Source organism: Rhamphochromis longiceps, linkage group LG3 (assembly GCF_057381845.1).
Source record: "Rhamphochromis longiceps isolate RC_006_pf linkage group LG3, R_longiceps_female_GT1.1, whole genome shotgun sequence".
Lineage (NCBI taxonomy): Eukaryota > Metazoa > Chordata > Actinopteri > Cichliformes > Cichlidae > Rhamphochromis > Rhamphochromis longiceps.
The window spans coordinates 41,650,058-41,719,618 of NC_140559.1; the positions used below are offsets into that span (position 1 = coordinate 41,650,058).

A 69,561-nucleotide genomic window follows, 5' to 3' on the forward strand; every position below is an offset into this window, starting at 1 on the left:
ATTTTCTTTTGTAGGAGAGACCTTGAATTCGACATTGGGACATTTTTTCGTTAAACTGATAGTTTAAACAACCATTTAATTTCGCAGTGGCCAACTATTTTGTTCTTTTGTTTACAATTTTAAGTGACTTTTTTTTTTTTTCGCGACACTTTCCCTACTGTGTTGACAGAAAAATGTTACGTTTGTATTTTACATAAAAATAACAAGTAGGCCACAATGCTGTATTCGTTTTTATTTATTTTATTTTTGCAACACGTTTTCCATGTTAAAAGATAAATGTTGCATGTTGACAGATAAATGCATCTTGTTTAAGAAAAATAAATACAATCATTGCACAACCTGCAGTTTTATCTGTTATCTCTATTTTTTGGTGGTACCCCATTTAAATGTGAGATTTTGGAAACCAGATCTAAATTTAGCGGGAACGGTCGGGTCGGGTAGAAAATTATTCTAAGCGGGCAGCGGGTGAACAAAGACTGAATATACAGCGGGAGCGGTCGGGTGCGGTACAAAACCTTGCGGGAGCGGGCGGGAGCGGGACTAAAAAAACATTCCCGCGCAGACCTCTAAACCAAAGGGCATCACTGTGAATCTAAACAGTCCACTCGGCACTCTGAATGTTGTTAAGTCCTTAGATGAGTCTGTCAAGGGAACCTGCCAATAACCTTTACAGAGGTCAAGGGTAGTCAGAAATTTAGCATTTCCCAAACGATCAATTAGTTCATCAACCCTTGGCATTGGATAAGGATCAAAAGCAGACACAGAATTTAACTTGGAAAAGTTTACACAAAATCTAAGCTTAGGATCATCTTTCTTTGGTACAAGCACAACAGGGCTACACCACTCACTGTGCGATGGCTCAATGATTCCTGCAGCCAGCATCTCCTCCAGCTCACTTTTCAACTCAGGCAATAGCTTAGCTGGGATACGGCAAGTGGTATCTCTAATTGGCCGTTGGTCTGGAGAATGCAAAGTGATTTTGTGTTCAATGAGGTGTGTACGACCTGGCTTTAGACTGAAGAGTTCTTTGGTCATAAGTGATTGCACCTCCTGACGTCTTTCCAAAGGCAAATGGTTTAAATCTGGAAACACAGTTTTGACAGCTGAAGAAGGGAAGTACTGCTCCTGAGGCTCTTCCTCATCCACAACTGTACGTGCCCACATGGATGTTGAGTCCTGTGGCTGGTCAGTCCACTCTTTCAAAAGATTGACGTGGAACACTTGATGATTCTTTCGACGGTTTGGTAAATGAAGCTCATATGTGACTGGGCCTGTCTTCTTTGTGATTTCATATGGCCCCTGCCACTTTGCAAGAAGACTGCTCTCAGAAGTTGGCAAAAGTAGAAGAACTTTCTGTCCCTCACGGAAGACTCTTCTTCTTGACACTTTATCATATCTTTGTTTTTGCCGCTGTTGCGCATGGGCCAGATTGTTATTAGCAAGTTCTTGGAAATGTTCTAGCTTGTCTCTCATTTTGAGGACATGTGAGAGTTCACTAAACCTCTGCTCTGACATCGAACCCTCCCAAGCTTCTTTCAGAACATCCATTGGACCTCTGACAGGATGCCCATAAAGTAGCTGGAATGGTGAAAACCCAGTAGAACTTTGTGGAACCTCTCGGTAGGCAAATAACAAAAATGGGAGCCATTGGTCCCAATCTGACCCTGTTTCATTCACAAATTTCCTGAGCATTGATTTTAACGTCTTGTTAAATCGCTCCACAAGGCCATCAGTCTGTGGGTGATAAGGACTGGTCTTGACACCCTGGATCCCTAACAAACTATATACTTCTTTAAGCATCTTAGAAGTGAAATTGGTCCCCTGATCTGTGATGATTTCTTTTGGGATACCTACTCTGGAAAACAACTGAATCAGGCAGTTAACAATCTGACGAGCCTTTATTTTCTTCAGGGGGAAGGCTTCAGGATATTTTGTGGCATAGTCACAAACTACAAGTATGTACTTATGACCTGCTTTACTCTGTTCTAGTGGGCCAACAATGTCCATGGCAATGCGTGAAAAGGGTGTATCAATGATGGGCATACTGATAAGCGGAGCTCTATCTGCTTTCCTGCCTGGAGCTGTTAACTGGCACTGTGGGCAAGCTTTACAGTATTGTACCGTATCACTGAACTGTTGGGGCCAGTAAAATCTGGGAATCATTCTAGAAAATGTTTTAGATTGTCCCAAATGTCCTGCCCAGGGAATGGAATGACTCATTTTCAAAATGGTAGATCTCAAACTCTGGGGGATCACCAACTGGTCACCAATCTTGCTACGGCGATGCAACAAATCTCCCTTAACCACAAACACTTCCTGCCTTCCCTCAACTGTAGTTGACTCTGGAACACATTTAGAGAACAATGGTTTAAGTGTTAGATCCTCTTTCTGAAGCCTAGCAACCTGACTAGCACTGGGGAGAGACTCAGTCTTTAAAGGATCTAAAATGTGTTCAGCTACTCTTGTTCCCTTCACCTTTTCATGTCTTCTCTGTCTCTTGCTCTTTTTTGGTTTAGAACGAGTGCTAGACTCGTCCAATGGTGCATCCTCATTTGCAAAAGGTAATTCATCCCAACCCAAAGCATTAACCTGTTGTTCCTTAGCTTTTGACCTTGTGACCGCTAACAAACTTTCAACGGTTTCAGTCTGACAGGGATGCTTGGCTATTAGCTCTGTGAGTATTGGGAGATCACGGCCCAACACCACTTGATAAGGCAGCGTTTGCAGCACTCCCACTGAAAGAGTGTAACACTGGCCTTCTACTTCAATTGCAACTTCAGCAACTGGGTATGATACCTTATCACCATGAATACAGCACACATCCACTGTTGCTCCTGAAAAGATCACATCCCTAGGAAGACTGTCTTGTCTAACCAGAGAGCGATTACTTCCTGAATCTAACAGCGCTACACAGGGTTTGTCTTCAACAAATACCCCAATTGATGGCTCACGTTGCTGGCATTCAATTTCATTTTTGTGATTCTCACTGACTTCAGTTTGTCTAGCAGAACACATGTAATTTTTACTAACAGACATCTTTGTACACTGAGCTTTAAGATGACCTATCTGACCACACAAATGGCATGCTTTATTGGTTTTATTTTTTGTCTCAGATCTGGCAGGATCTGAGTTATACCAGTTCTGTCTTGTGTGCTTAACTTTCAAGTCAGGGCCACCACCTAACTTGTTGAATGGCACGTTGGAATTTGACTTAACTGGTGTGAAGTCTTTTGATGGTCGACGAGCTGCTAAGAAAGCTTCAGCCAGTTCTGCTGCTTCCTTGGAAGTCTTTGGGTTACGTTCCTTAACCCACGTCCGAAGATCAGGATTCAGAACCTTGAGAAACTGTTCCATGATGATGGCATCTCCGATTTGATCCTTTGTCTTTGTTTCAGGATTCATCCACTTGATGTACAACTCCTTTAGGCGGACCTGCAGCTCCCTTGGTGTTTCCTCTGCTCCAAAGGTACTAGAACGAAACCTCATTCGATAGGTGTCAACACTTATTTCATACTTCTGCAAGACAGCACACTTTACTTTTGCATAGTCCATAGTGTCATCAATATCCAGGGCTACATAAGCGGAACGTGCTTTACCAGCTAGCAGTGGTGCTAGGTGAAGAGCCCACTCATCTCGCGGCCACTGGCAAGCATGAGCAATTCTTTCAAAGGTGATTAAATAATGTTCAATGTCCTCACCTTCATTGTAAGGTTGCATTTTTGGCCCCTTCCAGCCTGAATGTCTCACCAGTGTTGAAAGCTGTGCCTCACTGCGTTGATGTGCCGGCTCCAAGTCAAGCCTATTTGATTCTTGTGTGCTGGCAGATGGTTCTGGAGTAGGTGCTCTCGAAGAAGCCGATGTAGATGCTTGTACTTCAAGTAACTGATGCTCTAGATTGCCATGCTGCATCTGCTGTTGAAGCTGGGCAAACTGATGCCGGATTTGCCTCCATCTATCATCCTGGCGCTTGTGCTCTTGCTCCAGTTTAGCATCGCGTTCAGCCTGCTGTTGCATCAGAGTTTGCAAAAGTTTGGACAATTCAGCCACATTCTCTTGTCCAGAAATATGGCCACTTATTGCCCCTTGTTGGTCGCTGCCATCTTGTAAATCATCTGCTTCACATTCTGGAACATGCCCTCTCTTTGCTCGGGTAGACATCTTCTCCACTCCTTAATTGGCCTGGAATCCCACTTCTGCTGCCACCAAATGTGGTAGGACTCGACTTAAGCGGTCAAAGAAGTGCAGGAGACTGATGCTGTCCAGTGTAGCAAGTGATTTATTCACCATTCTGTGGCCCAAGAATATTTACAAAGAAACAAATAAGAAACTCAACTCTATAATTAACTCAATTCAAATAAACATATAGTGTGAGACCTGCATCGTGACCTACCAACTTCTAACCCTGCGAGTCAATCGTGCAGTTTGAGCAGGAGCTGAATATCGTGACTGAAAAAATCGCACAGTGTCTGCCCAGCTTTAGGTGTACTGTCGTCCGAGACTTGCACCGCAGTGTCGGCGTTTGTTTCCCTGTTGGCCATGCTTCTTGTTGTGGTCATCTGTTGTCTTCCGGTATTTTCTCCGTAAGCGACCTTTCCTCGACCAATGAGATGAGCGGTAATCTGAATTGTCATACTCGAATTGTCATAAGTGTGCTGTCAGCTCATTGGTCACAAAGCAGGAGAGGGGCTGGGAATTATGTTTTCAAACAAAGCGTTAATTCCATTAAAAGTTATAGGCCACTTTTGATTCTCACTGTATTACGGGACAAAGTGCGTCCCTTATTAGCTCAATACGGGACGTGTACTTTTGTTTCGAAATACGGGACGATTCCGTATTTTAAGGGACGGTTGGCAACCCTATCTACAACACTTCCACTTTACCACACTGCTGACATCACAGCTCTAGTACAATCATCTTCTTGACCAACTTCTTCGAGCCAGTCAGCCCCCGTTCAGCGTACTTTATATCTCAGCTCTCTTGTGTTATTCTGCCTTTCTGACTCTCATTCACTCAGCCCACCTACTTCCCATCTCTCACTTCATGCTGGTCACTCAGAGCTCCATCCAAGCCTCCACCTTCACCACCACCTGCGTCTAGACTCATTCCTGTCAGTGCTGAGGTTCTGATGGGTTCATATGTGGGACCTGAATTACCTGCTGGAGGGGGATTGTGGGATTGAAATAAAAGGTCTGGATATTTTGACCAATTTCCTAACACTACTGCTGGCTTGGAGCCAACACTACTACTCTGGAATTAATGTGAGTAATGACGAGTAACCGGCAACTGGCTCAAAACCAGCTATACTGACAGCATTGACCTCTGTGATTTTTCGCAAGCAGAGTGAGTCATTTCCTTGCTGGCAGACACCCAGCACATTCCTCTGCAGTCATCCAGCTAACAATGCAGGCAGAGTCTTTATACAGTCAGTATTTGGCAGATGTAAGTGATTTTCCATTAGATGATAAGGAGAAAGTGAAATGCAGGTGAGTATGTCACGGTCTGGGCTGTATTTCCAAGTCTTAGTGTCTAGTCTGCGCGCTGAAGAATGTCATGCTTCCAGTTTTATTTTGATAGCCCCTGTCCTGTGCGAATTATGTCTAGATTAGCTTTTTTTTTCTCATTATGTCTATGTATTTTAATCCTCACTCTTCCCCTGCTTGTTGTCGCTTTGTTAACCTTCATGTGGTCGCTCTGCTGTGTGTTTTTCCTCTGTGCCCCTCTTTCAGTTAAAATTCCCATCTTGGAGTCCTGCATTTGGGTCCTACATCCTGCCTGCCACACAGCTGAACCATGACAGAGTATAGTACACAGAATACAATATGAGTTAATATAGATCAGCGGTCCCCAACCTTTTTTGCGCCACGGACCGGTTTATGCCCGACAATATTTTCACGGACCGGCCTTTAAGGTGTCGCGGATAAGTACAACAAAATAAAACTACCGAAAAAAATAAGATTTATTCATACCACACGTGAAAAGACCCAGGAAAACCAAGTTAACGATAAAAACGATAACAAAATAACGCTGAAAACCGATAAAAACCCTAAAAACCATACATTTCACACCAGAGCCTCAACTCTCGCGGCCCGGTACCAAACGACTCACGGACTGGTACCGGTCCGAGGCCCAGGGGTTGGGGACCACTGATTTAGATCCATGAGCACTTATAAGATGAATCATGATCATTTTTAGCTAAAAGACAGTGTGGTAGGACTCGACTTAAGCGGTCAAAGAAGTGCAGGAGACTGATGCTGTCCAGTGTAGCAAGTGATTTATTCACCATTCTGTGGCCCAAGAATATTTACAAAGAAACAAATAAGAAACTCAACTCTATAATTAACTCAATTCAAATAAACATAACTGAACTTAAATCAACGGAAATTAAGGTCAAACTGCACACAGCTACACTGACCTGAACCCTTCTTCTGAAACACCTGAGTTCGTCTGCTTAAATAGTCCCCTTAATCAAACACTTTCTCCTCTGGACTATTCCATTCAGTAGGTAGGTGAGATGAACATGATTATATTCATCCTCTACTACTCCTCTTGACTGGCAACATAAACTCTGGTGTAATCAATACATATCACAACATTAAATCTATTTCTTTATAAACCCTTTAAAATCAACTTTATTAAATTATAAGAATTCTTCCCCTCCTGCCCTTGGTCCCTTCCTGGGACCTCAGATGAACCCAGAAGGTATAAAGCAGGAAGTAGAACTACATTTCCTCCTTTTGCTTCTGGAAGACAGGTAGGTAAAGGTAAGTTCAAAACAATACAAATTAACAGTTGAAATAAATAACATGTTAACTTAACAAACTTGTATGAATTGATTTAAACCAAGATGTTATATTATATAATCTGTAAAAGTGCAGAACATAAACAAACCCGGGATAGTAGATGTTTGCCTATTGCAGATTACATGTGAAATATGGTTAAATCAAAACAAGAATGTTAACTAAGAATGTAGACAAATGGTCTTCTCACCCACTTTGTCACAGACAGATTTAGTTATGTGTGAAAACAAAATTAAATCTCTTGCCTTGTGTAGATAAGTTAGTGAAACTAACTGATCAGCCGTCTTGTTAGACAGCATACATCCCCTTTATTGCACGTCCATTACCAGACTTGCTGCTGTTGCTTACAGGCCACAGTATAATAAGTAGTGAACCTGACAGCTAATAGTATAAAGGGAAATTCTGATTATGCACTTTCAGCTCATGGGCCACTTCAGACAGCCTGTTTACCTGCAGTGAGCGGCTGTTGTTAGATGGAGGCAGTGTCAGTCCTGCATGGATCATCCGGTCTGTGTGCTTCTCTGACTCATTTTGTTGTTGGTCTGTTGGTGAAGTTCTAGCATAGTGGGATTTATCTCACCTTATTAAACATTAGTTAATCAGGAAAGCTGACTTTGTTCTTTCCAGTCTACAAGAGACTTTGTCAGTTCACCATCATCACCAGTGTTTTACTCTTATTTGCTTTTGTTTTTATTGTTTCAAAGAGTGGGGTTTGTCAGGGAGTTTGTGCTGGTGTTTATAAGAATCATTTTCCAGCATGTATGCTTAACTTATGGAGACACCACTGGCACCACTGTTTTTGACAGTATTCACAATCATGCTCCTGTGCAGTGCTCCAAAATCCTAGCTGTACATTTCTTGGATGATGCTGTGAATCCGTCGAATGTTCACCAGGAATGGGAGAAGTGTAAAAAAAAACACCAAAAAAACCCCCACACGACACAGACAACCATATGGGCAATTTAGAGTTTCCAATTAGCCCCTAGCCCCACTAACTGCATGTCTTTGGACTTTTGGAGGAACCTGAAATGAACCCACGCAAGCATCCAAACTCCACACAGAAAGACCCCGGCCTGATGGTAGAACTGAACTCAGGATCTTCTTGCTGTGAGGCAACAGTGCTAACCACCGTGACACCATATTTTGTATTCATTTTTGATTTCTGTGGTAACTTTTCCAGGCGCTCTTGTAAGTCATTGTTTACTTTGCATATGATGAAACACTTTCACCACACGTCTTCAGAACAATCCATTCCTACTAAAAGGAAGTAATATTTTTAAACTAAAGTGTAAAAGAGTGTCAGCGTTTTCTGCCGACAAGAGCAATGTACATTTTTTTCTTTCTGACTGAATAGTTTTTGTTTATTATCTAGGAAGGAGTATTAGGGCCAAATTAAGAAAAAAATGATTATTTTGTTTAAATATTTTTCACTTACCTCTGCCAAACGCTGACTGTATAAAGACTCTATCTGCATGGTTTGCCAGGGAAATATAGAGGAATGTGCTGGGTGTCTGCCAGCAGGGATACGGCTCACTCTGCTCATGAGATAACACAGGCCAATACTGTCACAATGCTGGTTTTGAGCCAGTTGCCGGTGTTACTCATATTACTCACATGAACTCCAGAGTAGTACTGTTGACTCCAAGCAGGCAGTAGTGCAGGGAAATTGGTCAAAATATCCGTCCGTCTGTCTGTCGATAACTTGTCTCCACCAGTGTGTGAATGTGAGAGTGAATGAATAGTGGAATTGTAAAAGCGCTTTGAGGGTCTCGAAAAGCGCTATATAAATGCAATCCATTATCTATCTATCTATCTATCTATCTATCTATCTATCTATCTATCTATCTATCTATCTATCTATCTATCTATCTATCTATCTATCTATCTATCTATCTATCTATCTATCTATCTATCTATCTATCTATCTATCTATCTATCTATCTAGGTGTGACTGGGGCCAGACACATGCTGTGTGAAATAAAACGAGTCCATGATGCTAAGAAAACTTCTGGCAAAGACGTCAGAGGTCATCATCAATGTGTATATTAAAATCCCCAATTATTAACAATCTGGACAACTTCAAGATGGAAGACAAAAAGTCACTGAACTCCCTTAAAAATGGACTGTTAGGTCCAGGTGGATGATACACTACAGCACAGTAACATGGATCTTTAATTCCAATTTTAACCAGCTGTAGTTCAAACGATGAAAAATTTTCAACCATTAATGAGCGACAGTGAAACCAGTTTCGACACACCACAGCCAGACCTCCTCCACGACCAAAATGCCGCGGCCGACTGATGAAGGAGTACCCGCCCGTGCAAAGTTCGATAAGGGAAGAATAGTCACCATCACGCTGCCAGGTTTCAGTTAAAAATAAAAAATCCAGCTTTTTGGAAAGAATAAGATCGTTCAACAAGAACATTTTATTTGTCATAGATCGGGCATTGAGAAGCGCCATGCTCAATGAGGAATAAGTCAAACCATTACCGAAACTGACCCGTTTTAGGGGATGTAGAAACTGCGGGTTCGATCTGTGACGATAATAGATACCACTTGCTGCTGGGGCAGAGGGCCGAATAACCGGAGAGTCTGGATGAACACTCCTAAGGTAACACGATCTCATAAGTCCAGGTCTTGCAAAATCCAGCAGGGACAGGGAAGAAAAATGCACCTCCGAACAAGCAAACTGAGCACCAGAAATGCTCGACGTCGCTTATCCGCTAATCCTCGTCTCTCAAGATAAATCAAGCTTGTGATTGTTTGAAACATTTGCTGCCAACTGAAATTTTGCACACATGCTCTGCAGAAGATGAATCGCTGTCAGTTTGTTGGCTCTGGAGTTGCATGTTTAATCAGAACAGGTTGGCTGCTAATGAATAGATGTGTAAGCAAATTGAATACACTTCACTCAGAAATGCCATCCATTCTGTGTCTTCCACTTAATGTTGTCGGGGTCGCAGTTGGGGTGGGGTGGCTGGAGCCTGTCCTGGAAATGCTTCACTGCAAATGAAATTACACAATTTAAACGTGATCATATTTTATTTGCGCAAAGTGTGTAAATAAAACACCTTCTTGTCTTTACCTTTCACATTAAAAGTCCCTGATGTTAGAAGGTGCGATTGTTATAGCACCTTCTAACATTAATAAAGTCTCATCTCAGGTTTTAGTTTTTCTTTTGTCAATGAATTGCCTAAAATCTACTAATGAAGCTGAAATATGCAGCTGACTATAAAAAGCGTATAAAAAAATAAAGTCTGTGAAATGGTTGCATTAATTGCATGAATTATATGTTGCATGTTTATCATCTTTTTAGTTGCAGTCCAGTTACAGTAAAGTAGGATTTCTTCCATCCATCCATCTTCATCCGCTTTATCCGGAGCCGGGTCGCGGGGGCAGCAGCCTAAGCAAAGAGGCCCAGACCTCCCTCTCCCCAGCCACCTCCTCCAGCTCATCCGGGGGAACACCAAGGCGTTCCCAGGCCAGCCGAGAGATATAATCTCTCCAGCGTGTCCTGGGTCTGCCCCGGGGCCTCCTCCCGGTGGGACATGCCTGGAACACCTCACCCAGGAGGCGCCCAGGGGGCATCCTTGTCAGATGCCCGAACCACCTCAGCTGGCTCCTTTCGATGTGGAGCAGCAGCTGCTCTACTCTGAGCCCCTCCCGGATGGCCGAACTTCTCACCCTATCTCTAAGGGAGAGGCCAGCCACCCTTCGGAGGAAGCTCATTTCCGCTGCTTGTATCCGCGATCTCGTTCTTTCGGTCACTACCCACAGCTCGTGGCCATAGGTGAGGGTAGGGACGTAGATCGACCGGTAAATTGAGAGCTTCGCTTTTACACTCAGCTCCCTCTTCACCACGACGGACCGGTGCAGCGTCCGCATTACTGCAGCTGCAGCCCCAATCCGTCTGTCGATCTCCGGCTCCCTTCTCCCATCACTCGCGAACAAGACCCCGAGATACTTGAACTCCTCCACTTGGGGCAGGAACTCATCCCCGACCCGGAGTGGGCACTCCACCCTTTTCCGGCTGAGAACCATGGCCTCAGATTTGGAGGTGCTGATCCTCATTCCCGCTGCTTCACACTCGGCTGCGAACCGTTCCAGTGCGAGCTGGAGGCCCTCACCCGATGAAGCCAACAGAACCACATCATCTGCAAAAATCAGAGATGAGATTCTGAGGCCACCGAAGCGAAAGCCCTCCGCCACTTGGCTGCGCCTAGAAATCCTGTCCATAAAAATTATGAACAGAACCGGAGACAAAGGGCAGCCCTGGCGGAGCCCATCACCCACCGGGAACGAGTCCGCCTTATTGCCGGCAATGCGAACCAAGCTCTTGCAACGGTTGTATAGGGATCGAATGGCCCATAGCAATGGGCCAGACACCCCATACTCCCGCAACACCTCCCACAGGACACCCCGAGGGACACGGTCGAATGCCTTCTCCAAGTCCACAAAACACATGTAGACTGGTTGGGCAAACTCCCATGCACCCTCAAGTATCCTGGAGAGGATAAAGAGCTGGTCCAGTGTTCCGCGACCAGGACGAAAACCGCATTGTTCCTCCTGTATCCGAGGTTCGACTAGCGGACGAACTCTCCTTTCCAGCACCCTGGCATAGACTTTCCCAGGGAGGCTGAGGAGTGTGATCCCCCTGTAGTTGGAACACACCCTCCGGTCCCCCTTCTTAAAGATGGGGACCACCACCCCGGTCTGCCAGTCCACAGGTACTGCCCCTGATCTCCACGCAACATTGCAGAGGCGTGTCAACCAGGACAGCCCTACAACGTCCAGAGCCTTCAGGAACTCGGGGCGGACCTCATCAACACCAGGGGCTCTGCCACCAAGGAGTTGTTTAACTGCCTCAGTGACCTCGCCCCCGGAAATTGGCGGGTCATTCCCCTCATCCCCAGACTCTGCTTCCTCCTCGGAAGACGTGTCAGTAGGATTAAGGAGGTCCTCGAAGTATTCCTTCCACCGCCTGACAATTTTCTCAGTCGACGTCAGCAGCGCTCCACCAGCACTATACACAGTGCAGGTAGAGCACCGCTTTCCCCTCCTGAGACGCCTGACGGTTTGCCAGAATCTCTTCGAGGCAGTCCGAAAGTCTTTTTCCATGGCCTCTCCGAACTCCTCCCACACCCGAGTTTTTGCTTCAGCCACTGCCCGAGCCGCATTCCGCTTGGCCTGTCGATACCTGTCCACTGCCTCCGGAGTCCCACAGGCTAACCAAGCCCGATAGGACTCCTTCTTCAGCCTGGTGGCTCCCTTCACCTCTGGTGTCCACCATTTGGTTCGGGGATTACCACCACGGCAGGCACCAACCACCTTGCGGCCGCAGCTCAATGCAGCAGCTTCGGCAATGGAGACGCTGAACATGGTCCATTCGGACTCAATGTCCCCAGTCTCCCTCGGAATGCTGTTGAAGCTCTGCCGGAGGTGTGCGTTGAAGATCTCGCGGACTGGGGCCTCTGCTAGACGTTCCCAGCACACCCTCACTACGCGTTTAGGTGCACCAGGTCTGTCCAGCGTCCTCCCCCGCCACCTGATCCAACTCACCACCAGGTGGTGATCAGTTGACAGCTCAGCCCCTCTCTTTACCCGAGTGTCCAGAACATATGGTCGCAGGTCTGCTGATACGATTACAAAATCGATCATCGACCTACGGCCTAGAGCGTCCTGGTGCCACGTGCACTTATGGACACTCTTATGTTCGAACAGGGTGTTCGTTATGGCCAAACTGTGATTAGCACAGAAGTCCAATAACAAAGCACCGCTCGGGTTCAGATCAGGGAGGCCGTTCCTCCCAATCACGCCCCTCCAGGTCTCGCTGTCGTTACCCACGTGAGCATTGAAGTCTCCCAGCAGGACAACAGAGTCTCCAGGTGGAGCACCCTCCAGCACCCCCCCCAGGGACTCTAAGAAGGCTGGGTACTCTGAACTGCCACTCGGCGCATAAGCGCAGATGACAGTCAGGACCCGTTCCCCGACCCTAAGGCGCAGGGAACAAACCCTCTCGTCCACCGGGAAAAACCCCAACGTACCGGCAGCAAGCCGAGGGGATATTAGAATACCCACCCCAGCCCGCCGCCTCTCACCAGGGGCAACTCCAGACTGAGACAGAGTCCAGCCCCTCTCCAGGAGACTGGTTCCAGAGCCCAAGCCATGTGTGGAGGTGAGCCCGACTATATCTAGCCGGTACCTCTCAACCTCACGCACTAACCTATTTACAGATTTGTGTTGACAAGAGAAAACTGAGTGTGGTGCAAAACAAGAAACTGACTTTAATGGAAAGAGAAAAGAAGAGAAAGAAAACGTTACTGCAGAAATGAAAAGAATTATCATCATAATAAGGATCAGAATAGAGACGAAAATATGATTTAAGTTACTTTGAATGTGGGATGGTTGTTGGTCCCAGACTGGTCTGAGAATTTTAGAAACCATTTATTTACTGGGATTTTCCCGCGCAACCACCTCTATGGTTAACAGGGAATGGTCAGAAAAATAATACATTTCCAGTGAGCGGGAGTTCTGATGCCAGAAAACGACCAGAGTGCTACAAGCTGATATGAAGGAAACAGGAAGTCCAAAGCAAGAGTGGGCGCAGCTCAGTATTAGAGAGGTGTACCTAATAAAATGGCCAGTGAGTGTCCTACATAAGCGGTCTCCAACCTTTTTTGCGCCACGGACCGCTTTATGCCCGACAATATTTTCACGGACCGGCCTTTAAGGTGTCGCGGATAAATACAACAAAAATAAAACTAGTACCGGTACCGAAAAAAAGAAGATTTATTCATAACACACGTGAAAAGACCCAGGAAAACAGAGTTAACGATAAAAACGATAACAAAATAACGCTGAAAACCGATAACAACCCTGAAAACCATACATTTCACACCTGAGCCTCAATTCTCGCGGCCCGGTACCAAACGACTCACGGACCGGTACCGGTCCGAGGTCCGGGGGTTGGGGACCGCTGTCCTACATAAAGCTGATCTTGATCTGTAATTTGTACAAATGTGGGCTGACAATGATTTTTATAAAACACTGGAAAGAAACCTTTTCTTTTTGAAGCGCAGCTGTGTGTCATGGTCCTGGGTCATTTTGACCCAGTGTTCTTAGTTTTCCTGTGGTTTTGTATTTCGTTCCTTATGTTCATTGGATTGTTTGGTTTGGTATTTGGATCCCCCCTTTATCCATGCTGTTATTTTGGTGTTTGTTCTGGTACCGTGTTCCCGTCCTTTGTGTTCTGTGTTCTCCTCATCCCCTCGTGTATTCATCCTTGTTCTCTGCCTCTCTCTCTGTGCTCTTCTCTATGTACTGTGTTGTGTTTAAGGTCCACATCTTGGTGTCAGTATTTTCAGTTTCATGTCCTCCCTGCCCGGTCATGAGTAATTGTCTTCAGCTGTGTTCCCCGTGTGTTCCCACTTCCCTCGTTACCTTCTGTGTATTTATGTCAGAGTGTCCCTTTGTTCTGTGTTGCGTCGTCCCTCTAGGTTGTGTGCATTTACCGTGTCTTCCCAGCGCCTCAGCTTTAGTTGCTCCCAGTATAGTTTTTGTATGACTTCTTATGTTCCTGTTAATAAAGACCTGCCTTTGAGTTCATCCCTGTGTGTCTAGAGCTGTGCATTTGGGTCCTCTCTTGCCTTCACACAGCCGCCGCATGACACTGTGGTTTTGCACATGCTTACATCTGCTTTGTTGATCTACTCTCGGTGATGCTGTAACACATCACTGCTCATGAATCAGTCTCTTTCATAGGATAAGCTTTTAATTATCCAAGAGAGGAAGTACTGAGGAAGACAGAAAATCTGTTAAAATAAAATTCTCTGCATTCCTGCCTCAGTAATAGCAAGAATATCTTGTTTAAACTGGAGTAGCTGTTAATATGTGATTGAGTTACCGTTACATCAGAGATAAAAGCAAAGCAGTTAAATGACTTGGAAATTTTTTTTTGAGTTGATGCTTATAGTTTGAAGTGAAACCAGGTTTAATGGCAAACTTTGGGATTTTTGGATTCACCCTCTTTTTTTGTTTTGTTTGTTTTTGTTCTCTTTTTGTTGACTGTGTATAAAGTGGTGGTAAACTGGTGAGTTATAATAAAGTGAAAATATATAACATTTTAAAAACTACCTCCAGAGGGATTTTCCAGCATTAAAAATAAACATGGTACATAAACATGCTGTATCCATTGTTTACAAACCCTTTAAATGTTAGATGAATTACACACAACATATCACAGAGATGAGACTTTGCTCCAGTGGTAGTGAACAGATCAAGTCATACGTCTTTACCCTCAGCTTTGAACTGCTGCTCTAAAACCATAGATATTTTTGTAAGAGATAAAAATTCTCTGAGAGGTTCAGTGTAGCTTAAAATCCGTTGTTTGTATGGATGGAGATTTGTTTCTTTCATGCATATTTAATGTATAGATCATATCTAAGGAGGCTCTGAGGAGGCTAAAAGACAGGACAGTTTTAACAGCTGCATACCTGTGACTCATTGAACTGTTTTTGAAAATTCACCACTATTAAGAGGGAAACTAAAACTCACAACAGGAATTGAGAATGCAAGAAAAAAAAGTCTCTGTCACTACTGAAAATAATCAGTCTAATTCAATTTTATTTATACGGTGCCAAATCACAACAATAGTTTCCTTTATACTGTAAGGTAAAGACCCTATAATAATACAAAGAAAGCAGAGAAAAACCCTGATAATCATATGACCCCCACATGAGCAAGCACTGTGGCTCATGGAGGAGCGGCAATCTGCCTCAACCGGCTGGTGTGAGGGGAGGAAGAGGGGACAAAAGATATGCCGTGGAAGAGAGCCAGAGATTAATAATAACTAATAATTATATGCAGAGAGGTGTATAACACAGTGACTGGGAAAGGTGACTGATAAAGAAACACTCAATGCATCATGGGAATTCCCCAGCAGCCAAGACCTATTGCAGCATGAGTGAGAGGATTTAGAGCGACCTGTACAGCCCTAACTATGCTTTATCAAAAAGGAAAGTTTTAAGCTTAATCCTAAAAGTAGAGACAATGTCTGCCTCCTGACTCCAAGCCAACATAGGAGAAATATGCTCCCTCTGTCTAGCCCCTGTCAGTGCTCTTGCTGCAACATTTTGGATTAACAGAAGGACATCCTGATAATAATGAATTATAGTCGGGCAGCCTAGAAGTAATAAATGCATGAACTAGTTTTTCAGCATCACTCTGAGACAGGATATTTCAAATTTTAGAGATACTACACAAATGGAAGAAAGCGGTCCTACATATTTGTTTAATATGTGCATTGAAGAACATATCCTGGTCACTTTAATTGGACAGCTGCTTCAGAGCACTCCAGCCTATTTTAAACTAATCCCCATCAACCACTTCTGTTATTCAGCTGTAGTGCTGTTTCTGTCTAAAGTTCAGTCTGTTTAAGAGTAATTTTATATTCTTAGTTTTTATTTAAATTTCTCGTTTGGTTGTTCACCAATTTGGCCCACGCTGTAAGCTGGTACTACTGATACTACTACTAACAACAATAATGCACAACAGACCCGACCTCATGTTTGCACTTTTCAGCACTTGTTAACACTTTTCTTCGTTGCGGTTGCTGTTCACAGCAATACTCACATCTGCAGCTTTCCAGCTCCCAGCCGCCCATACACCACCAACAACAGCCAGGACCCAGTTCAGTCTGTTTTAAGCTGGCGAGGCGTGATTGCGGGTGCCGCTCAGGTGGCCCCGCAGCCGCGCCACAGACCACGCCCCACCACAATATTACTACTACTATTATTACTACTAATAGTTGAGATGACTCCAGAGGGTGGAGATGAAACACTAAAAGCTTTGGAGGTTGGTGTGACTGACAGAAAGCAGACCCATGGCTGAGGACCGTAGCACCTGACACTGTGTGTATGGGTGCAGCAGGTCGGACAGATACTGATGGATTTGTAAATGATATGAAGAATTTTGTAAATTATTTATAATTTCAAACATTTCTTGGGCAAAGTGTGCAGGTAACACTTCTGCTTCTGCTTATCTTTCACAATAAAAGCCCTGGACATTAGACCATGTGACTTCTATACTCCTGGAGCAATATGAACAACTCTTGATATGATAATCATAAGATAATCAGATCCTATGTCCTGCATTAAATATGTAAACAGTTTTCTGCTTTTTTGTTAGGAATACCTCGTAATTGGTAATACCTGGTAACTAAAAATGTCATTAAGAAAACATTTCCCTTTTTGGTAAAGAGTATTTACAAAGATTATTGTGTGATCCCTAAACCAGGCTGCTGGTGGTGTAATTGGGTGTGTGCAGGATAACACATACTGTGTTATAACACACACTTTGTTATCCTGCTAGAAACTCTATCAAAGACGCAGCACTCTTGTGTTGGTAATTTCAAAAAAGTCCTGTTTAAACTGAAGCAGCTGCTTACTTTTGAGATTTTAAAGGCAATGTTTCATTCAATTTGTTTCGTTTTTTTAAAAAAATTTTTTTATGTTGTTGTTGTGCTGGTTGCACCTTTCCCTCTTTGTATGTTCCTGTTTGTCTAATATTTCCTCTGGCTCCTTACAATTAAAACATTAATTAGTCGTTATAATAAAGTGAAAAGATGTAACTTATTCAACAACTTAGAGATTTATTGAGTCGGTTTTGGAGTCACTGTTGTACATTTCAGAATCAAAGAGACAAACATGGTACAAATGTATATTAAATTCACCTGTGAAAATGTTAAAATAGCACAAATAAATTAATGTTTGTGTTACATACTTTACAAAAATAAATATATATAGATGCAGATATATAAATGTGCATATGCTTAGTAATCACAACTTAAGCCTGAAGACAGGCTGAGGAATTAAATGCATTTATATTTTGTGATGAGAACGAGAGCTGTGCTGCTCCTTCTTCTTAATCCACACATGTTGTAACAGCACTAAACATGCAAAGTGCATCATGATGATTCTGGCACTGCAGCCGATGCTGTCGTTGTTTGAGGGCTGACTGTCGTATTTTTCATCTGATTCCTGTGAAAACAACATACCAGAGAGATGAGGCTGGGTTGCAAAAAAAATCACAACTTTTAAAGCTTTAACAACAAAATCAACCAACTTTTTTGTCTTATTTACTTTCTGAATAACAAAAGGATCTTGATTTGAAAAAAACTGCTTCTGTAAAACCATCAGTATTTTTAATCACTGATGTGCAGAGCCTCACTCTGATGCTCCCAAAGTGACTGTTGATGTTCCTGTTTTAACTTCACTGACTTCCTCTCTAACATTTAACTCACATTAAGTTGAACACCAGTGAATGAAAGAAAAAACATCTGTGTGACTTACAGTTTTTCTAGCAGCATTATGGTGAATTTAGACTGAGGATCGAGACACCGTTCACTCCCATCCTTCAGTGTGACTCTGTAACATGTAAAGAAAGCTTTGATATAAAACCACTTTATAAACAATCCTTATTAATGACTGAGCTCTTATTAATAATGTGCTCCTGTCACTGTGGGCACTTACATGACTTCTCTCCTGTTGCAGTATGGACGAGGCTCATCCACCTTAACTTCAGTGATGGGACCTCTTACAGACTTACTGGTCTTCAAACACCGGCACCTTGGAACAACTGGAAAACATAGAATGTGATAATTAATGTTAAACTGCTGCAGTTTCATATTTTACTTAAACATAAATATATTTAGATTGATTCATTGTCATGATTTAGCTCCTCTCAAGATGCAAAAATACACCAAAGTTTTCCATAATCTGATAAAACACACTTACTTAATGAAGTGCAAAGGGCCATGCAGGCCAGGAGAACGATGCACTGGATGGCAACACTTGTCTTCATCTTAAAGCTTTTCAAGTATCTAGTGGAGGATCTACTGAAGGCTCAGTCTTCAACTGGTTTGTTCTTCTCAGATATGAAGGATCTCTGCTGCTGTGGGTCTCCTTCACTTCTCGAGCTGCCTGAGTGTGCAGGACTGTGAGGTTCATCATCTCTGAACCTCCTTATATATACTCACAGCTACGTGGACTCTGGCCAAGGATGTCTTCCTAAGAAGTGGCTGCAATAAATACTTTCCGATGTCTGTCCTCCCACAGTGGAAATCCTGCTGTCGCAATCCTTTGGCATTTAAACTTTATACGTTCACTTACTCGCAAAGATTTCCTGTACCACTGGTTGATGTTGAGACATGCCTGCCTTCAGGTGTCGTTTGTATCTGTTGAAATTGACGTCACATTTCACTCATTTTGGACTCACTCCAATCACTCACATGTGAGTTTTGCTGACAAAGGATATTTTGTATCTCTGATCTACTTACAGAGGTGAAATGCAATAAAGTCTTTATATGATCAGTCTAATATTAATAATTTAGACAGCTCAAATTATGATATGATATGACTAATATTTTACTGTTTCTGATGCACTCTGCTTAAAGTTTACTTACACTTCTCTTTATGACAAAAGTGTTTGAACACTTTCCAATAAATAAAATAAATAAATAAAATGATAAAAGAAAGAAAATGGGAAGTTCCTTTAAACACAGCTGAAAAGATCATTTTCTATTCATTGTTTGCAGATGTGCATGTATATCATTGCATTTAGTAAATGCAGTAAATCTGTAAGGGTGTGGGAATGCAAGAAAAAACGTCTCCATCACTTTTAAAAATACTGAAATTCTCAGATTAATAAGGTCACCAATCACAGCAGAAACCAAGGCAGACTTCGTCATTAAGAATGTTTCACACTTTCTTCTCCACTCCTTCAACGTGCTTCCACTGGACAGGTATATTCAGGTATTTTGACAGATACCTTGCATGAAGACATGTAGCCTATTTGGACGCCTCTGAAATGTATGAAATAGTAGCAGTAGCAATGTAGTAAAGGGACTGGTGCTGGTGTGTGTGCTTATTACAACTCAGTCTTTTTTTTTGTGAAGAGGGGAGCGAGTTCAGCCTCTTGTCAGTCTGGTGGGTGAGGCTGTTTCTCCTTCAGTTTCCTGCCCTCAGCGAGAAAACACCAGACGATGTTGTGTGAATGATATGGGAAGTCAGTCACAGTCAGCTAGTCCCTGGGCTAGATGGGTTTTAGATCTAATCTTATTCTTGTGATGAAATCAGTGTGAGTCATGCTCAATTCCAGCACTTGCAGACATTAGCAGCTACACTGGAAATAATAACAAGTCCCTATGTGTTTGTCTTATCCATCTACTGTGTTGTGACAGACATCAGCATTACTGTGGTGAATATCAGTTTTGCACATTTGGATTTGCGTATTACGCACCAGTCTACCGTTGTTTACAGCGCAGTCTCCTGCTGTTGTTTTTATATGACTTCCTACAAGAAAATCTAATTTCTGCTGTTCAATACCAGAGAAGTGTAAACTTTTTAAAATTCTGAGAAATTGCAAAACCCTTGGCTGTGTCTCTAATAAAACCTCTGTAACTTTGCTCTGCTTCACTTCGGCAGCATCAGGTAATGTTCATATGTTGGGTCATGGTTTTCTTCTGTACTTGATCTACTGCAGAGTATTTTTAAGGTTAACTGCTATAAAAAGACAAGCCAAGAAATTTCCTTCATGTTTTTCTGTGTTTCATCCTCTGTTACTTTGACAGAATGGCATCTGCTGTGATGTTTACACCTCTGATGAAGTCTCACAACTGTCAGTACTGATAAATGAAGGATTACAACATTTCTGTCTGAATCAAAATTGAATCGTAATGGAATCGGTTCTAGAAATCCCAGCCCAATTGGTTATGCTGCAAGAGGTCTAGGCTGCTGGGTGCTTTCTATGATGCACTGAGTGCTACTTCTTCACTTTTTATTGTATTTAGTCACTAGTTATTATTAGTCTGTGGCTCTCTTTCACAGCGTGTCTTTGTCCTGTCTTCCTCCTCTGAGCCTGCTTCTGTCAGAGGTTTCTTTCTGTTAAAAGGGAGTTTTTCCTTCCCACTGTCACCAAGTACTTGCTCATAGGTGGTTATCTGATTGTTGGAGTTTTCTCTTTACTCTTACATTACAATATAAAGCACTTTGTTGCCAATGTTTTTGGTGCTTGCTGGTAAATAAAATTGAATTGAATGAATTTTCTAGTATTTTATTAATCTGTCACTGGGCACTAACTAGCCTAAATATGTATCCTTTCAGTGTAACTCTGCAGCTGAGAAACGCAGCTTTTTACTTCAGTAGCCTATATCAACATATTTGCATGTGACCCTCGAGGATGGTGCTGGAAGTATCCAAGTAGAGCTTCCAGTTAAAGTTCAGCATCTGTGCAACATTTTCAGAACCAAATATCCAGATGTCGACATTTACTTCAGGAGAGTTTCACCACAAAGTGATCGTTTAAATGGTTTTAGTGATGTCTTTACTGTACATGTGATGACCACTGGTTTTCTAGATTTCTATTTTCTGTCTATTGCTAACTAAAATATATGTTGGGTGAAATATAATCTTAATAAAATGTATCAACACATAACTGATTGGAGAGTTTGTACTTTAGATTTAAACCTTGACCGAGGGTTTCCCTGTAAAGGTCTCATTCACTCCTGGCAGAAACCCACGACAGGCTCAGCTCCCAGTTCCCAAACCTCAAATAACTTTTTCACATCTGGAGTTTGGAAATGTGTTATTATTATTATTATTCCCATGTTCAACTACTTACAGGAAGCAGTGACTTAAACACAAAATCAAGGCTAATAAATTTAGTCTTGGCACAAAACAGTTTTCACCAGCTAAATGTGGAAGAGTGATGTTTTATCCCCTCACTTCTTACAAGATTAATGGTTATGTCTTCAGAACCCGACACACCTTTTCATGCAGGATTCAGATTCAGTGATCTCGAGTTCATGATGAAGCTGTTTGAGTCACACATGTGTATCATGTTCTTGCATCGTGTTTAAGCTAAATTTTTAAAGCAAACTGCAAAATTATCATAGTAAACAGTTCACAGTGTTGACACTGAACACTGACGATCAAGCCTCATTTTTAGAGAGCAAAATGTTCAGTGTTCTTAAAATCTCAGAATTGGTTGTTTTAGATATGAAAGAGGAGATTGTGTCACTATGTGCAAGGTTAAGGACCCAGATACTGGACTCAAAGGCAAGAAAGTGAAGCAAACAGAAAACAACCTTTATTTCAGTCACTGAGAATCCAAAAATATACACGTTATAAAAATAATCCAGAACAGACCAACGATGAAATGAAATAAAACACAAAACACAAAGGCTGCACTCGAGGGAAGGAAAACAGAGGGGTGAACTATGAAGCGAGCTCAAGTGGATCTCTCATATCAGCTGGTTTGGAGAGCTTTGGTTTAAAATCAGCTGGAGGAGCCACTCTTGATGATAAGTGCATTAAAAAAAGAATAAAAAATCCCAAATACTTAAACATGTATCCAGTCCAACAGCTGAACAATGTTCACTGTTTACTGTTTCCATGTCCATCCCTTTATGACCACAGTGTACACATCTTCTGATGGCTACTTCCTGCAGTATAATGAGCCATATCTCACAACTCAAGCTGGTGTCCTGAACATGACAGTGAGATGACTGCATGTAAATGACCTCCAGAGTCACCAGATGTCAGTCCCATCAACCACGGTGGGATGTGGTGGACAAACCTGCACCGGATCTCGGCTGCTCCTTCTTCTCATTGAATGATGTCTGGTTTCTTTTGTGTAACAGTAATAAACATGCAAAGTGCATCATAATGAGTTTGACACTGTGGCTGATGATGTGGTTGTTTGGGGGCTGACGGTCGTCTTATGCTGACTTTTCTTCTGCCTCCTGTGAAGACAACAAATCACAGACGTGAGACCTTGAAGCTCCAGTGATAGTGAACAGATTCATAACTCATAACACTCAAACAGTGATTTCTCTCTTAACTTCTTCACCTTCTAAATTATGAGAATGACGATCCTGAATTTTACCAGCAAAAACACGATAAAGACGTTCAATTATTGTAGCTTGTTAATTGTTCATCCATCAGATTTGTCCTGTGACCCAGAAGCAGTTTTCATCCTGAGCTTTGAACTATTACTCTAAAACCATCAGTATTTTTAATCACTGATGTGCAGAGCCTCGCACGATGCTCCAAAGTGAGTTGATGTTCCTGTTTTAACTTCACTGACTTCCTCTATAACATTTAACTCACATTTAGCTGAATAACAGCGAATGAAAGAAAAAAAACATCTGTGTGACTTACAGTTTTTCTAGCAGCATTATGGTGAATTTAGACTCAGGATCGAGACACCGTTCACTCCCATCCTTCAGTGTGACTCTGTAACATGTAAAGAAAGCTTTGATTTAAAACCACTTTATAAACAATCCTTATTAATGACTGAGCTCTTATTAATAATGTGCTCCTGTCACTGTGGGCACTTACATGACTTCTCTCCTGTTGCAGTATGGACGAGGCTCATCCACCTTAACTTCAGTGATGGGACCTCTTACAAACTTACTGGTGTTCAAACACCGGCACCTTGGAATAACTGGAAAAGGTAGAAAGTGATAATTAAGGTTAAACTGCTGCAGTTTCATATTTTACTTAAACATAAATATATCTAAATTGATTTGTTAGCATAACTTAGCTTCTCTCAAGATGCACAAATACAACAAAGTTTTCCATAATCTGATGAAACACACTTACCATGTGAAGTGCAAAGGGCCATGCAGGCCAGGAGAACGATGCACTGGATGGCAACACTTGTCTTCATCTTAAAGCTTTTAAATTATTGAGTGGAGGATCTACTGAAGGCTCAGTCTTCAACTGATTTGTTCTTCTCAGATATGAAGGATCTCTGCTGCTGTGGGTCTCCTTCACTTCTCGAGCTGCCTGAGTGTGCAGGGCTGTGAGGTTCATCATCTCTGAACTCCTTATATACACTCACAGCTGGGTGGACTCTGGCCAAGGATGTCTTCCTAAGAAGTGGCTGCAAAAAATCTGTTTCCTGTCCTCTCACAGTAGAAATCCAGTGGCTGTGTTGTACTTTCAATTCTTGTTAATAAACATGGTACATAAACATGCTGTATCCATTGTTTACAAACCCTTTAAATGTTAGATGAATTACACACAACATATCACAGAGATGAGACTTTGCTCCAGTGGTAGTGAACAGATCAAGTCATACGTCTTTACCCTCAGCTTTGAACTGCTGCTCTAAAACCATAGATATTTTTGTAAGAGATAAAAATTCTCTGAGAGGTTCAGTGTAGCTTAAAATCCGTTGTTTGTATGGATGGAGATTTGTTTCTTTCATGCATATTTAATGTATAGATCATATCTAAGGAGGCTCTGAGGAGGCTAAAAGACAGGACAGTTTTAACAGCTGCATACCTGTGACTCATTGAACTGTTTTTGAAAATTCACCACTATTAAGAGGGAAACTAAAACTCACAACAGGAATTGAGAATGCAAGAAAAAAAAGTCTCTGTCACTACTGAAAATAATCAGTCTAATTCAATAATGTTTTTTGTTGTTTTGTTTTGTTTTAATTTGGCCCTCTTCCGAGATAATAAACACAAACTATTCAGTTAGACAAAAAGTACATTCATCTTGTCTGCAGAAAAAGCTGACGCCATCTTTTAGGCATTAGTTCAAAATTTTTTACTTCCTTTTAGTGAGGAATGGCAGTTCTGCAGATATGGGATGAAAGTGTTTCATCATATGCAAAATAAACAATGAGTTACAAGAGGGCCTGAAAAAGTTACAACAGAAAACAAAGTTCAAAGGAATTTTACAAAAATGCACACAAAATGGTCAAACTCTGGAGCTGCATATGCTTAACCACAACAAGTCCACTCAGAAATGCCATCCATTCATTATCCTCCACTTAATGTTGTCAGGGTTGCAGGCGGGGTGGGGTGGGGTGGTTGGAGCCTATCCCAGAAATGCTTCACTACAAATGAAATTACACAATTTAAACGTGATCATATTTTGTTTTGCAAAGTGTGTAAGTGTATAAAGCTTTTTAAAAAAACAAGCAAGTCTGTGAAATGGTTGCATTAGTTGCATAAAACAGTCATAATTTAGATATTTCAGGTTTATCATCTTTTTAGTTGCAGTCCAGGAATTATAAAGGGGACTTCTTTGTAAACTTTTATTTACAGATTTCTTCCCACACAACCACCTCTGTGGTTTACAGAGAAAGGGCAGAAAAAGAAGAAATTTCCAGTGAGCGGGAGTTCTGATGCCAGAAAACGACCAGAGTGCTTCAAGCTGATATGAAGGAAACAGGAAGTCCAAAGCAAGAGTGGGCTCAGTACTAGAGAGGTGTACCTAATAAAATGGAAAGTGAGTGTCCTACATAACGCTGATCTTGATCTCTAATTTGTACAAATTACAGAAGAAAGAAACTTTTTACTTTTTAAGCATATCTGTGTTTTTACACATGCTTACATCCAATCTGCTGTCTTGATCTACTGTGAGCGATGCTGTAACACATCACCGCTCATGAATCAATCTCTTTCACAGCTCAGAGATAAAAGCAAAGCAGTTTAATGACTTGGAACCTTTTTTTCTTTCAGTTGATGCTCATAGTTTGAAGTGAAACCAGGTTTAATGCCAAACATATTGATATTTAGATTCGGCCTCTCCTTTTGTTTTGTTTGTTTTTGTTCTCTTTTTGCTGACTGTGTCTTAAGTGGTGGTAAACTGGTGAGTTGTTAGTTATAATAAAGTGAAAAGATGTAATTTTTTTTAACAAACGCCAGATTTATTATTTATTTTGAGGAACTTTTCAGCATTAAAAATAAACATGGTACATAAACATGCTGTATCCACAAAAGTTCACTTCTTTAATTGTTTACAAACCCTTTAATAATAGATAAATTACACATTAACCTATAACCACTGCTCACATTTATCACACACATCACGTCTGCATGTGCACTGAATAAGAGCACTGCTGTCTGACACAAAACTCAAAAAACATACTTTAAAAAAAAAAAAAATGCTTATTAATCAGAAATTCAATCAGAAGACAGGCTGAATGATAAGATTTCCAACGCCCGTCCCTGATTGTCTCCGGAAAAAAATGACTGAGAACTTGGATAATAAATATTTTACATCTGATATTAAATCTGTTTACAACTTGCTGTCAGTTGTAGTTGTCACTGTCTACTTTGCATTTATATTTTGTGATGAGAACCCGAGCTGTGCTGCTCCTTCTTGATCGACACATGTTGTACCAGCGCTAAACATGCAAAGTGGATCATGATGATTCTGGCACTGCGGCTGGTGATGTGGTTGTTTGAGGGCTGATGGTCGTATTTTTCATCTGATTCCTGCAAAGACAACGTATCACAGAGATGAGACCTTGAAGCTCCAGTGGTAGTGAAGAGATCAAGTCATGCATTTTTACCCTGAGCTTTAAACTGCTGCTCTACAACCATCAGTAAAACCATCAGTGTTGTGTTACCATACAAGAGAAACTCTAACCCACACAATTTCCTTAGGGTTTAATAAAGTATGCTGATTCTGATTTTTAATCACTGATGTGCAGAGCCTCGCACTGATGCTCCAAAGTGAGTTGATGTTCCTGTTTTAACTTCACTGACGTCCTCTATAACATTTAACTCACATTTAGCTGAATAACAGTGAATGAAAGAAAAAACATCTGTGTGACTTACAGTTTTTCTAGCAGCATTATGGTGAATTTTGACTGAGGATCGAGACACCGTTCACTCCCATCCTTCAGTGTGACTCTGTAACATGTAAAGAAAGCTTTGATTTAAAACCACTTTATAAACAATCCTTATTAATGACTGAGCTCTTATTAATAATGTGCTCCTGTCACTGTGGGCACTTACATGACTTCTCTCCTGTTGCAGTATGGACGAGGCTCATCCACCTTAACTTCAGTGATGGGACCTCTTACAGACTTACTGGGCTTCAAACACCGGCACCTTGGAATAACTGGAAAAGGTAGAAAGTGATAATTAAGGTTAAACTGCTGCAGTTTCATATTTTACTTAAACATAAATATATCTAAATTGATTTGTTAGCATAACTTAGCTTCTCTCAAGATGCACAAATACAACAAAGTTTTCCATAATCTGATGAAACACACTTACCATGTGAAGTGCAAAGGGCCATGCAGGCCAGGAGAACGATGCACTGGATGGCAACACTTGTCTTCATCTTAAAGCTTTTAAATTATTGAGTGGAGGATCTACTGAAGGCTCAGTCTTCAACTGATTTGTTCTTCTCAGATATGAAGGATCTCTGCTGCTGTGCGTCTCCTTCACTTCTCGAGCTGCCTGAGTGTGCAGGGCTGTGAGGTTCATCATCTCTGAACCTCCTTATATACACTCACAGGTACGTGGACCCCGGCCAAGGATGTCTTCCTAAGAAGTGGCTGCAATAAAAAATTGTTTTTTTGATTTGCGTTCTCCCACACTGTAAATCCTGCTGTCGCAATTCTTTGGCATTTAAACTTTCTACATTCACCTAATTGTAAGGACTTTGTCTGTGACTTCTTTATGTTGAGACATGCCTGCCTTCAGGTGTCGCTTGTATTCGCTGAAACTGACGTCAGACTTCTCTTTTCATGTTTGAACTAACTCCAGTCACTAATGTGTGAGTCTTGAGAATAAATGAACTTCTATGTTGCTGAGCTACTTCCAGAGAAGTGAAATCTCTCTCAACGATCAGTCTAATATCAACAGTTTGGACAGCAGAAGCGCTGATGCCTAATCTTTTACTCTTTCTGTTGCACTCTCCTCAAAGTTTACTTACAGTTCTCCTTACGATAAACAGCATTTGTCTTTTCCTGAGATTTACAGTAAATAAAAAGAAAGGGAACGTTAGAGCATAACATGTCCTCCTTAGAACTCTACTAAAAAGGCATTTTTTTCATCCATTCTTTGGAGATGTACTTGTGTATCTTTGCATAAACACAGTAAATCTGCACTGTGTTTCTATCCTTTTGAAATCAGCATGTTTATAAGCAGAGTGTGCACTTTCATCATTGTAAGGATGTGATGTACTGAGTCCCCAGAGGAATATGCCTTATCTAAATATTATTTCTTTCTAAACATATTGACATAATATTTTCTTGGGGGTGTGGGGGCTCCAATCCAATGGTGAGCAATGAATTTTTCCAATGGGCCACATAAGAAACTGGGCCTTTTGTGAAGTCTGGCATTCTTCCTGGTCAGATTTGGACATCCATAGGTTGTAAAACCTGCCAGTGTATCCCATTGCAGGTTAAGCCTTAGCTAAGCATGGAGTTACCTTCAAGAACAAATCACTTCCTACTGTAGTCCCTATCACTGACTGGCACTACTGCCAGTTCCTTCATAGTCTTTTGTTATTCCTCATACAAAGACGAGTAACTGGGCTGTGATGCAGACATCCAGAGCAGAGGCATCATTGTCTGATTTGTTTCCCGCTGAATCTCCAGAGCTCATTCTCAAATCCTGCTTTTGTCAGGGCACATTAGCACAGGAGAGTCCACCAAACACACTTTGATGACCTTTTTGCAGTTTTATGGAAAATCACAAAGTTGACTGCTCCATCCCTCCGTCTTTATATGGACTCTGCTCTAATGCAGATGCCTTTGTTGAATCGCATGGCCTCAGAATGGTACAGTCTGATCATTAACACATATTCGGTGACCCTCTTTAACACCTGAATTGTGGGATCCAAATAAAGATTCTGGTGAAAATACTGCTGGCTTTCAGTTAGAATATAGTTTTCACAGATATCTTGCATCACAGCTGGCTTTCAGTCAGCAGTACTCTGGAACTGCTATTGTGGCTCAGATAAAACTAAGAATTGGATCAACACCAAGTGTTGCAACTGTAATCTCTTTCTTGCTTTCTTACTAGTGAAAAGTGAGCTTTGTCATGACTGTCACCCCCACACTGCATTCCTCTTTAGTAATCCAAGTAAACCATAAAGATTGTCTGTGATTTGCAACGATAAAGGTTTTTCCGGTAACCGGCATACTTGAAGTGCAGAGGGTTATAACTAATGTCAACCTAAAGACACATTATCTTTAACTCATACTTTGCTGTGCTGTGTTTCCTCTGGTTCTCTGGTCTTACCACTCTATCTCAGGCTGAAACAATAATAATGTTTTAGTTTGTGCTATGTTGATGAAGCATAATGCTACTGGTGAACATTCTCAGTTAGATCATTGATATAATTTATGATATTTTCAGATATTTTATAATTGAACAAACTTGTCCAGAAAGTCATTGTTTGGATGACAGTTAAGCTAAAAATATCTTCCCTGTGACTGATCCAAACAAGCCCCAACCTTCAGAGTGGTGATCCCTTTTTGCCTTGTATATTTTTCTTTTTCTACTCTCCTTTTGTTAGTATCAAGCCTAAAATCCTTGTAGGAACATAAAGAAGATTTCCAGGGATTATTTTCCCATACCAGATTTTTCACGTGGGTCAGTCATATTGCACCACACTTAATTCCAGCACTTAGACACAAAGGCAGCTACATTGGAAATAGTCCATCTCTGTCTGCCTGTGCTATGTCTACACATTTATGTGATGAACATCAATTTGGCTCACTTGCATTTGTTAACAAGTGCTTTTATATCAAAGCCCTTCAATCCAAAAAAAATACTGTTTTTTTCTTTCTTTGGAGCTGTAATCCTGTCATTTTTACAGGCTGAAATTTCCTAGGAATAATCATGAACGCATATGTGCATGAAAGAGAGAGAGAGTGTAAGACAAAGTGAAGCATGTTTGGACTCTGAAGCATCATGTGATCAAGCTGTACAAAGTCACGTTCATCTTTAGGTTGGACTATAAGCTTTGGTTTGGTTGTTTTTTTGTCTTGTGTGTGTGTGTGTGTGTGTGTGTGTGTGTGTGTGTGTGTGTGTACAGTAAAAGAGAAAAAACTGCAGCAGCCATTTGTTGTCTTTGAGTGCCTACTAGTGTCGTTTAAACTTGCCTGCAATAAATATGTTTGAGCAGACTGTGCATGATGAAACATAATGGTAAATGGCCTGCATTTGTATAGCGCTTTTCTAGTCCCTAAGGACCCCAAAGCGCTTCACACTACATTCAGTCATTCACCCATTCACACACACACTGGCGGGCGATGGCAAGCTACATTGTAGCCACAGCTGCCCTGGGGCGCACTGACAGAGGCAAGGCTGCTGGACACTGGCGCCACCGGGCCCTCTGACCGGTGTAATAGTTGTCTTTTGACAGCTGTGGTTTCTCTAGATGCTCTGTACCACAGTGTTGGTAGTTTCTGGCTGCTCCATGATGCTGTCTTTAGACGCCGTCTTCTTTGTTTTCACAGATTTCCCACTTGTAATTCATCCACCAACTATACACTCTATTGAACAGTTACCAGTGAACCAGTGAAGACAAAAATCCACCCATTTTATTTTAAAAATAAGTGGATGCAAACATCTGCAGACTTTCTAACAGTGTATGCATCATCACTCTCCCTTTTGTGTAGATGCTTAATGCGTTGCCTTGCCTTGCCATTAAAATGTAAAGTTTATTCTTGATGTAATACGCTGACTCTGAAGGAAGGCCCTAAAAAGGAAGTGAAAGTTGAAACCTCTGGTAGATTCCAAGGAAGAGGAGGTGAGATTAGGACAGAAGGAATTTCATACGGGAAAGCACATGTTTAACCAGTATCCATCTAATTGAGTGTAGCATTAACAACACACACTTTACATTTCTGAAATCTCCAGCAGCTTAAGAAGTGAAGAATCAACTTATGATCATGACTGTCATTCATTCTCAACATTCACCATACAGTGGGGCAAAAAAGTATTTAGTCAGCCACCGATTGTGCAAGTTCCCCCACTTAAAATGATGACAGAGGTCAGTAATTTGCACCAGAGGTACACTTCAACTGTGAGAGACAGAATGTGAAAAAAAAAATCCATGAATTCACATGGTAGGATTTGTAAAGAATTTATTCGTAAATCAGGGTGGCAAATAAGTATTTGGTCACCTCAAACATGGAAAATCTCTGGCTCTCACAGACCTGTAACGTCCTCTGTAAGACGCTTTTCTGTCCCCCACTCGTTACCTGTATGAATGGCACCTGTTTGAACTCATCATCTGTATAAAAGACACCTGTCCACAGCCTCAAACAGTCAGACTCCAAACTCCGCCATGGCCAAGACCAAAGAGCTTTCGAAGGACACCAGGAAAAGTATTGTAGACCTGCACCAGACTGGGAAGAGTGAATCTACAATAGGCAAGCAGCTTGGTGTGAAAAAATCAACTGTGGGAGCAATCATCAGAAAATGGAAGACATACAAGACCACTGATAATCTCCCTCGATCTGGGGCTCCACGCAAGATCTCATCCCGTGGGGTCAAAATGATCATGAGAACGGTGAGCAAAGATCCCAGAACCACACGGGGGGACCTGGTGAATGACCTGCAGAGAGCTGGGACCAAAGTAACAAAGGTCACCATCAGTAACACACTACAACGGCAGGGAATCAAATCCCGCAGTGCCAGACGTGTTCCGCTGCTGAAGCCAGTGCATGTCCAGGCCCGTCTGAAGAGAGCACATGGATGATACAGCAGAGGATTGGGAGAATGTCATGTGGTCAGATGAAACCAAAGTAGAACTTTTTGGTATAAACTCAACTCGTCGTGTTTGGAGGAAGAAGAATACTGAGTTGCATCCCAAGAACACCATACCTACTGTGAAGCATGGGGATGGAAACATCATGCTATGGGGCTGTTTTTCTGCCAAGGGGACAGGACGACTGATCCGTGTTAAGGACAGAATGAATGGGGCCATGTATCGTGAGATTTTGAGCCAAAACCTCCTTCCATCAGTGAGAACTTTGAAGATGAAACGAGGCTGGGTCTTCCAACATGACAATGATCCAAAACACACCGCCCGGGCAACAAAGGAGTGGCTCTGTAAGAAGCATTTGAAAGTCCTGGAGTGGCCTAGCCAGTCTCCAGACCTCAACCCCATAGAAAATCTGTGGCGGGAGTTGAAAGTCCGTGTTGCTCGGCGACAGCCCCAAAACATCACTGCTCTCGAGAAGATCTGCATGGAGGAATGGGCCAAAATACCAGCTACTGTGTGTGCAAACCTGGTAAAGACCTATAGTAAACGTTTGACCTCTGTTATTGCCAACAAAGGTTATGTTACAAAGTATTGAGTTGTATTTTTGTTATTGACCAAATACTTATTTTCCACCCTGATTTACAAATAAATTCTTTACAAATCCTACCATGTGGATTCATGGATTTTTTTTTTTCACATTCTGTCTCTCACAGTTGAAGTGTACCTCTGGTGCAAATTACTGACCTCTGTCATCATTTTAGGTGGGGGAACTTGCACAATCGGTGGCTGACTAAATACTTTTTTGCCCCACTGTATGCTCACATTGGTTACTGCTATAATTTTGAGACACTCACATAGCATAGTCCAGACCTTCCCAAAGTGTGGGGCCCGCCCCCTGGAGGGGGGGGGGGGGGGGCGCAGAGCCATTGCACGGGGGCCACGGTATGAAAAGGAAAAAACAAAACAAAAAAAACCCAAAGCTTGGACACTGCTAGAACGGGGCGCCTCCACAAACACAAATCAGGAGATGAAGCATTGCTGAGCCAAAGACTAGAAAATATGGTGAAGCATATCTTCCCTTTGGCTTCACCTGCACAAGTGCGAGGTAGGTCTCCCCTGTAGAATTGGTTTCCCTTCGTCGGGAGCATGGGCTGGGTTCTTCAAATCACGGACAAACAGTATCCCACATTCTTTTATTTTTAGTTCACAAACACTTGTTGTAATGACTAACTACTCCTGACATTTTGGAGATGTTAGCTCTTTATACAGTAAAGTTACAGCGGGATACATCAGGCTGATCCTGCCACAATTTGCTCCCCTGTACAAATCACGGACAAACAGTATCCAACAGTTGTTTATGTTTTTGAATCCATTTTGCAGAGGGATTGAAAAATGTATTGATAGCAATGTTGAATATATTACACAGGAAAAAAAACAACTACACGTAAAATAATCACATCGTGACGCCTCTGCCTTTCTAAATAGAAGGACAGTAACTGCGTGTGTGTATGTAAGTGTGTAAAACCTGAAGATTGTAAGATTAACACTCTCTAATTTCTACCACTACCATGCTTACTCTGTTACGTCGAACGTTAAAACTTCATGGCAAGTTGGGAGACATGAAATCACCTATTTGTGTGACAAATAAAAAAATCAACATGTTTATGATTTGTGCAAATAACTGTATACATTCTGTTTATTATCACACAGACAAGTTTTACAAGCCTATTAATCACAGTAGAGTTCATTGCGTTGGTGGATTAAAGGCTTCATTGTTCTCATTGTGCATCAGCAGAGTGTTTTTTCTCTGTCATTAAAAAACTACAGGTGAAAAAAAAAGATTATATATCATAATCAACATCATATTAAGATGGTCGCAACTATGTTTTCGGTATCATTTCAAAATGAACAGAATTTTATGTGCATGGATAAGAAGAGAAACTTTGAAATGCCCGTAAAGGTTAACATACGTCACGGGGTGTGTTCCAGAAAATGAAAGTAAAACATAAGAAAGGACAAAGAGTTTTTTTGTCTCTGTAGGACATCTGTTGGTTTGTAGCGGTAATGTCAGCTTTTGAAGTTTTTATTTAGTAAGAATGTTTTTTTTCCTGTTGTATAAAATGATTTTAAGTTGAACACCTGCGCTGAAGCAGTATCTTGGTCAGACTTGTTATGGATCATTTTCACTTTCTTTGCCTCTGTCATGACCTCTATCATGTGCTGTAACATTAATAAAAACTTCACCAAAGATAAAGTGCAAAGTGTAGCTTTTCATACAGGTCAAATAAATAATCTTATGCTATACTGACAAAATATTAAAGAAACATTTTTTAATTCAACACTCAAACGCTTCATGCTTTTTGTTTCCACTGATGTGTGTTTGGATTAGAGTTGGATCATTTTTGTTCTCAACAAATCACCGAGAGTAAGTCAGTAAAGATTTCCAACTTAAATATTTCAAGCTCAGGAGTGTTCCCTTAATAGTTCTGATCTATAAATACACCTTTACAGGAAATGTCCCAGTTAGAGCGGATCAGCTGTCAGCGATCACACTGGGTGTGTTCATAATGAAAAACACCCTTTGTTGGTATGGTGAAGTGCAAATGCAAATCAAAGGTGAGAGCACTTTTCACTGTGGAGCTAGTTTGAAAGACATTGAAAGCTTCTCCAGATCAGGATTTGAAGCAAAATGGATGAATGTCTGCACCCAGTGTTCTTTGAAGCTGAGGAGCTCACAGACAGTGAGAAGGAGAAGATCAGGAGATACTTTCAGAAAAAAAGACATTCTGGGGGAGGTGACTGTGGGATGATAGAAAAGGTCGGAGATAAAACCTACTGGATCTGTTTTAAGGAAAAAGAAGGTAAGAAGCCCTGCTGGGTTCAAATGCATTACAAGTAGATTAGAGCCCAAATTTACAGTTTAGATATGTGCATTCCCATAACAGCTGAACTTTGTTTTTCTGATATACTTTAGATCAAGAGCATGTTTTGAGAAGAAACACACACACCATCAATTTTAATGGTCGAGATTTAAATATAACATTGAGTGAATCTAGTCCTAGCCATGGATCTGCAAATCTCCCACAGGTGCGGTTACACTTATTACTGCTTTTACTTTCATAATAATAATGACAGGTGTTTGACAAACCCCAACCATAAAAAAAACACAACAACACTGGTTTTCTTTTGCAATACTACATTTGCATAGGGGCTGCCAAGTGAGTAGGGTAGTAACAGTGCGCCACACATTCAGTTTGCTTATTTGTCAAGAGGACAACAAAATACAATGACCAAAATAATTGTAGAGAACTAAATGTGTAAGTCTTGGTTACTGTTTTACCTCATATTAACCTAATACTTATATGCAACAGTTGTAACATTTACACTGCATTTATTCAGTGTGTGTGTGTGTGTGTGAGTGTACTCTTATTTGGGAGGCAACAGAAGTCAAGCATTGCTTTCCTATGCAGTCAAAAATGTCATAATTTTAAATTCACTTTATAAGCAGTTATTTTTTCTAACTCTGAGCTCAGTAACCTTCTGCTGTTTGAATAATGGCAAAACATACAAAACAAACCAAAGCAAACAAAGTCACCGTCTGACCAGCCAAACCAGTTTTGAACACCTGCGTTTTGAATGCTCTATGAGTTACTCAGGCATGAGGCACTTTAATTAGATATGCATGCCTATTGTTACTTAAAATGGTTTATCCACTGATCCATACATCTATTCTCTTCAGCTTAACCGTATCAGTGCTGTTGGGGGTGGGGGCTGGAGTTGTACTGTTTCTATTTGTCTAAAATTATTTTTCTTTTGTAGACAGCTAAAGGTCTTCAGAAGACTTTCTCCTTGGATATTTTCCTGCTTTATTACCTGAGAGACAACCTCAAAGCATTCAAAATTCTGAAAAAGCAGCTATCTTCAGTCGGCTGCACGGTGGAGTTTAATTTTGAGGAGGAGAAGGCTGTAGTTAGAGAGGACATGAGGAAAGGGCCAGGAGGATGCTCTGCAGAGAAAGTGGAGCAACAGCTGGCTTGGGTCTTCACCAGTCTCATCGACACCTACCTCTGCTATCATGTGGTCAAACCAAAACAAGTGAAAATGGTACTGCAGGACTCGGCCTTTAAGACAGATGATATCAAAGTTTACACAGAGAGTGGCTATGCTGTGGTTGTGGGAGAGGTTGATGTTGTGAAGGAGAAGATTGCAATTCTGAAAAAAAGCCTACCCACCAAAAAAGAGCTGCCACTTGTAGAGAAATTGTTCAAGCTCGTAGAAGAAGAGTTCAATCGAGAAATGTTCGCTAACTATCCAGATGTTAAAGTCGTCAGAGGTAGTGCCACAATCACTTTGGAGGGCCCTGACAAAGAGGTGCAGTCAGGAGCTGCAAAACTAGATGAACTGATTAAGAACATAAAGGAAAAAAGAGTCAAGTTCCCCACAGCTCTGCTAATCTTCATCAAAACCAGTGGAGCCATCTCCAAATACCAAGCTCGTTTCCAGCAGAGCCTCAGAAACCCTGTTTTCTTTGAGGTGGGTTCAGATGTGGTTCTGTCCAGTTTGTCCTCTGATGCTCTGAATGAGGCCGAGGCAGCAGTGATGAGAGACCTTAAATCGGATATTATAGAGCTGCAGGGAGCTGCAGCAGTACCTCCAGATTTAGACAGAGTGAAGGAAATCCTGATGAAAGCGAAGAAAGAAGCAAACATTAGTGAGCTCAGAGTGGATGTGAGCTTCATTCCAGGAGCCAGAGGAACTGCAATGACCAAAGTACGACTGGTGGGCTACAGTGAGGATGTTAACAAGCTCAATGAGGTCCTTCGTGACTTCCAGATAAATAAGGTTACGACTGAAGAAATGAAACTGCCACATCCTGAACTGGTTGACTGCTTTGATAAAGTATTAGGCCTGATCGGTATGAAGCAATCTAATGTGACCTTGGAAGCCTCACATGTTCCACATCCCTGTGTGCTGGTGAAGGGTCCTCGTTCTCTGGTTCAGAAAGTTCGAACAGACTTAGCCACGAGTCTAGCGCAGCTGTCAACTGATACAGTGGTGTTAAATGAACTGGCGGTGCAGTGGTACTTTCAGGGAGATGGCAGACAAAACACAGAACTGGTGGAGAGATCCTGTCAGGTCCTCATCAGAGAAAAACAACATCTTCAAAGTACTGGAACTACATCAAATTTGTACTAAAGATCACAATACAGCAACAACATGAGACAAATATTAAACGTAATCTGCTCTTCTTCCTCTCAGCGCCCACGAGTGACCTTGCTGACATCACCATAACTCTGAAAGGCAGAGTTAAACTACAAGTGATGTTTGGTGACATCACTAATGAGACTACAGATGCTGTGGTGAACACAACAGACTTCAAAGACTTTCAGACAGGTAAAGTACTGTCATGAGTAAACAAAAGTTACTCATTGCTGAACACCATCCAAGCACGATAAATTAGACAAGACCCATTGTGTATTAAAGAGGATATTGTAGGAGCACTGACTGGCCTTTACAGTCCATTTGCATTACAACAATTTCAGTGATGGTTATTATTATTATTATTATTATTATTTATGTACAGATGGAGTGTGCAAAGACATCTTAAGAAAGGCTGGGCCTCAGGTTGAGGCTGCACTAAAAAACAGTGAGAAGAATGATTCTCAGAAATATTTCCAAATTTATATTTACATCGTAAATCATTTCTAACAATTCATATCATCTCATGTGTCTTTATCGCATCCATGCAGGAAAAGTGAACAGTGGAGAGATTTTGGAAACACCGCCTGGCATGTTCCCTTGTAAAGCCATTTTACACGTGTGTGGAGAAAAAGATACAGTTGCCATCGAGCAGCTGCTTCGTCGCATCATTCAACTTTGTGAGTCTTCTGATTACAAGTCTTTGGCTGTTCCTGCCATCTGTGCTGGTGAGTAGTGTGGGAGTCATTAAAGATGCATAAAACAACAAAGTTAGTTATGGAGTTTTGTTTGAATGGTTGTCCAGGATCTGGTGGATTGGACCCCGATTCTGTGGCACATGCCATCCTCCAAGGGGTTAAGACTGCTGCCTCGTCCCATCCTCTCCAGCGTCTCACCAACATTCGCCTTGTACTCAACAAGCTCACTGTGTTCCTGGCATTTAAAAAGAAAGCAATGCAGATGTTTCCCTTTGCTGTGATCAACTCAGGTAATGCAAAGTCAACTTTTCTTTGATAATACCACTGTCCTTTGATTTTATTTAAAGCTTACTTACTGTTGTTTTAACCACTTTACAGTGTCAGCTTATGCCCTGCAATGCTTTAATATTCAAGTAATGAACGACCCAAGGATCTCTCATATCAGCTCTACTGCCCAGCAGTCTGCTTTCTTGATTGTAGGTCTGTGCAGAAAAAATGTTGATGATGCCATTGCAATGCTCGGGAGAGTGTATCAACCCCTGCAGTCAACACAAACCCAGCAGGAGGAGAAAAGTTATTCTTGGGACTGTTTTTTAATGTAGGCTTCTCTGGGTTGTTGGACAGTGTCATGTAATTATTTTCTTATTATATTGTTTATTATTATATTATTATATTGTACTTTAATAATGAAGGTTTGCAAAGCAAGGCCACTTTTGACTCATAAACTAAGTGCTCAGCCAGACTGAAAAACAGGAAGTTAGTGTAGAGCTATACAAGCATATTAATAAATACAGGAAGCCAGACAGAAAAGAGGAACTTTGCCATATAAGGAATTTTGTATCGAAACTGTGTGTTATGATGATTTCTGATATGAGGTTCAGTTGTGGTGGTGATCGCAGGGTGTGCACAGGTCAAGTGCCACTATGACCCTCCAGAAAATAACGAGGACAGGGGATGATCGTTCAGCTCTTTAATGGCAGATTTAGCGTGGGTGTGGGTATGTGTGTGGTTCTACAAACAGAATGGAAAATAGAACACAAATTACAATCAAATTATAGACAACAATAATCACCATATAACATATTACAGCCACATACTTGTCTTATAGGCCCTAATACTAAGCTGGCGGCTTTTACTTATAGTCTGAACCATATTTGACAACAAAGAAAATAAACATCTTCCCATCACTTAACTCTTGTGCCCCACTCACTTATGATGCCAACTAAAGAAGGCAAATACACATAACAAATCCCCAACTCAAACTGAACTCAGTTTGGCCTAGGCGAACTTAGCTTAGCTTAGCTTAGCGATAACTTAGCTTATAGAAAATGTACAAACAGAGGACGTCCAGAGCAAGAAAACATACAGGCTATCCTTCTTACACAAGAAATATCCTGTAACTCACCAGTCTTATGGACGCACACTCTCATTGAACCCACATAAACTGCTCCCGAGCATAACTTGTGATTCACACTGCCTTCATGAACACCATTTTCCATCCCAGTCAAACATTACTCACAAAACGGCCGCGCCCTCTAGTGGCGAGGCAGAAAACTGCATCACAGTCCTGCCTTCAGAACACTGTGTGACGTGTAAAGTACCAAAATAATACCTATATGAGACACAGTTTATGATTCTAATGTTAGAGATCCTGCAACTGGCATTTGGGCTGTGCAGGGGTCTCTCTCTTCCGGAAGATGATTGAATAAAAAGAAATATAAATGTTTTAACACACTATGAGTCGGTTTTCTCTGTTCTATCATGGGGACAAAAGAATCGGGGTTTAATAACAGGTAATCCTTTATTTTTCTTTCTCTTTTGTTCTTTAATATGTGGTCAGAATGATTTACGTATGTTCAGTTACAATATGTACTGTTATATTGTTCAGATTTGTGCACAGCTCTACCAAAAGGGTGTTTCTTATGTTTATTCTAAATAAGTGACTGTAGAGTATTTTTCTTTTGCACAATGTTGTAGAATTACAAACAGCCTACACAGTAAAAATGTGAAACATACATATTCAGTGTCTTGTACTCACTTACTTCCCTAACTACAGGAATGTCTAACTTTTCTGTAGATTTTACTGTACTTGGCTGTACAAAAAGTGTATAGTGCTGTCTTGAGCTTTTTCAGGTAGTGTCACCGAATTCTGACCTTTTTTGCATTGGAAAACACAGAGAGAATACTGTGAACTGTCATAATGAAAACATGACAAAGCCATTTGACTATCTTGTTCATAAAGATGGTGTCAAGACTTCTCACTTTGATAACACCGACAGTTTCATTGACATGAATACTTGCTTTTGAGGAATGGATTATTGATTTTGAGCAAGTGACCTGCTTTTGCAGCTTATCCACTAGGTTTTGCAGTTTGCACCAAACGTTTTGAGAAATACACTAACTGCTGTGCAAATGTTAATAGTGATGTGAGAAAAGCACCAAAGCAACTGAGAAAAACTGTAAACAAGGAAATGCACCGCAAAATACAGTTACAACCTCAAAATGTGGGTGAAAGCACTGCACAATATTCATGGTATAGCTTTAAAATGCTGACATTGTCAGAGCTTCTGTTTCTGATCTGAATAACATAAGACATCAAGCAAGAGGGATGAAAAGCTGAGTGATTTTGATATTCATGGAGCTCAGATGTAGTGTGTTTCAGTAGGCTGTGAGGACTGTGGATGGATAGATAGATAGATAGATAGATAGATAGATAGATAGATAGATAGATAGATAGATAGATAGATAGATAGATAAAATCAATAAGCTCCTCATTAGACAAACACAAATCATCACAATAGTCAGGCGTCATTATTAACATCATGTTTTGATGTTCAGTGTTTTCAGCATAATTTGAAAAAGAAAAGACACATACTTGCACAACAAGAAAAACTGTAAAATACCCTTTAAGGTTAACATTAGGTGTGTCTACTTGTAAATGAAAGGAGGAGGAACTTTACTGAAAGTAGACGATGAAAAAGGGTTTCAGTGCGCATTTTCACACAGAGCAGTGACACAAAAGGGAGTTAACTGTATCCAAATGTCTCCTTTTAGTTTAGAATATTAGGGGAAATGGATAAATACACACATCCCCTGTTTTTTGAAGTCAAAGGTCTCTCTGGCAATGATATTCAGGATATCTGGAGATACTTTCAGAGAGGAGAAGACTCTGGAGGTGGTGAGTGTGGAATTCCTGCAGAGGTTGAAGGCAACACCTATAAAATCTGTTTCAAGGACAAAGAAGGTATTTTTTTTTATTTATGTAAACAAGAATATGTGTAAACAGTTTAAACTCATGCTAATACCTCTGTGACCATGTCCATATTCACAGGCCTGCATATAATCGTGTTGAATGATGTTCACCATCTTAACTGAATATTAGAAGAGCTAAAAAAGCTAAAGAACAATATGCTGCCCTAAGTTACTTGCGATTCTTTGTTTCTTTCATTCTTGCAGTTACATTTTTAAATGTGAGATTTTGTCCGTGACATGTGGTGACTGAATTTAGCTGTTTTGACAGTTCAGGAGCGGGTTTTGCTGAGAAAGTTTCATGCCATCTCTATTTCTGGTGGAAAACAGTATTTAACAGTGAGCCAAGCAAGTTTACCTCCACAGACCCTCAATCAGTCAGCGACCAGTCAGTCACAGGTAAGTTTTCTTTTTCCTTTTTCCTAAGGAAACCTTGCACTATGTACTGTCAGGTAATCTGACCTGACCAGTTTGGGTGGATTCCTGAAAGGTGCAGGCATTCAAAAAAGGCACCCAAAGCAAAATCCAAACATGCGCCATGTCTGATTAATAGAAATGCAGTTTTATCCAACACTAAGATAATGAATCAGCTGGGAAACATGTACTCTGATTACATCTCTGAGTTTATTTATGATCAGTTTAGTTACATTTTATTAGGTTCCCTTGAGTCTTTGTCCTCTGTGCTCCTCTCGGTGTGTCTCTGTTTATGTGTTCATGTTTTCTCCCCAGCCCATCTTGTCCTCTGTATGTGCTCCTTAGTTATGTCCACATCTCGTCTCCCATTCTCACTGCCCTGTTCCCTTGTTAAGTCAGAGTGTCCTAGTCTGCCTTTTTCCCATTTTATTTTGACATGGTCTTTGTGCAGTGTGTTTAGTTTTGCTTCCTGGTGTCATGTTCGTTTGTATCAGTTTTGTTCCCCGTGTGTTTCCACTTCCCCTGGAAACCTCCTGTCTATATATATTGTGTTTTCCCTCAACCTTTATTGTCGTGTCTGTTTTTTCCACCATGGCTCTTCTGTGTTCCTTCCCAAGTTTACGAGGTTTAACCAGGCTTTTCTAGTAATGGGTAATTGTCTTGTTTTCTTAATTTCCCCAGTTCAGGCGATTGATCCTCTGTTTAGTTTATAATTTATGTTTTTCTCGTTCAGGATATCTGCCTAAATAAATGGCACGGTTTCAGTTAAATTCCAGTTCCCGTCTGTGCTCTGCGTTTCGGTCCTCACATAAACAATCCATGCAATTTGCCTTCACATATCGTGTCAGTTTCCTGCTCTTAGCTGACAGGAGTGGCACTCGGTGCAGTCTCCTGCTGGTTTACCCCATCTGCTTCAAGTGACGTGTTGTGTATTCGGAGATGCTCTTTTGCATACTTTAGTTGTGACAAATTATTTGAGTTATTTTTGCCTTCCTATCAGAGACTATTGCGCAGGAAATTTTCTGTAGATCAGCAATATTTGTACTAATTGTACTTAGTACAGTTAGTATCCACATATGTTGACTTGTTGATTTGTAAAAATGGAAATAAATAACAAAAATAAAATAAAACTGCCAAAAAACAACAAAAAACCTGTCATCTGCTACTGACCAAACTGCTTTTAATCATTGGCCTAAACTTTCACAATTAGTGATACTGCAGACTCTATTTTACCAGAACCAAAGCATTTTAGAAAGTGGAAGCCTTCTATAAACTAAGATAACTTACATTCACCTATAACTTGGATAGACATTTGAAAAAGAACAACCAATTTGGTCAATAACACTCAGTCCATGTAAGCTTATCTCTTATGTTTTTTATTTTTATTTTTATTTTTTATTATCTCTTATGTTTAATGTTTATGTATTTTTTAAATGTAGAATTCTTATTGGTTTTCAAGCATAACGTGATAAATGTGCTTTTTTTTGGTTCTTTCTCAGGCACCAACAAAAGTGATCACAAAACATCTCGAGAGGACATTTAACGTAGATATTTTCCTCCTGTATTATCTAAGAGATAAACCCAAGGCATTAAAAATTCTCCAGAAGCAGCTCTCTTATATCGGCTGCACGGTGGAATTAAAATTTGATGATGAAAATGTTGTAGTTAGAGGTGACAGTCAGAGTCAGCCAGGATGCCCTGCAGAGAAACAGGAGCTACAGCTGGATCAGATTTTCAGCCGTTTCAATGAGAACTATCTCTGCTATCATGTATTTGAGCCAAAAAAGATCAAGATGCTGCTGCAAGACTCCTCCCTCAAGATAGATGACATCAAAGTGTACAATGAGAATGGCTATGCTGTGGTTGTGGGAGAGGTCCATGCTGTGAAGGAGAAGATTGCAGATCTGGAAAACATTCAATACACCAAAAAAGAGCTGCCAATTGTGGAGAAGCAGTACAGGCGTATAGAAGAAGAGTTCAATCAAGAAATGTTCGCTAACTATCCAGATGTTAAAGTCGTCAGAGGTAGTGCCACAATCACTTTGGAGGGCCCTGACACAGATGTGCAGTCAGGAGCTGCAAAACTAGATGAACTGATTAAGAACATAAAGGAAAAAAGAGTCAAGTTCCCCACAGCTCTGCTAACCTTCATCAAAACCAGTGGAGCCATCTCCAAATACCAAGCTCGTTTCCAGCAGAGCCTCAGAAACCCTGTTTTCTTTGAGGTGGGTTCAGATGTGGTTCTGTCCAGTTTGTCCTCTGATGCTCTGAATGAGGCTGAGGCAGCAGTGATGAGAGAGCTCAAAGTGGCCACTGTAAGACTGCAGGGGGCTGCAGCAGTACCTCCAGATTTAGACAGAGTGAAGGAAATCCTGATGAAAGCGAAGAAAGAAGCAAACATTAGTGAGCTCAGAGTGGATGTGAGCTTCATGCCAGGAGTTACTGGAACTGCAATAACTAAAGTACGACTGGTGGGCTACAGTGAGGATGTTAACAAGCTCAATGAGGTCCTTCATGGTTTCCAAAAGAATGAAGTTGATATTCAAGAAGTGGTAAACTTGTCACATCCTGAACTGGTTGACTGCTTCGATAAATTGTTAGACCTGATTGGCATGAAGCAATCTAATGTGACCTTGGAAGCCTCACATGTTCCACATCCCTGTGTGCTCGTGAAGGGTCCTCGTTCTCTGGTTCAGAAAGTTCAGACAGACTTAGCCACGAGTCTAGCGCAGCTGTCAACTGATACGGTGGTGTTAAATGGACCGGGGGTGCAATTGTACTTCCAGGAAGAAGGCAGACAAAACAAAGAGCTGTTAGAGAGATCCTGTCAGGTCATCATCAGGGAACAACAAGAAGTCTATTCTCAAAGTACCACAAGTGTGTCTGATCTTTACCCAGAGCCACTATACATTAACGTCATCAGCTCCAACCCAGACAGACTGGAAAGCAACACTGCCAGAAGTACACCAAACACAACAGCTGTTAACAAAACAAACCTGGAGATCAAGCTTAGCACTTTGGAAGATGAACAGGTTAAACAAATATATTCTAAACAATTTCACAATTTCTATTCAAGCAGCATGTGTCCCACATGTTAGTATTATTTCACATAATTTCTACAGGTGAATGTGGTGGTGGCCCCCATGGTATCCAAAAAGCTTACTTCCACTAAAGTTGGTAAATGTCTACTGAAAAAAGCAGGAAATCCATTGCAGAAGGTCTTTCATCTGATAGCTCGGAAGTGGACCCTTTCTGCTGGTAATGTTATGGTGGTTGATGCACCTCCGGCTCTGAGCTGCTCTAAGATCTTCTTCATTGAGTGTCTGCCATGGGATGGAGTTGATGGCCTCAGCATGCAGGTAAAGTAAAAACACAGTAAATTCATAAACATGTAAGAAAAACACAGTCATAAACCAGTAAATGGAAATGGTAAATCTCCTTACCCCTGAGACCAACGCATAGACAAGTTTTTCCTGTTTTCTCCTTTGCAGACACTTGCTATTGGGCTAAAAAGGTGTTTGGAACTCTGTGTAGAGGAAGGCTGGTGTTCAATTGCCTTTCCAATCATTGGACCCGGGGTAGTTCTGAAATATCCCCAGAAAGAAGCCATTCAAGTGCTGACTGACAGCATTGACCAGTTTGGATTATCTGGGTCATGTGAATCCCTTCACAACATCTATATTGTCATTAAACCAGACTATCAAGACTCTGAGGAGGTGACAGAGTTTGATCTTTTTCGATAGCTGTATACAGCAACCCTTTTTTAAAATTTTTATTTTCCACTATCAGTTACTGCAGTAGCAGGTCATAGTATTACTATATTACATTGTATTAAATACATATTACTCCCTGCTGAGAGTGATAGTAATATGGGTAGGAATGAAGGTGTTAGACAGTACCACCCGAGCTACTGGAGTAAAAATGAATGCAATTACAGTACATAAGCATGTTTCTGCTAAGGCTGTATCTCTGTTAAAAGGGAGCATCTCCCTTCTGCCATCTCCGAGCTCTTTCTCACGTATGATCATCTGTTTATTGTGTTTTTCTTGTAAATATTGCAACATAAAGCACAGATGATAATGATCACAACACAGAGGATATGTCATTTAACATTAGTTAGAACCAGAGAATCTCAGGACTTGTTACCAAAGTAAGGGCAAGTTTGCGTTTGTTCTTAGTTTTAAGTACTGTGCATTGTTTGTAGAAACATTTCTGGAAAGGTGGTGCTTAAACCAAACATGTATCTACAGTGCTACCATGAGGTCTACAGACAGCTGAGCTTGAAGATCAAGCAGAGCGGTCAAGGTAAAACCAGAGCTGGTTGAACTGTTTTGATTCAGACAAAAATCTACCTTTGAAATGTTGTGTTTTTAACAAATATTTAACTGTTTCCACGGTTCAACAAGTGACATGGAGGTTGATATCAGAAATGTGAATCTTGTTGTCGTGTTCGTCTTTTCAGCCACCTTCAAGTCCCTCAAGAGTGACCTAACTGGCATAACTGTGAAAGTCCGAGGTGGGGTTGAACTAGAAGTGGTTTTTGGTGACATTGTTAATGAGACTACAGATGTTGTGGTGAACTCAACTGACTTCACAAATTTTCAAGGTGAGAGCTTTTGAATCTAATCAACTGTTGGGTTTCAATCATGTTTCCTGGGAAAATGCACTTTAGCCTTATGCTGGTAAACCATCTAATATCCATGTCCTTGGTGGCCTAGCTAGGGTGAAAAATAGAGATACGTTTTTGGGTTCTGTTGGCTCTCCCCTTTTGATAGAATTTCAAAATGTATTTAAAATAAGAAAGCCTTTTACAGATAATACCAACTTTAATGCCAAAACAAGTGAGGCTTAATTTCAGATTTATCACTTTCCAGTTTGTAAATGCATTTAGCACATGGCTAAAATAAAACCAACTCTAAACCTAATACATTTCCATTGACCTGTAGGATGTTTAGGGCAAATTAGGTTTTATACATACTTTGAAAAAAAAATCCCCTCTAGCCCCGGTTGGTGGTCTTTATCCTTCATGCTTGGCTCCTTTACCAGAGGCCTGAGAGCTTGAGGGTCCTATGTAGCAACTTTGCTGCTCCTAGGACTGCGCTCTTCTGGACAGAGATCTCGGATGTTGTTCCTTGGATCTGCTGGAGCCACTCGCCTAGCTTGGGGGCCACTGCACCAAGTGCTCTGTTTACCACTGGGACCACTGTTAAGTGTACCCTCCACATCTTCTTTATTTCTTGGAACTTCTTCAGCTTTTCGTGTTCCTTCTTCCTGATGTTGTGTTGCTACGTGGTGGAAGATGGCCATCTTCCACTGCTTGTCCACCACCACTATGTCCAGTTGGTTTGCCATTTCCAGTTTGTCCATCTGTATCTGGAAGTCCCACAGGATCTTAGCACAGTCTTTCTCAACCCCCTATGGGGAGTCTTCCATTTTGACCTCATTTTGTCTCAGGGGCATTTTTGCACAGCCTGCACCTGGGGTTTTGCCTGATGTGGTAGACCCCAGCCTCTATCGATCTTATACTAATTCCTGTACTTATTCCTTAGCCTGGATTCCTTATTACTTATGTACTTGTTCCTGTGCTGCCATGATTAGTGCCTCTGTGCTATCTTTTAGTCAAGCTTTATCTAGCCATTGGTAGGAATTCTGGATGTCAGCTATTTCCTCTATCTGCTGGTGCTACATACCGTGCAGGGGCTTGTCCTTCCATGATGCCTCCTTTTCTTGCTCCTCATTCTTGGGTTTCTACTGCTTGAGGTATTCACTGAGCACACAGTCAGTTGGGGCCATCTTCCTGATGTACTCATGGAAGTTTCTTGTCTCATCCTGGACCATGGTTCGGACAACAACTAGTCCCTTGCCTTCTCCCTCCTGCCTTCCTTCCTTCCAGAGGCTTCTATGTCCTCCATAGGCCAGCTTATTATCCCAGCAGGGAAGGGTGTAGGTTTTGATAATCGGGATCTTGTTCTTGCCATTTAGCTGATTCCTCAGGACTTGCTTTTCTCTGCGGGTACTTGGCAGTTGCAGCGTTCCTATCGGCCTCTTTGTGGTTCCCATTTGCCTGTGGGATTCCCAAGTACTTGTAGCTGTCCTCTATGTCTGCAATGTTTACTTCTGGTAGTGCGATCCCCTCCGTTCTGACTTCCTTTCTTCTCTTCATTACCATCCGACTACTTTTCTCCAGTCCGAATGACATTCTGATGTCATTGCTGTATATCCTGGTGGTGTGGATCAGTGAATCGATGTCCCATTCAGTGAACCTTGATATCATCCATGTAGAGAAGGTGGCAGAAGATTGCTCCATTCCACAGTTGGTACCAGACAAAAGTTTGGACACACCTACTCATTTAATGGTTTATCTTTATCTTTATGACTATTTATACTGTAGATTCTCACCGAAGGCATCAAAACTATGAATGAATACATGGGATTATGCAGTAAAAACATGGTGAAATAACTCAAAACATGTTTTATAATTTAGATTCTTCAAAATAGCCACCCCTTGCTTTGATTACTGCTTTGCACACTCTTGGCATTCTGTCGATGGGCTTCATGAGGTAGTCCCCTAAGATGGTTTTTAATCAGTCTTAAAGGAGTTCCCAGAAATGCTGAGAGCTTGATGACTCTTTCCCCCCCTCACTCTGCAGTCCATCTGATCCCAAACCAACTTGATTGGGTTTATGTCAGGTGACTGTGGAGGCCAGGCCATCTGCAGCAGCACTCCATCATTTTCCTTCTTGGTCAGATATCACTTACACAGCCTGGAGGTGTGTAACCGATGGCATGGCATGTCGCTGCAGGGTGCTGTGGTAGCCATGCTGGTTCAGTGTGCCTTCAGTTTTTAAATAAATCCCTAACAGTGTCACCATCAAAGCACCCCCACAGCGTTACACCTCCTTCTCCACGCTTCATGGTAGGAACCATGCATGTAGAGACCATCATTTCACCTTTTCTGAGTCACACAAAGACACAGCAGGTGGAACCAAAGATCTCAAATTTGGACTCATCAGACAAAAGCACAGATTTCCTTTGGTCTAATGTCCATTCCTTGTGTTTCTTGCTTTGCAGCGCTGTCAACAAAGCAAAGAGTAGCTACTTTGAGGAATCTAAAATATAAGATATGATTTTTATGAGTTATTTCATCAATGTTTTCTTTGCTACATAATTCCACATATCTTGCTTCATATATTTGATATCTTCAGTATGTATCTAATGTAGAAAGTAGTAAAAAAAAATGTAAAAGTTATTATTATTGATCTACAGGTGGTGTATGCCAAGAAATCTTAACTATGGCTGGACCTCAGGTTGAGGCTGAACTCAGAAATGGTGAGAAGAATGGCTGAAGATACACATTTAAAATTGCAATATATGTCTGGCACACAGTTTGCAGTATCTTAATCATGTTTTTGTTGTGTCCGTGTAGCAAAAGTAAAGAAGGGAGATATTTTAACAACCTCACCTGGAGGGTTCCCATGTAAAGCTATTTTACATGTGTGTGGAGAAAAAAATGTGAGTCTCATTGAGAAACAGCTGCTTTCTATCATTCAAACTTGTGAGTCTTCTGGATACAGGTCTGTGGCCATTCCTGCCATCTGTGCTGGTGAGTAGTGGGCAAGACATTAAAGATGCATAAGTGAACAGAAAACATATAAATATTTTATTTGAATGGCTGTCCAGGATCTGGTGGTTTGGACCCCAACCACGTTGCATATGCCATCCTCCAAGGGGTTAAGACTGGTGCAACTTTCCGTCCTCTCCAGTGTCTCACCAACATTCGCCTTGTCCTCAACAAGTTCAGTGTTTTCCTGGCATTTAAAAAGCGAGCAATGCAGATGTTTCCATCTGCTGTTATCAACACAGGTAACAGCTGTTCCTCTTCCTCATGAGGCACCTTTTTCATTTTTGAGCTATTTGTGACTGATTATAAATCATCTGTTTTACAGTTGTTGCACAAGCCACCCCAGTTATGAACATAGACCCAAGCATCCTTTCTACCAGCTCCAGAGTTCAACATTACACCTTCATGATTGTCGGACTATGCAGAAAAAATGTTGACAATGCCATTGCAAATCTCAAAAGTCTGTATCAGGCTGAGTGCACTACGCAAATCTTCAGGCAGGATGAACTTGCAGGCCTCACTCAAGATGATGTGAACCACTTAAAGCAGTTGACTGAGGTCCTGGGTGTGTATGTATTGGAAGACCATTTTAATCCAGGCTGCTGGACTGTGAGTGGGCTGAAAGATGGAGTCCATCAGGTGATGCAAGTGATTAGAAAATCTGCTACGTAAATATTTAGTCAAGCAAAATACTGAAAATCCACTTTTTTTCTTACATATCTGTGAGACAGAAGAGGTGTGTAATAAAATACAGATAGACATTAGGTTTTGGTAAAAGAAACAAAACAAAACAAAAACACACCCATACGTTTGTTTATAGTGATCTGAGTTTCTTGAATACCTCAAGTAGCTTAGCACCAACAGAAATGTGTGAAATGCACTCTGTTCTGCTGAGCACAGAAAAAAATAACCAGCCACAACATTTATTTGTAAGTTTGTGATTACAGCAAATGTAAATGCCAAGGTTTTTGAATTTGTGAGCATGTCTGCAAATCAAAGCAAGAATAAACATCCTTCCTGGGATATTAACACTCCTGCATGAATTTACTTTCTGTTTTTTTTTTTTTTGACAAATTCACAGCTGCTATGTTATTGTTAACAGTATTGATGCAATTTCTAGTCTCAGTATGACATCTAGTGGATGGTCTGCTAACACAGCAACATTACTGCAGTATTGTTGCACAACTTATTTATTGCTTCAGTTTAGCCTTCTTTTTTCTTTTTGTGTTGTTTGAAATCTCAATGCATGAATTGAAATGTTCAGATCCTAACTTATGTCTGCTTTACAACCGATAGAGTTACAGCTGTTAAATGTGTAAAAACAACATCATCAAAAAACATAAATACCCATGAGGGCTTGTGTGGAAAAGTGGCCTCACATTGCTGTTACAGAAGACGACTTTGCAACTTTTTAAAGTTGTAAAGTTGTTTTTAAAGTCTGTCATTGCCATATTTAACAGGTACTTCGTGTAGTAATAGCAATAATAATCATTTAAATAGATAAATAGATAGCAGAATAGATAATCAGCAGACTTCAGATCTCTTTTAAAAACATTATATATGACTGTGACTTCATATATAATGAAGTCACATATATGACTTCATATATGACTTCATATATGAAGTCACATATATGAAGTCATATATGTGACTTCATATATGACTTCACAGTCATATATGAAGACTGTGACTTCAAAGAGAGGAGCATATTTTTTCTCCTCTGATTTAATGATGGTTTGGAGAATCACATGTTTTAAGTGTTTCTTAAAGTGTATGTATTTCAGAGAGCTAAAGAAGCCTCTTGTACAAGAGGTACTTCTTCATGAACCAAAAAGAAGTCCAGCTGCCTTCTTTACAAACACTCAAACCTGCCTTGAGAATTTTTCACAGGCATACTGATACAAGTACAACATTTATTCATGACTATTTGGTAAGTAAGACCACGCCCCTTCAAAATCAGAGTTTCTATTGTCATGTCAGTGTTTGAAATGAAGTATTTAATATCTGTCTGGTAATTTCCTCAACAGTAGATTTCTCCACAAGCACATTTTACTCAGCAACATAGACCGTGGGGACGAGGAAAGTAGGACCCAAAACGCAGGACTCTGCGATGCCACAGTGCACTTTATTTACAGTGAAATAGACACGCTAGCCGACTACCAAGAACACACGTCTCACACAGACTATACCAGTCAGGAGTAATAATCCCACGTCGACTGTCGCCGCGAGTCCCGGTTAAATACCTCTGTCTACATCGGTACTCCCGATGACGACAGTCGCCAGGTCACGCCTTTCCCACGGTGCGCACTTCCGTAAACAGCCCCGAGGACCAGGGGGAGAGAGAGAGAAGCAGACACACGCACACACACTCTACATACAAACGTGGACAGAACAGTAGACGACACAGACCCCAAATAATAATAATAATAATAATAATAATAATAATAATAATAATAATAATAATAATAATAATAATAATAATAATAATAACCACTGCTCACGGACCCCGAGTCCTCCAGAGCCGGGTCCGTGACAGACAGACAAGTTAAAAACAGTACCCGCTCCAGCATTGCTCGTAATAAAGATAGGGGAGAGCGGGGTAAGTTGTCACACTGTTCATAACTCCAACACTAGAGGCTCTATCTCAAAAATGAAATAGCCACTTTGTGTGACTTCTTCTTCTATAGTCAACCTCCTGTTCACATGTGGTCAAGACTGCTCTAATCTGAGGTGAGCACATCTTTTTTATTTTTTTGACCTAAAAGGAAAAATAAATCACTTTAAATTTTCTTCAGTACAACTTTGTTAGGTATAGATGTTACAGATTATTATTTTACACAAAATAGAGGAGACATTAACGTGTCTTTTGATACTTCAGCTGATGTGCTATGTTGAGCTAACCCTGACATTTAGCCAAAATTAGCATAAATGTCAGTTTGGGGCAAGTTGTCTCATTAACTTTGGGGTAAGTCGTCACATGTGACAACTTGCCCCAGTACAAATAAATGCTCCAAAAAATTGTGATATTGTAATTCATTTGTATTTGTAATAAGGTTTTTGAAGAAAGGAAGGAGAGGCAGGAATTAAGGAAGGAAGGAAGAAAGTAAGATGGTTCGAAATTATCAAGGAAAGACAGAGCGTGGCAGAACACCACCTGACATTATGTTAAAGGCAGTCAGGCAGGTAAAGATGCAGAACAAATCAATCACAAGTACAGCAAAGGATTTTGACATAAATTACCGCACTGCAATTACTGACAGCGGACTACCAACTCCAGAGGACATCCAGCCATATCCAAAAGCTGGCCGCCGAAAACCATCCAGCAAAGGAAGAAAACGATGCAAATCAGCAATTCTAACCGACACGCCAGTGAAGCAGCAACTAGAATAAGAAAAGAATAAGGCTGAATCTAGCAAAAAGCTGTTTCAAAAGAGGGACGCGAGGGGGGAAAACATCTGGACCTATGAAGAACAACGCAGCTAAAAGAAGAAAAATAATTCAAGAGTCATCATCAGATGATGAAGAGTGCTTCTGCCTTGTCTGTGTGGAGCCATTTTCAAACAGTCGTCCAAAAGAGACCTGGGTAAAATGCGTGAAATGCAACAAATGGGCCCATGATGCTTGCACCTCAGGCCAGGCAATTTATGTGTGCCAGAATTGTGACTATGAAGTTGAGTCTGATTAATCAGAAATAGGGCATCTGTTTTGTTCAGAGGATAAACATGTTAAGTAAAGCAAGTTATTTGCAGCATTCCATTCAGTTATGATGGATTTATGTGCAAGCCAGAGAACATTTGAGTTTAAAGTTCAAACTAAAGTTTTCTTTCTACTTAATGTTTTGATTAAAATGTGTATTGGATTGAAATAATTGTTTTTTTCCAAATTCTCTTGGCATAATTGTTCAAATTTCCAGTTTTGGTTTGAATTTAACAATTAAAATCAATAATCATAATTAAGTATTTGTGTTCATATTTTAAGATAATCTAGTGTGACAACTTACCTGCCGATGGGGCAAATTGTCACAAGTGCACATTCTCCATTCAACAGTCTACAACTCCGTAATGAGATAAGATATGAAAATGTAATGAATACATCATATGTGCCCGAGACTTCCGTCTTTCATTTGGTGAAACATTTATTACGTTGTGATGTATGGTGCTCAGTAAAAGTTAGTCAGTGTGAAGAGTGTGACAACTTACCCCGCTCTCCCCTACTTCTACTCTAGCAAGTTCCCTAAATGTTACCATCCCAGCAGGACAAACAAGGAAATTCACCATATGAAACACAGTGACCTATTTTCATATCTAGGTGTGTCTGTGATTATGACATTCCAATGGAGGTTACAGGGACTTACAGGAAAGCGAAACAGAAAAAAAAACCCTGGGAGATTAATGCTTTCTCAGGAATGTGGTCTATGGAGACGTAAGATATAGAGGACTTGTATAAAACATATTGTAGATATTGTAGGTATTGTAGGTAAAATGCCATTATTGTACTTTATAATCAGATCAAAGGGAGAGAAAACATCAAAATAAGAAGTTGGCCTTCTGAGGGATTTGAATATGGAATTAGTGGAAAAGAAGGTAAGGAATCCCAGTGTGCTTAAATTGTGTTATGTGTAAAAACTCTGTCTTAACTAGCCAACAAACAATCTGGGTCATGTTTATGGGGGACAGTGTCAGACATGAAACTAATGCTGAGAGGTCAGTAAAAAGAGTAGAAACTTTCTTTCACAAAGTAAATGTAAGAGATTAGGCATCATGTGAAGGATAAATATATTCTATTTTTATGTAATTTCTCTAATTACCTCAATGAATAACAATAAACATAGCTCATTTATGATCTACTTACAATCATTCTTTGTCACTTCCATATCTACACCATGCAATAACAAAAACAAAGTAGTAGTTCCCAAGGTTTTACTATGGCTACACTTGCGTTTCTTTCTGGTAGTTCCCCCACCGGATAAAAACTACATTTGGGAAACGGGTCTATCCTGCTGGGTTGGATAGACACCATCCCAGCAGGTTATTTCATAAACTAACCTGTTGCCGTGGTGACATCCTGTCACAACGCCATGCTCACTTCCATGTCCTTTTTACAATGACACAAGAGCAATTTCTTTCAAAAATGTTTGTAAAGGCAGACTTCATGGCTAGGCGCTTGATTTTATACACCTGTGGCAATGAGACTGAAAACACCAGAATTTAAAGATTAAGAAGGGTGGCCCAATAAAGGTGAATGTAAATTGAAGGTAAAGGGATCGTCCACATCCAAAGACAGAAAAACAAACAGAAGATAAAGTTCATGGTATTTCATGATTTGTGGTTATAACCAGTCACTGCCAGTACCACAGTCAGCAAAATGCTTTGCAGTTTCAGTCTAGCTTTAACTTGGACTTGTTTCCGCTCTACAAAAGGGGAGGGTTGTTTGGTTTTGCACTTCCTTTATAAAGTGCAAAACCAAACACACTTCCGTGTAAAGAGCCTGATCAAAGTAAGTGTCAGACTAATTTTCTTCAAAATATTAAATCCTCACGTCAACCATCAGCCACCGGTAACCAACAATGTAACACCGACCTTTAAATTTTGTAATGTATGCTGATATATTTAAAAATAATTTACACACATAATAACAGCACATTCAGCACACGGACGGTTGTCCGGTGCGGCATCGTGGTGGGGGGCGGATTCACGGGCATCGGCAAAAAAAAAAAAAAAAAAAAAAAAAAAAATTGCTCGTACTCACGCTGCCCCGATATCAGCCAGCGCATATTGGGAATGTCATAGGCACCGATCGGTTTTCTATCGCCCATTTGCTGGGAGTAAGGGCGCCCTCTGTTTGCGAGGTGCGCCTGCTGCTTGCGGCACAGGGAGGAGAGGGCGGGGATGCGGGAGCAGCATCTAATAACCAACTCGCAAAATAAAATAAAAACACAACAACAAACACGAAAACACCAGACATTATGATACAGACTTATAATTTGCACCGATGTTTTTTCGAAATTCTATACGCGAGTGCGAGAGCCCTCGGTGCGCCTGCTCGCTGCTGAAGTCAAAGTAAACTTTATTGTCATCTCCGCTACATACAGTCCAGTAGAGAGACAAGACGACAAGGCTCCAGTTACAGCAGTGCAAGTAAACAAACAACAAATATAAGAAGAGTAAAAAAAAAAAAAAAAAAAAAAAAATTAGGACCAGGGGTAAAGGGATTAATAACAATTTAAAATGTATATTTTACAGTTTGATGATTTAAAGTCTCACACACAACCTGTCGAAAAGGGAGGGGGCCCTGCTGCTTCCAAATAGAGCACATTTCATTCAAAATGATGTAAATCCAAGCCCATTATGTATTCATGATTTGAATCCTGGGTTGTGTGAAATCTCAGAAATAAAGCCTAGACAAAGTGAATCTGTGAACTAAGGTGTAGCTCTGTTGGGTTGTGTTGTGGTGATCCTCAGGTTGGGGGATTTGTGTTCATACTGGAGTTCAAAATTAAAACCAATGGATGTTCATTTTGACTAGATAGTACTTGACAGATTTACAGAAATGTAAATTTATTCTTTGTACATTACATTTCTGAAATCCAGTACTTTTTTCCCACCAGATTTTTACTAAAGATTTCTTGAAGGAGAAGCAGTTCAAACTGGAAGAAGAGTTTCACTGAGTCATGTGCACTCATTGGCCAGAGGCTTCAATCATGGGAGGGAAAAGGAACACAATGTTCTTGGAAAGCAGTGACGAGGAGGAGCAGCTAGGAGCTACTAAACTTGAGGAACTAATAAGGCAAATATCAGAAAAGAGAGTCAAGCTCCCAGCAGATTTGAGGACTTTTATCAAATCCAGCCATGCCATCTCCAAGTACCAGACTCTCTTTCAAAACTTTAGACATCCTGTTTTCATAGAAGTGGGATCAGATCTGGTTCTGTCCAGTTTGTCCTCTGCTGACCTGGATGAGGCTCTGGCAGCTGTGGTGAACGATCTGAGTGTGGAGATTGTGAAGCTGCAGGGAAATGCAGCGGTATCTCCAGATCTTGACAGGATGAAAGAAGTCCTGATGAAAGCCAAGAACAAAGAGAACGTTCATGAGCTCAAAGTGGATATCAGCTTTGTCCCAGGATCTAATGGATCTGCCACAACCAAAGTAAGACTGGTGGGCTACAGTGAAAATGTGAGCAAGCTCACTGATGTTCTTCACGACTTCCAGTTGAATCAAGTTACAACTCAAGAAAAAATCTCTCTGCTTCATCCTGAAATGGTTGACTGTTTTCATAAAATCTTAGACCTGACTGGCATGAAACAGACCAAGGTTCCTTTAAGAGCCTCACATGTTCCAAATCCACATGTGTCTCTATCTGGACCCCGATGCCAGGTTCAGGAGGCCAAACAGGCCCTAACGTCAGCTCTAACCAGTCTGACAATAGAAACTTTGGGTCTGGATGGAGCAGGGGCTCAGCGGTACTTCAAGACTCAGGGTAAAGTGAGTAAAGAGCTGGTAGAGGACTCCTGTTGTGTCATCATCCAAGAAAAGCAAACTGTAGTCACCCCAAATGTGAGCACAAAAGCATATGCCAGCAAGTCACTTACTATCACACCCCAAACTTTGATTACTGGAAGGTCCATGAGGACTCTGGATACCACAACAATCCCATATGTTGATGTTAGCAGTTTGGTTCAACAGGTTAGATTATTTCTATTTTATTCTATTAACAGTTCGATAACAACACATGTCATAAAAAGATGGTGTTTACTGCATGCATTTGTATTTGCAGGTTTACGGTGCCTCCTACAAAAACAACTTGAGCATGAAACGGGAAAACCAAGGTATACCAACAGCTATTGAGTTAAGTAAACTAAGGTAGATGTAAAGCACAAAACAAATGGAAGCATAAAGGTTATTTAGATAAGTAAAAGTATAAATACTGTAATCTGCAGGAGCTCAACAGTCAAAATAAAGATGCAAAGTGCTATCAGCAAAACATACTGACTAAAAGAGCCAGTTGACCTAACAGCAGAACAAAGAGGCAGTCCAAGTTTGCTTGAGTATAGCTTTTTATTTAGAAATTATACATGAGACTAACAAAAAGGGACAAATACAAAGTTCAAAAACGGGCTAGGAGTTAAAAATGAGGGAGGTATACAAACAGGCCAGCATAAAACTCTTAAAATGCATAGATGCAATTGAAAAGGGGAACTATTCAAGGACAAGTTCATGAAGACTATTCAGTTATATTTTTGCAGTAGATGTTTTTTTTTTAAATATTTAAACACCAAATAATACAGATGTTTCCTTCTGTTGTAACACAAGTAGTTTGATGAATGTTAACATCAAGTTCCTGTTTATCAGAATCCTGTTGATGTGTTTTTATAACCTATCAGTGCTTGACTTGTTTTAACACAGACACGAGTGTCCTCTGTACTACTCATCAGCGGTCCATCTTCCTGTTCCTGGGCCTTGGTAAAAAGAGTGTCCATGATGCAATGAAGAAGGTAAAAGATTTGTACCAGGCTCACTGCTCCACAAAAAAAATGACAAAGGAGGAGTTGGCAGACTTCACCCAGGATGAAATAAAGGATCTACAGAAGCTAGTGGAGGCCCAGGGTTTGCATGTACAGCAGGACCAGAGTGGAGATGGAGGCTTGGTAGTCAGCGGGTTAAAAGATGGGGTCACCGAGCTGATACAGATGCTTCACGCTGCTGCTCGACGGAGAGAAGTCAGAGTTAGGGAGGAGGATAATTTGTACCATTGTGTGGCGTGGTGCATCCTGGGATATGATGGTAGCTGGGAAAGGCTCCCCAAAACAGATAATTATAACCTAGAGCATGATATCAAGAAAGAGATAGTGGACACACACGGAAACATGTGGAGCGTGGATCTGCAGAAGATGGAAGCCAGAAGTCGGTTAGCTAGAAAAACCAAGCTAAAACGACTGGAGAATCACTCAGGTGAGAAGAGTGGTCTGGAAAAGCTGTCGAGTCCTAATTAGCACATCTTAAATGTCAAAAGACTTACAAACATTAGAGTGGTGATAAAATACTTTAATGGGATTTACGATCTGAGCTAGAGCTCCTTGACATATTTTTAATCATGATTTCCTTTTGTCTATGCATTTCTTTATTTTTAAAGTTCATCTTAATTTCCCCGATCACTATTTTAAAAAGTGTTCATGTGAGCAAAGCAAGCCCTTTGTTACTCCATATGGTCAGTTTATGTAGTGCACAAAATATACGCCTTCGTTTTTTACCTTTTCTGGAAGCCCTCTGTGAGATTATGTCTGATTGCGCTGCACTCAGGATTTATGACAGTTTCAGTATGGATTTTGTCTTGATTTGATTGTCTTTGGAAACAATAATTTTAGAAACATTTTTTTTTAATCTTCTTTGGTTAACTGGTCTAACTTTTTCCAGACTTTACTCTTCCTTTGTACTGGGACAATATGGCTAGTGGTGAAAATCTAAAAGTGGTTGCATTGGAGCCTTCCTCTTCAGAGTACCTCAAAGTAAAGGCGGCCTTCACGCAAACAGTTCAGAAGAATATATTGAAAGTGGGTGGTTTTTACCAGAAATCTAAGTTAACTTTGTTGAACAGGAAACTTGAACAGCTGAACATTTTGTTCTTTTGTGTTAGATTGAACGCTTGCAGAATGTCCATTTGCGGCAAAGCTACGAAGTGCAAAAGAAGAAGCTTTCTGAAAAGAACAGACAGGAAGGGGGAGCACGTGAAAGGCTTCTATATCACGGGACGAGTCAGGACAGCTGTGAGTCCATCATAAGAAATGGATTCAACAGGAGTTTTTCTGGGAAACATGGTAATTATCCTTTGATCCAATCAACTTTAATCAGTATGATCACCTGATTCTGTTTATAGAACACCAGTGCATAGAAAATATCCTATAATAATGTTATAACATTTGATGTCACTGTTGCTTTATTTTGTTGATATTCTTTTTTTTATTTTCTAATACAGAACATTACAGTGCTCTGCAAATGTTTTGACCTACCCTTCATGTTTTTTATATTTTGCTTCCAAGCAGCCATTTTTTCTTGTAATATTTAGGGTGGTCTATACAATCGTTTTCCAGACATTTGCTTTTTCACAAATTTACAGTCCTTGTACCTGACCATTTTCAGAGGATTGTGTTGTGTTTTTTAAACCACCTAACAAGATCTTTGAATTTTTCAAACGTAAAAAAGACATCTAACCTGAGAAGTGATATAAATGTCTGATAATTCCAAAACTTTAAATGTCTCTCTTTTATTTTCTGTTTTCAGCAACCTTATTTGGTCAGGGGACCTACTTTGCTGTCAATGGCAGCTATTCAGCCAACCCCGGCTATTCAATGCCAGCTGCTGATGGTTCTCAGAGAGTATTTGTGGCCCGAGTCCTCACTGGTGTTTACACTCAGGGCAACAGCAGCATGAAGGTGCCTCCGCCTCGCAGCAATCAGCCCGATGACCGTTATGATTGTTTGGTGGACCAAATAGCAAATCCAAGCATGTTTATTATTTTCAATGATAACCAGGCATATCCAGATTACCTCATTACCTTCTGTTAGTGCTTCATCATGGGGAATATTTCCTATACAGCTAATACATTTTCAACACAGCATTACCATCAGTAACTTGAATAGTCAGGCCCCATCTTATGTTAAAGACCTCATAGTACCGTATCACCTCTATAGAGCACTTTGCTCTCAGACTGCAGGCTTACTTTTGGTTCTTGGGATATTTAAAATAGTGTGGGTTAAGATTAGGCTTAAAACCTCAATTTTTGGTAAAGCATATGTTTAGTGCAGATAACCCTCAATCCTCCTTTAGTTACGCTTTAGTTTTTCCTTCCCACTCTCGGTCAGCATTGTCAGCACTTGCTCATAGCACTTGTCTGATGTTTGTGTGTTTTTCTTTATATCTGCATTATTATTGTCTTTATTTTACGATGTGAAGTGTCGACCTTTGTGATTTGGTGTTATATATGAATAAAACTGAATTGAATTGAATTGAACTGAACTGAATTGAATTAAATTAAACAGTGAGTGCAGACAGCAGCTTGCTTTGCAACATGGCTGCTGTTTTGTGTTGAACAACATTTTTACTCTTCTGACAAAAGGAATCTTCTTATTGTTATTCTTATTATCTTCTTATACAACTCACTATTAACTGAACAGCCAATGAAATAGTCACTCTGTGGAAAAACTGGAGAAGTAATTAGTCGCTCAACCACACAACATTAAATAGCAAATAAATCCATCTTCAAAAGTCTCTGTGCTTAAATTCCTGAACTTAAATTTAAAGAAAACTGGCTGCTCAAGACAGGCCAAGTGTAACTTTGTGTTACTACTTCTGCCACAGCGCAGTCTGGATTTTCCCAGCCCTTGTAGGCGGGGCTGCTGAAGCACCTTTGAATGGGAAGGACATATTTAAAGAGGCACAGATCACTGTTGATGTCGAGACAGTTCAAATTATAATTTATGTCAGGTCTCTGGTCTTTCTGTTAATTTACATCTAAAATATGAGCATTTCAATAATGTTATTCAAACCATATGTTGAAAAACTGTGTCATTATTTGTTAATGCATAATAAACTAAGCTAACTTCAATTGGACTCTAAAGTTTGGATTCTGAGCTTTAGATATTTGTAGATTACCACTTGAAGCTACATGTGAGAATGTGGAAGAACACTGTGGAAGACCAAGACAAATCTGTAACTGATGACTTACCAAAATGAGCACAAAAGTAACTGTAGTGTTTCACACTAAAGTGAAAGATGTTTAATTTCCTCAGCAGTGAATAATAAAAGATTTGGAGTTTGTTTAGTAGCTGTAGCTTTATGAAAATTTAAGTGTTTTTAAAATGTATTAAATCAACAATGCTTTTTTTGCCCTGTGAATTTTTACATATACTGTTTGCTCTTAAAATAAACTCTTTGAGAATGAAAAATCTAACATATTTATATAATTTGTTCAGCAATTTGATCTTAACAAACTGATGCCACTTCTCTAATTGTAGAGGCTAAGCCTACGGTTGAAGCGACTGAGGTGGTCGTTAACGGGGGTGACGCGATGTCACTGGTACATATGAATTAAGTAAACAGTCCAATAACTCCAGTACTTCTTATCTTGTCCTTTTTGGTCTTTATTAACATATCATCTTAACATAACAGCGCAGCGGTCTCAAACTGTTTGCCTTCTTACAATTAATGACACACCTGACGCCGATTACGTGCGTCTACCTTAAATACCTTTACATGAACAAAACAGAAAAAGGTGACCTCTAGCGGCCACATAAGGTATTAACCCAAAAATGGCTCCTACACCCTTGTTTAAAGAATCAATGTAATGTATGCTATTGTTCACTGCATGACATCTGCCCATAAAGGACCTCATCACATGAATCAGTCACTGCCACAAATCTCCTGAGCTTATTTACCTCCTTCTTAGTAAAAGCCATATCTGTAGAATTCTCTTTGATGTTTTAAAGCTTGAGTTAATGACAGAGCTCACATAATTACTGGTAAAATGTCTTTCTCAAAACCATGTTAAGACATAAATATGATTTAGAGTTATACTCTGACAGCTGAAACACCTTGTAAAGTACCTGCAGAGTAGGTAGGTAGCTGAAAAGCCCCTGAAAATTAAATGCGGACTTTTTGCATTGCTGGGTGTATGAGTTTAAGTATGAGGATGCGATACTTGAAAAGTGAAAGTGAAACAAAAACAGGCACTCACAGAGCGGTACAACCAAGTTTTAGACGGGCTGAAAGTTCTCATGTTAGTGTAGAATTGCAGATAAAATGGATGAATATCAGTATCCACTGTTTTTTGAAGCCACTGACTTTACAGACAGAGAGAAGGAGAAAGTGAGGAGATACTTTCAGAAAAGGCGAGACTCCGGGGGTGGCGACTGCGGAAATGTAGAAAAACTCGGAGGAAGCGTTTATAAAATCTGTTTCAAGGAAAAAGAAGGTAGGACAGTCGGTTATTTGTAAAATATTTTTTTGGGGGATTTGTGTTTAATTGCAGGCTGTTTCAGTGACTCTGTTTATGGATGTTTTCCAGATCAAGACAGAGTTTTGCAGAGGAAGTTTCACACCATCACTCTTCCGAGTGGAGAAGTGCGGCTGACCGTGAGCCGGACAAATTCGCAACAGACCTCTGACCAGCCATCGCCAAGCCAATCACTGGTACAGTTTACTGCTCTTTCAAACATGACTTTTGGTTACAGTAAAAACTCAGCGTCAGAGCCGGATAATGTTGCGAAACCAGTTTTAGAGGAGTTAGCCTCCAGGGAAAGTTGGACCGCTGAGGACAATATTGACAAAAACAGATGATTGTAAAATAGTTAAAACACATTGCAAGTACTGCAAAGAATACATTCTAAATAGTAAAACTCTCTCTTTTAAAAACTACACGATCATTAAATTCGATGTCAAGGACAAATTTACAGAATGTGTTTGTTGTTTTAGAAGAATATCAGTGATGTATCACTTCCTCTTCTTACAACATTTGGGCAATAGACACACCAGCCACTTTAGTTTTGGAAGTATATGTTTGCTCCACTTTTGCTGTGCCATCTTTGTTATTCATCGTTATTATTATGCCTCAGATGTTTTCAGTGGCTGACAGTTCTCAGGCTTCTTTAACTTATGAGTCTCGCTTTTGATACAAAGTTTAAAATATAAGTGTAGTTTAGTGTTTAAATAAGGAAGCCCTTCCCTGAAAAATACATCATGTGGATAGCACAGCATGCTTTTGCATTAAAGCCTTTGTAGACAAGTAAGTAACCCATGCCATGTATGTCACTCCACCTCCATACCATCAAAGATAATGCTTTTCAGAACATGGGTGACAACAAGCAAGATGGTGATACACTCATGGGACACTTTACTTTCACCTTGATAGTACCAAGTAAGACTTCAGTACTGCTTTAAATCGTTGCTGTTAGTTTTTGATTGTAATGAGTTGTCATTTGAGTTACTTTTTCTTTCCTATCAGCTCGAAGCAGTCTGGCCACTAAACTAGCACACAGATAAAAAAAAAACAAAACAAAAAACATCATGTTTTAAATGATTCACAAATTATTTCATTCTGCTTTCATTTACATTGTACACAATAGCCTAATTGTTTTAGAAACAGGGTTGTGGTGTATTTCTGTTATAAGACAGTGTCATAGTCAGACATAACAAAGAAAAACAAAAACATATTAACAGAAATGTTAATGTTAATGTCAATCTGTTTTATCTACATAGGACTGTATGAATCTGTACCACTGGCAACTGCTGTGAAATCCAGTTTTTTGTGAAACGAGTTTATTTAGGAAACAAATACTTATACTTGTCTTTTTTTAAGAGGTGGTGATTAAAATGGTGTTTGGATGTTGGATGGATGTTGAGGTGCTAGGGCTGTGCGATATGACTTTAAATAAAAATCATGATTAATTGAACGCAATGACACACAAACTAGGTTTGTGCTGTAAATATGCTGAACCACTAAAGCTGAGATATTTTTGGTATTTTCTCATAGTTTTCTTCTTTTTGATTGATGTTGTGTTTACTAAAGTCAATTGGGCATTGGGCTCGGCGTTTCAAGTTTCCTCTATGATGGTTGTCATGCCACAGACTGGACATAGCAGAGATAGTACATAATGGGTGAAGTATTAATAAGTATAAAGAGAAAAGAAATAAAATACATGACATGGCAAAGATAACGTCAATTAGAGGTTTTGAAAGAGGGTTATGATTCATTTTTGACTTACTGCCCAGACCTATGTGGTACACAATAAGTAGCATATCTTATAGCATAAACTCACAGATTTGTTTGATTTCTTTCCGTCTTTTAGACCCCAACAAACCCAAACATAAAGGGTTTTGAGAAGACTTTCAGGATAGATGTTTTCCTGATGTTTTTCCTGAGAGACAACTGTAAAGCATATACATTTTTTGAAAAACAACTGTCGTCAATCGGCTGCACAGTGGAGCTAAATTTTGATGAAGAGGAGGTTTTGGTTAGAGGGGAGGTTGACAAGGGTCCAGGAGGAGGTTTTGGTGGTGCTGCAGAGAAATGGGAGTATCAAGTGGATCAGGTCTTCGTGCAGCTCACCGAGACCTACAACTGTTTTCATGTACTTGAGCCAAAACAGATGGAAATGGTACTGCAGGACTCGGCCTTTAAGACAGATGATATCAAAGTTTACACAGAGAGTGGCTATGCTGTGGTTGTGGGAGAGGTTGATGCCGTGAAGGAGAAGATTGCAGTTCTGGAAAAAAGCCTACCCACCAAAAAGGAAATGCCGATTGTGGAGAAGAAGTTCAAGCTCATAGAAGAAGAGTTCAATCGAGAAATGCGTGCTAATTGTCCAGAGGTTGCAATCATCAGAGGTAGTGCCATGATCACTTTGGAGGGCCCTGACAAAGAGGTGCAGTCAGGAGCTGCAAAACTGGTTGAACTGATTAAGAACATAAAGGAGAAGAGCGTTAAGTTCCCTACAGCTCTGCTAACCTTCATGAAGACCAGTGATGCCATCCCAAAATACCAAACTCGCTTCCAGCAGAGCCTCAGAAACCCTGTTTTCTTTGAGGTGGGTGCAGATCTGGTTCTGTCCAGTTTGTCCTCTGATGCTCTGAATGAGGCAGAGGCAGCAGTAATGAGAGACTTTAAAGTGACCACTGTACAGCTGCAGGGTGCAATAGATCTCAACAGGTTGAAAGAAATTCTGACGAAAGCCAAGAACGAGGCAAACAGTAGAGAGTTCAGAGTGGACATCAGCTACATGCCAGGCGCCAGGGGAACCTCAACAACCAAAGTCCGACTGGTGGGCTACAGTGAAAATGTGGCCAAGCTCAATGAAGTTCTTCATGATTTCCAGTTGAATCAAGTTTCAACTCAAGAAACCATCAATCTGCTTCATCATGACACTGTCTACTGTTTTGATAAAATCTTAGACTTGATTGGCATGAAGCAGACCAAGGTGACCTTACAAGCCTCACATTTTCCAAATCCTTGTGTGTTTGTGTCTGGTCCTCGATGTCATGTTCAGGAGGCCAAGGAGGCCCTAACATCAACTCTAGACAGTGTTGTAGTAGACACTTTGACTCTAGATGGACCAGGGGCTCAGCAGTACTTCCAGGAAGAGGGTAAAGTGACTAAAGAGCTGATAGAGGGTTCCTGTCACGTCATTATCCGAGAGAAGCAAACTGCAGCCACCCCAAACGTGCAAAGACCACGAAACACCAGCAGACTCAGCGACACACCTAGATCTCTCAGCTACAGCAGCAGCATGTACAGCACAGTTGGAAACTCTGCAATCAACAGAACAAACCTGAAGATCAAACTCAGCAGTTTAGAAAATGAACAGGTTTGATTATTTCCATTCAATTCTATTTCCCATAATCCCAAAATAAAATATCAACATTCATGTTATTCAATATTATTTCTGCAGGTGGATGTTCTGGTGGTCCCCATGCTCAACAAGCAGCTGACTTCTACAAATATTGGCAACAGTTTGTTGGCCAAAGCTGGGAATATATTAAAGTTAAAGTTTGATTCAGTCTTAGCCAGTTGTGCCCTCGCCCCTGGTGATGTTCAGCTGGTTGATGCACCTCCATCTCTGGGCTGCTCCAAGATTTTCTTCATTGAGTGCTTGCCTTGGGACGGAGTAAGAGGAAAGAGTGTTCAGGTAAAATTGAGGACATAATACTTATAGTGATGGAAAAGATCAAATTCATTTACCTTTAGAAGTACATGAATGAATTTCCTTTGGGATTGGTAAAGTTTCATGAAATTAAATAAAGTACCATTTCTGTGTATAGTCTGTGTACAGTAGTTTGGAATAACTTGATGTTATATGGCACAAACTTATAGAATGAAATCTAACTGTAACATAGTTTAAAAATATATAACTTTTGATTTGCAGGCTCTTGGTAACGGTCTGAAGAGGTGTCTGGAGCTTTGTGCACAGCTGAATTTGGGTTCAGTGGCCATTCCAATCATTGGGCCAGGAATTGTTTTACAATACCCGCTGAGAGAAGCTATTCAAGTGTTGACCGACATCATTCAGCAGTTTGGATTATCTGCATCTTCTGGATCTCTTACAAACATCCACATTGTCATTAAACCTGGCTACCCTGATTCTGAGGCGGTCAGTGTCAATCAATATGTCCTGATCTGACATGTAACATGCATATCATACTATATCACTTAATTTATAAAGCACTTTTAAAAACAAAAACAGGGCTGTTCTGACCATGCATCAATTCTTTATCGTGTTATTCTGTGTTTTTATCTACAGTGCTACCACGATGTCTACAAACAGCTCAGCTTAAATATGAACCAGGGAGGCCAAGGTAAACTTGCACTGCTCATACTGTCTTCAGTATGTGACATTGATGCATAGTGAGCAGATAAAAACCATTCAGCCAGTGTCATATTTTACCATATTCATCAGCACCCTCAGTATCAGAATAAATTTCAGACAAAATCTAATGTGTGGTGTTCTTCATCTCAGCAATCTTCAGGTCCCTCACCAGTGACCTAGATGACATCGTCATGATACTGGAAAGAGGAGTTAAACTACATGTGGTGTTTGGTGACATCACTAATGAGACTACAGATGCTGTGGTGAACACAACAGACTTCCAAAATTTTAACCTTGGTAGGTGAAACACAAAGGCAGGAAGGCGTAGTGAGCAGGATGTTCACCCTGTAACTGTAAAGTTATTTTTAACCACAATGGTAGCATAGCTCTCTGTGGATGCCAAAGGCAGACAGCTATTTATGAATATTTGCTCAGAAATGGGGATGTATATTTGAATGTAATCTTTGAAGATTGAAGTTTTCATTTGGCATATACTTATGAACTGGCACATCATGAAATGAGCACAAGTAGTCATGGTCCCACAATGTAAGTAATTAGTCAGTTACTTATACTTTACATTTAATGTGCATGTGGCTGCAAAACTAACTACTAGTTTACATTTTGTATTTTATATCTCGTACCTATCATGGTTGTAGTTTCACATTTTTTGTCCAAGTGCGGATCAGGCAAATTCAGCAGAATTTCCTATAAATACTTGTAGATTGATTGTGAAATAGAAACAGATCATGTGGCTTGAGTCACTGTCAGAGGAATCAAAACTAAGAAATCAAATGGGTAGAATGTCTGATATTACACTGCATGCATCTGTCTTAGAGTAGTTGAAATTGATTGAGATTTGTCCACAGCTATTTGAATGATTGCAATGAAACTAATGTAAAAAATACATCTAAGGTTGTTACTAGGTCCAGATTTATGTATTCATTAATTTTTTATTCTTTTTCTTCTCCTTCTAAGATGGGGTATGCAAAGACATCTTAACTGTAGCTGGACCACAGGTGGAAACTGAACTGAAAGCAGGTGAGAAAAAGAGAAGCAGCTATTTATCTTCTTATCTTACTTATCTGACTCTCACTCATGCTTCCTGTGTCACTTTCTGTGCAGCAAAAGTGGACCGAGGAGAAATTTATGTGACCCAGTCTGGAAACTTCCCCTGTAAAGCAATTTTTCATGTATGTGGACAAAGAGATGAAGCCCTTATTGAACAATTTGTGTGTGATATCATTTACTATTGTGAATGGTATAAATACAGCTCTGTGGCAATTCCGGCCATTTGTGCTGGTAAGTATTTTTTTTTTGGCATTCTAAGAATTTATTGTGCTACACACACACACACACACACACACACACACACACACACACACACACACACACACACACACACACACACACACACACACGCACGCACCCCTAAATGCAAGTGGTGTTTTTCCAGGTGCTGGTGAGTTGGACCCTGCTGTTGTGGCAGGAGCTATTCTTCAAGGGATCAAGTCTTCTACATCATCAATGAACAGCCTCACCGACATCCGCCTCGTCCTGATTAAGATCGATGTCTTCTTGGCTTTTAAAGAGGAAGCGATGCAGATGTATTCCCCAGCTGTCATCAACAGAGGTGACAGAAATATTCACAAAGTGCCATCTTGTGTGGTTATTTAGTGTAGTGATTTTTAAAATAAAAGCAGATTAAAAATTATTTTACTTATTTGTTTGATCCACCTTCCAGTGTCATTTCAAGAACAACAACAGCAACAACAGTCTGCTCCTAGTGTGAGTGCATACCTCAGCAGTCTCCAAATCAGCTCCACAAGTCAGCAGTCTGTCTTCACATTTCTGGGTCTTTCCAGAACGGACATTGATGATGCCATGGAAAAGCTGAAGCATCAATATCAGACGCAGTGCTCCAGTAAAACCTTCTCAAAGGAGGAACTGGAACTCCTCAACCAGGATGACATGATGGAGCTGAAGGAGCTGGTGGAGTCTGAAGGTCTATTCATGCAAACTGATCAGTCTGGCGCCCTAACAGTGAGCGGGCTAAAAGACGGGATCACCTGGGTTATGCAGAAAATGAATCAGTGTCAGTACATGACCCTCACTAGAGAGGTGAGAGTGAGGGAGGAGGAGGATGTTTACAACAAAGTGGTTTGGTGCATCCTGGCAAATAATGGTAACTGGGAAAGACTTCCCAAATCAGCTAATCACCAATTGGAAAAAAACGAATTAACAGAAGGAATAACAGATGCACAGGGACTTATATGGGAGGTTGATGTACAGGCAATGGTGGCCACACGACCACTGAGCAGACAGACGACAAAGCTGAAACGACTTGAGAATCTTCCAGGTGAGTAGATAGTTCTCAGAGATGTTACAAAAATGAGCCTGACTGATACTGGAGTTTGATGCTTGAGAGTAATATAAACTTCAATAAACAAATGTTAAGGTTTTGAAAGAAATAATTCTACTAAAAAAGTATTAAAAAATGTACTTGTAAAAATAGTTGCAAAAGTCACTATGAGGAATGACAGTAACAGTAAACAGTTTTGAAACAGGAAATGTCAAAATTTCAATATCAGAAATATTAAAGTCTCTCCTTATCTGCTGATTTCAAATTGCATTGCAAAGCAGTGTTAGATTGGTGTCAGAAGGGCACCAATATAGCAAACAGTGTTAAGACTGATATGTGGCTGGACTGAACCAAATCCCAATTTTAAAACATCTATGCAATGTGTAAAAGTCAATGACAGCTTTATTGCTAAGCTCTTAAAAATACAAAGAAACAGAGGAGAAAAAATACTTTTTCAACTTCTTAGAAAACACAAGGCACAGAGGAAAAGAGCTGAGAGAGAACACAACAAAGGGCAAGGGAAGATTGATGAGACAGAGGAAAGAACTGGACACGAAGCGCAAGAGACGAAATACCACCAAAGTAAAACAGGAAGTAAAAGATGACAGACTCACAACATGAAAGTGTGACAGAGAGACAGAAGATAAACATAGAGACACAGCTGAAGGAACAGAATGGGAATAGAAAAGGGCTTTAACAAACTTATCATCAGTTAAAGAAAGCAAGCACTAAAGTCACAGAAAACAGGAAATTCAAAAGACTAAGGAGCTAAGCTAAGTCCAATGCCAAAACCAAAACACAGAATGAACCGAAAAAACTTTGGAACAGGAGAAAAAAACAAGGACAAACAAGAATACACAGTTAGAGAAATACTTAAGTGTCCCACAGAAGCCAAAACCCTGTGTCTAAGCCTAAACTTACAAGTTCTGCTTTTGTTCTTTTCATGCGCCATCCTACAAAAAAAAAACAACAACAACAAAACAAAACAGTTTCTTCTGTGTCTTCTCTTGTGTATACTACATTACCTGACTTAATAAAATATAACAAACATGTTGTCTTTTTCAGACTTTACTTTCCCTCTGTACTGGGACCCCATGGCTGCCAATGAGACTATGAAGGTGGTTTCTCTGGAGACTTCTTCTGCAGAGTATCACACAGTAAAGGAGGCTTTCAAACGAACTGTCCCCAAAACTGTGATGAAGGTGGGTGGCTTTTCCTGCACAAGTACAAGTACATATATACACAAGTACATGCATACAAGCTGAAAAAGTTGATTGTGGCATTACAGTGCAAACTGGTGAGCATTACTGACTGTAATGTGGTCTGCTTAACTGGT

General features: G+C 40.6%; 7 protein-coding genes and 1 long non-coding RNA gene across 8 annotated transcripts in view; 4 read left to right on the top strand and 4 right to left on the bottom strand.

The window, feature by feature from the left end:
* Nucleotides 1-17,577: 17,577 nt before the first annotated feature.
* On the bottom strand, nt 17,578-18,785 carry LOC146674714 (interleukin-8-like). Its single transcript, XM_085402414.1, has 4 exons — nt 18,590-18,785; nt 18,326-18,431; nt 18,146-18,220; nt 17,578-17,833 (listed from the first exon to the last, which is right to left on the bottom strand). Exons 1-4 carry the CDS (start codon nt 18,654-18,656, stop codon nt 17,761-17,763), a joined length of 321 nt encoding a protein of 106 aa, XP_085258540.1. The 5' UTR covers nt 18,657-18,785; the 3' UTR covers nt 17,578-17,760.
* Nucleotides 18,786-22,143: 3,358 nt separating this feature from the next.
* On the bottom strand, nt 22,144-23,525 carry LOC146674715 (interleukin-8-like). Its single transcript, XM_085402415.1, has 4 exons — nt 23,459-23,525; nt 23,195-23,300; nt 23,015-23,089; nt 22,144-22,596 (listed from the first exon to the last, which is right to left on the bottom strand). Exons 1-4 carry the CDS (start codon nt 23,523-23,525, stop codon nt 22,515-22,517), a joined length of 330 nt encoding a protein of 109 aa, XP_085258541.1. The 3' UTR covers nt 22,144-22,514.
* A 2,326-nt stretch (nt 23,526-25,851) lies between these two features.
* On the bottom strand, nt 25,852-26,993 carry LOC146674716 (growth-regulated alpha protein-like). The gene is made up of 4 exons (XM_085402416.1): nt 26,884-26,993; nt 26,620-26,725; nt 26,440-26,514; nt 25,852-26,094 (listed from the first exon to the last, which is right to left on the bottom strand). The coding sequence occupies exons 1-4, from the start codon at nt 26,948-26,950 to the stop codon at nt 26,022-26,024; spliced, it is 321 nt and encodes a 106-aa protein (XP_085258542.1). The 5' UTR covers nt 26,951-26,993; the 3' UTR covers nt 25,852-26,021.
* Nucleotides 26,994-33,821: 6,828 nt separating this feature from the next.
* Nucleotides 33,822-37,835, top strand: LOC146674717 (uncharacterized). The gene is made up of 8 exons (XM_085398170.1): nt 33,822-34,197; nt 34,311-34,423; nt 35,156-36,503; nt 36,596-36,730; nt 36,921-36,983; nt 37,087-37,263; nt 37,341-37,523; nt 37,612-37,835. Exons 1-8 carry the CDS (start codon nt 34,026-34,028, stop codon nt 37,833-37,835), a joined length of 2,415 nt encoding a protein of 804 aa, XP_085254296.1. The 5' UTR covers nt 33,822-34,025.
* LOC146674718 (uncharacterized) lies at nt 37,007-38,760 on the bottom strand. Its single transcript, XR_014909594.1, has 3 exons — nt 38,639-38,760; nt 37,590-38,244; nt 37,007-37,468 (listed from the first exon to the last, which is right to left on the bottom strand). It is a non-coding gene; the product is annotated as an uncharacterized LOC146674718 (long non-coding RNA).
* Nucleotides 38,761-40,258: 1,498 nt separating this feature from the next.
* Nucleotides 40,259-49,426, top strand: LOC146674719 (uncharacterized). Its single transcript, XM_085398162.1, has 11 exons — nt 40,259-40,477; nt 40,754-40,881; nt 42,396-43,928; nt 44,019-44,255; nt 44,388-44,612; nt 45,147-45,201; nt 45,359-45,502; nt 48,163-48,225; nt 48,323-48,499; nt 48,577-48,759; nt 48,843-49,426. Exons 1-11 carry the CDS (start codon nt 40,306-40,308, stop codon nt 49,187-49,189), a joined length of 3,264 nt encoding a protein of 1,087 aa, XP_085254288.1. The 5' UTR covers nt 40,259-40,305; the 3' UTR covers nt 49,190-49,426.
* Nucleotides 49,427-55,159: 5,733 nt separating this feature from the next.
* On the top strand, nt 55,160-59,120 carry LOC146674720 (protein mono-ADP-ribosyltransferase PARP14-like). Its single transcript, XM_085398149.1, has 6 exons — nt 55,160-56,198; nt 56,290-56,341; nt 56,919-57,464; nt 57,927-58,063; nt 58,147-58,327; nt 58,791-59,120. Exons 1-6 carry the CDS (start codon nt 55,188-55,190, stop codon nt 59,072-59,074), a joined length of 2,211 nt encoding a protein of 736 aa, XP_085254275.1. The 5' UTR covers nt 55,160-55,187; the 3' UTR covers nt 59,075-59,120.
* A 2,119-nt stretch (nt 59,121-61,239) lies between these two features.
* The window catches only part of LOC146674721 (protein mono-ADP-ribosyltransferase PARP14-like), a 13,867-nt gene continuing 5,545 nt past the window's right edge, over nt 61,240-69,561 (top strand). Inside the window, exons 1-12 of the mRNA XM_085402417.1 lie at nt 61,240-61,479; nt 61,573-61,697; nt 63,353-64,867; nt 64,952-65,188; nt 65,426-65,650; nt 65,801-65,855; nt 66,017-66,163; nt 66,842-66,904; nt 66,989-67,165; nt 67,320-67,496; nt 67,608-68,222; nt 69,291-69,427. Of these exons, the coding sequence (XP_085258543.1) occupies nt 61,308-61,479; nt 61,573-61,697; nt 63,353-64,867; nt 64,952-65,188; nt 65,426-65,650; nt 65,801-65,855; nt 66,017-66,163; nt 66,842-66,904; nt 66,989-67,165; nt 67,320-67,496; nt 67,608-68,222; nt 69,291-69,427 (3,645 nt within the window). The 5' untranslated portion in view covers nt 61,240-61,307. The remainder of the gene's footprint in view (nt 61,480-61,572; nt 61,698-63,352; nt 64,868-64,951; nt 65,189-65,425; nt 65,651-65,800; nt 65,856-66,016; nt 66,164-66,841; nt 66,905-66,988; nt 67,166-67,319; nt 67,497-67,607; nt 68,223-69,290; nt 69,428-69,561) is intronic.

Bases quoted from the DNA above. Each gene is read 5' to 3' on its own strand.
- LOC146674714 (XM_085402414.1), bottom strand. From the start codon at position 18,656: ATGAAGACAAGTGTTGCCATCCAGTGCATCGTTCTCCTGGCCTGCATG. The intron at 18,432-18,589 runs GTAAGTGTGTTT...TATGTTTTCCAG, and splicing joins GGCCCTTTGCACTTCATTAA to TTGTTCCAAGGTGCCGGTGT. The intron at 18,221-18,325 runs GTAAGTGCCCAC...TACATGTTACAG, and splicing joins TGCAACAGGAGAGAAGTCAT to AGTCACACTGAAGGATGGGA.
- LOC146674715 (XM_085402415.1), bottom strand. From the start codon at position 23,525: ATGAAGACAAGTGTTGCCATCCAGTGCATCGTTCTCCTGGCCTGCATG. The intron at 23,301-23,458 runs GTAAGTGTGTTT...TACCTTTTCCAG, and splicing joins GGCCCTTTGCACTTCACATG to TTATTCCAAGGTGCCGGTGT. The intron at 23,090-23,194 runs GTAAGTGCCCAC...TACATGTTACAG, and splicing joins TGCAACAGGAGAGAAGTCAT to AGTCACACTGAAGGATGGGA.
- LOC146674716 (XM_085402416.1), bottom strand. From the start codon at position 26,950: ATGAAGACAAGTGTTGCCATCCAGTGCATCGTTCTCCTGGCCTGCATG. The intron at 26,726-26,883 runs GTAAGTGTGTTT...TACCTTTTCCAG, and splicing joins GGCCCTTTGCACTTCACATG to TTATTCCAAGGTGCCGGTGT. The intron at 26,095-26,439 runs GTAAGTCACACA...TTGTCTTTGCAG, and splicing joins ATAATGCTGCTAGAAAAACT to GAATCAGATGAAAAATACGA.
- LOC146674717 (XM_085398170.1), top strand. From the start codon at position 34,026: ATGGATGAATGTCTGCACCCAGTGTTCTTTGAAGCTGAGGAGCTCACA. The intron at 34,198-34,310 runs GTAAGAAGCCCT...GATATACTTTAG, and splicing joins CTGTTTTAAGGAAAAAGAAG to ATCAAGAGCATGTTTTGAGA. The intron at 37,524-37,611 runs GTAATGCAAAGT...ACCACTTTACAG, and splicing joins CTTTGCTGTGATCAACTCAG to TGTCAGCTTATGCCCTGCAA.
- LOC146674719 (XM_085398162.1), top strand. From the start codon at position 40,306: ATGGATAAATACACACATCCCCTGTTTTTTGAAGTCAAAGGTCTCTCT. The intron at 40,882-42,395 runs GTAAGTTTTCTT...GTTCTTTCTCAG, and splicing joins CAGCGACCAGTCAGTCACAG to GCACCAACAAAAGTGATCAC. The intron at 48,760-48,842 runs GTAACAGCTGTT...TCTGTTTTACAG, and splicing joins ATCTGCTGTTATCAACACAG to TTGTTGCACAAGCCACCCCA.
- LOC146674720 (XM_085398149.1), top strand. From the start codon at position 55,188: ATGTGCACTCATTGGCCAGAGGCTTCAATCATGGGAGGGAAAAGGAAC. The intron at 56,199-56,289 runs GTTAGATTATTT...TTGTATTTGCAG, and splicing joins TTAGCAGTTTGGTTCAACAG to GTTTACGGTGCCTCCTACAA. The intron at 56,342-56,918 runs GTATACCAACAG...GTTTTAACACAG, and splicing joins CATGAAACGGGAAAACCAAG to ACACGAGTGTCCTCTGTACT.